At 47.3% G+C, this 54,018-nt stretch overlaps 2 protein-coding genes and 1 non-coding gene across 6 annotated transcripts; all 3 read right to left on the bottom strand.

The window, feature by feature from the left end:
- Positions 1–2,863: 2,863 nt before the first annotated feature.
- LOC138806621 (pre-mRNA-splicing factor ISY1 homolog) lies at positions 2,864–28,919 on the bottom strand. Of its 2 annotated transcripts, XM_069992054.1 has the most exons (11): positions 28,814–28,919; positions 25,279–25,301; positions 23,037–23,088; positions 21,645–21,710; positions 20,802–20,844; positions 18,192–18,304; positions 10,669–10,786; positions 8,423–8,545; positions 7,179–7,303; positions 3,872–3,958; positions 2,864–3,509 (listed from the first exon to the last, which is right to left on the bottom strand). In XM_069992054.1, exons 1-11 carry the CDS (start codon positions 28,814–28,816, stop codon positions 3,402–3,404), a joined length of 861 nt encoding a protein of 286 aa, XP_069848155.1. In that variant the 5' UTR covers positions 28,817–28,919; the 3' UTR covers positions 2,864–3,401. The 2 variants fall into 2 exon arrangements, with proteins under 2 accessions (XP_069848155.1, XP_069848156.1); XM_069992055.1 differs by lacking the exon at positions 8,423–8,545.
- A 1,695-nt stretch (positions 28,920–30,614) lies between these two features.
- LOC138806619 (CCHC-type zinc finger nucleic acid binding protein) lies at positions 30,615–42,294 on the bottom strand. 3 transcript variants are annotated; one of them, XM_069992051.1, is made up of 5 exons: positions 42,092–42,294; positions 34,149–34,287; positions 33,958–34,050; positions 33,368–33,566; positions 30,615–31,622 (listed from the first exon to the last, which is right to left on the bottom strand). In XM_069992051.1, the coding sequence occupies exons 2-5, from the start codon at positions 34,270–34,272 to the stop codon at positions 31,505–31,507; spliced, it is 534 nt and encodes a 177-aa protein (XP_069848152.1). In that variant the 5' UTR covers positions 34,273–34,287; positions 42,092–42,294; the 3' UTR covers positions 30,615–31,504. The 3 variants fall into 3 exon arrangements, with proteins under 3 accessions (XP_069848152.1, XP_069848154.1, XP_069848153.1); XM_069992053.1 differs by having other exon boundaries at positions 34,170–34,287; XM_069992052.1 differs by having other exon boundaries at positions 33,368–33,571; positions 33,960–34,050; positions 34,170–34,287; positions 42,092–42,237.
- A 6,331-nt stretch (positions 42,295–48,625) lies between these two features.
- On the bottom strand, positions 48,626–48,698 carry Trnaa-ugc (transfer RNA alanine (anticodon UGC)). The gene has a single exon. It is a non-coding gene; the product is annotated as a tRNA-Ala (tRNA).
- Positions 48,699–54,018: the final 5,320 nt, after the last annotated feature.

The raw sequence follows: 54,018 nt of genomic DNA, 5'->3' as shown, positions 1-54,018 counted from the left end.
CCCCAGCTAGCCCCGCCCCCCGTCGGACTCCGCCCTCGGCCCCACCCCCAGGCCATCCACCTCCCCGGAAGCCCGCCGCTAGTCCCCAGCTAGCCCCGCCCCCCGGCGGACTCCGCCCTCGGCCCCACCCCCAGGCCATCCACCTCCCCGGAAGCCCGCCGCTAGTCCCCAGCCAGCCCCGCCCCCCGGCGGACTCCGCCCTCGGCCCCACCCCCAGGCCATCCACCTCCCCGGAAGCCCGCCGCTAGTCCCCAGCCAGCCAGCCCCGCCCCCGGCTCGGGCTCGAGGTAGCTTTGCTGGCCCAGCCCCGGCCCGCGGGGAGCCCCGACTCCCAGGCCTGCCTCAGCGCCCAGCCCCGCGGGATGCCGTTGCCAAAGGACAGCCGGCCAAATGAGCCAAGTGGGTGAGGCTGGTCCGGGTCGAGAGGGAGCGGAGGGGAGGACCAAACACCTGGGAGAAGCTGCAGTGGATCAGGTGGTACCCATCGCCCAGAGGGCTTCCCTGCTCCCCAGACAGTGGCCCTGCCATACAGCCATACAGCCCACCATACAGCCTACCATAGTCATACAGCCCGCCATACAGCCATACAGCCCGCCATACAGCCATACAGCCCGCCATACAGCCATACAGCCCGCCATACAGCCATACAGCCCGCCATACAGCCCACCATACAGCCATACAGCCCACCATACAGCCCACCATACAGCTATACAGCCCACCTGGAACACTACTTCATCCAACAAATCTGATGAATGCCTGCTTCCGGCCAGGTTCGGTGCTAGGACCTTGGAATGAGTCAAACTCTCCAGCAGAAAAGGAAAGGCACCCTTCCAGAAGCTTCAGCAGACCCTGGGGAATAGGACACCACTCCACTGCCCGAGTGGATAAGGAGACAGAAGCTAAACCCATGGGAAGGCAGGATGGCTTGTTCTGAGACAGTCTGAACTCCCCTCCCATGGAGCTTTCCCATGGGAAAACCCCAGCAGCTGTAGGCAGGAAACCCTGACATGCCACCAAAAGGAATTCTTTGTTATATCAGGCAGAAGTGGGGAATTGCAGTGGCAAGCAATGTCTTCCCTTCCCAGACTGAGACAGAAGGTATGGAAAATTTCTAATACTAGACCTGGCTCTGGCTCTGGAGGACTGGGAATACCTCCAGCTCTGAGCTGCAACTCACAGCGAAAGGTGGAAGAGGAATCCAGGAGTAGGCAAAGAGGGCAGAGGAACTTGGACAGAGGTAGATGTGTTGAACTGGCTTTGACTGCCTTCAGCTGGGAAGGGAGGGAGGCAAACTGGTCTGGACTGGATTTTATGAAAAGGCACCCACCATTTGCATCTGTGTAATACTGAAAGCATTATAAACTGGACTGTTGGTGCAGGGAAGGTGGCTCAGTGGTAGAGCGCTTTCCTAGCATGCATGAGGCCCTGGGTTCAATTCCTCAGCATCACATAAGCAGAAAAGCCAAAGTGGCACTGTAGGCTCAAGTGGTAGAGTGCTAGCCCTGAGCTGAAAAGCTGAGGGACAGCACCCAGGCCCAGAGTTCAGGCCCCACAGCCAACAAAACAAAAACAAAAAATTGGACTGTAGGAAGAGTTGCACAAGTCAGGAATTTAATAAAAATAATTAAATGTATACTTATAAAAAGCAGATCTTGCTGGGCGCTAGGGGCTCAAGCCTGTAATCCTAGCTAATCAAGGGGGCTGAGATCTGAGGATCGAGGTTCAAAGCCAGCCTGGGCAGGAAAGTCCCTGAGACTCTTATCTCTAATAAACCACCAGAAAACTGGAAGTGGTGCTGTGGTTCAAGTGGTAGAGCAGTTGCCTTGAGCTGAAGATCTGAGGGACAGCACCCAGGTTCAGAGTTCAAGCCCCACAACCGACAAAAAAATAAAAATAAATAAAAAAACAGGAAAAAGAAAAAGCGAAGAATTTGCCAGACACTTGCACTCAGAAGGCTGAGATTTAAAGATCATGGTTTAGAGCCAGCCAGGGCAGGAAAATCCATGAGACCCTTATCTCCATTTAATCACTAAAAAATTAAAAGTGAACCTGTGGCTCAAGTGGTAGAGCGCTAGCCTTGAGCTGAAGAGCTGAGGGACAGCGCCCAGGCCCAGAGTTCAGACCCCACAACTTAAGGGCTGGGCAGATGGCTCAGTGGTAGAGCTCTTGCCTTGCATGCTCGAGGACCTGGGTTCGATTCCTCAACACCACATAAGCAAAAAGAAAAAACCTGGAAGTGGTGCTGTGGCTCAAGTGGTAGAGCGCTAGCCTTGAGCTGAAGAGCTGAGGGACAGCGCCCAGGCCCAGAGGTCAGGCCCCATGACCGGACCCAAAAAAAAAAAAAAAAAAAAAAAAAAAAGAAGAAGAAAATGCCTTTTTGCATCTTTTTATGTCTGAAGTTACCATCACTAAAATATATAGCCTATAATAGTATCACTCAATTTTCCTTGTGTAACATTACTATGACTAGTATTGAAAATAAGCACCCAATCTAAAATGAGTGAAACAATTCCATGAGGACAGATGCCAACCATGAAACCCATGCCTGTAATACAGGAATGCTTGTTGGGCAACACTAGAGAACTGAACACAGCAGTAAAGCAAAGACTGGCAGCAGCAGTTGCAGACTTGGGTGCTCTGTGCTGGTACCAGGACGGCTCCCCACTTGGGCAGCTCTCAGTATACTCTGTAGCCAAAGAAACGGCAGGTATCCTCTAAGAAATGCAACATAAACAGACTGCCTTCACTCCAACATGGGAGCCCAGACCTGGTTTGTGGATGCCCCACCCAGGCTGGTGCTCAGGGTACCCCTGCGGCACGGCACCCTTCCTGGGCCTGAGGGAACAAAGTGCAGCCACAGAGGTTTCCTTTCTTATAAAAAATCTTTAATAAAAATAGCTATCTACAGAGCAGGTAATAAAACAGATGCTTCTAGCTTAAATTCCCTTCCCCCAGCCAGGCACAGAGGTAAAGCAGATACTTCAGGTGGCTCTGGCTAATGGAAACTGAGACTCAGTTTTCAATAGAAGATAGGAAAAATCACATTTTTTATGCTACCTCTATAGTTGATTCTCCTCCTTTCAAACTCATGGAGTAAAACACTTAGCTAGGTGACAACCTGTTTTACACATCCCTATATAAAACTAAATGGATTCATAGGGTAGCAAAGACATTTGTAGGAAGTTGGTGGCCACGGTGTTCACACCCTGACAGCTACAGGGAGACGAGGGACAGAATCCTACCCTCAGACCAGCTGATGAGGCAGGAAAAGGTGCAAGGACAAAGGATGAGAAAGGTTTCCAGGTGGGGCCTGCCACAGTTGCGTGTGCGGGTGGTCCTGGGAAGGGCAGTCACAGGCATTCACCATATCCTCCAGACTCCAATGAGAACACCCCCTTGCCCTAATATCCCAGGAGCCTCTTGGCTTCTTCACTTTGAGCCTGAAGGGTCTCGCTGGCGTATTTCTGAAGCAGTTCCATTTTCTTCCTTCGCACAAGGGCCTCTTCAATCTGTGGACACCAGAGTAAAGGACTCACTCCTCAGCACGGCATCCAGCCCCTGCCCTGCCTGGCCCAGCCCGGGCGATATCAAGAAGCCAGACTTTCACTATACTTACACCCAGAATGGTCTGTTACACCCAACCCATTCCCACTGGGACCATGTGAACAAAAGCATGTGTTTGTCATTTCCACCTAGAGCAGAGTCCTGCCTTTTGTGGATCCTGCACCCTTTCATGAGCACAGAACTTTGGGTCGCCCAGTGGAACTGAAAGGTCCAGAATACAAAGGAAGGCACTGAGAGAGCCTGCCCTGGAGGAGCAGCCTCAGTCCTGGCCACACCCCACCCCAGCGGCTCTCAGCTTCCGTCCTACCTCCTGCTGTGATGGCACGGGAACATGAGCGATGAACTTCTGCTGCCCATCCTCTCCTGCCTTCTCCATGCTGCCTTCCTCATCAGACTACAAACAGAGACAGAGATCATCATAGGAAACTAGGTACATGAATGTAGATATCTCAGTAAAATATACCACTCTTAAGCTGTTTGAAAGCAAAGGAATGCAGAAGTCTCCTACTAACACAAGAAGACACGCAAGATGAGTTATTAAAGAGAAAAGGCACAGAATGCTGTTTTACATATGGAGAGAAAGTAGGACAGAAACTATAAGCAGCAGTGAAAAGTTGGTGGACAGTAGGTATAGAAAAGAGAATCATGGGCTGGGAAGGTGGCTCAGTGGTAGAGCGCTTGCCTTGCTTGCATGAGGCCCTGGGTTTGATTCCTCAGCACCACATAAGCAGAAAAAAATAAAAGGCCCAAAGTGGTGCTGTGGCTCAAGTGGTAGAGCAATCGCCTTGAGCTGAAGAGCTCAAGGACAGTGCCCAGGCCCAGAGTTCAGGCCCCATGACAGGACTCCCAAAAAAGAAAAAAAGAAAAAAACAAAACAAAACAGAGTCTTTGGCTGGGCACCAGGGGCTGATGTCCGTCATCCTAGCTACTCAGGAGGCTGAGATCTGAGAATTGAGGTTCAAAGCCAGTCCAGGCAGGACAGTCTGTGAGACTCATCTCCAATAAACCACTAGAAAACTGGAAATGGTTCTGTGGCTCAAGCGGTAGAATGCTCACCTTGAGCTGAAGAACGCAGGAATAGCACCCAAGCCCAAAGTTCAAGCCCCAAGACCGACAAAAAAAAAGAGAGAATTTTTGTTGAATATCTTTTCATTTTTGAACCTTGTGAATATATATTTTTAAAATTTTAAATGAAAAAATATACTATCAGAAAGAAAGATCAATTTTTACCCATGCATGGCTGGGCATCAGTGGCTCACACCTGTAATTCTGTTACTCAGGAGGCTGAGATCTGAAGATTGTCAAAACCAGCCCAGGCAGGGCTGGGAAGGTGGCTCAGTGGTAGAGTGCTTGCCTTGCATGCATGCAGCCCTGGATTCAATTCCTCAGCACCACATATGCAGAAAAAAAAGCCGGAAGTGGCGCTGTGGCTCAAGTGGTAGAGCACTAGCCTTGAGGTGAAGAGCTGAGGGACAGTGCCCAGGCCGAGTTCAGACAGAAAAGTCCATGAGACTCTTATCTCCAATTAACCACCAAAAAGCCAGAAGTAAAGGAATGGCTCAAGGAACAGTACCCAAGCCTTGACTTCTAAACCCCAGGACCAGCACAAAAACAAAACAGGAAAGCCTGTTCTGTTAACACTAAACACATTTGCCCTATAGCCTGGAAATTTCACATTGTGTGTAAACAATGCAACTCTATTTGCAGGAGCTGCAAATGGCCCTTAAACAAACCATGCCCATCAGACCCAAGAGTATCAGGGTGCCTTGGAAATAGGAACAAACTATGCATCAGATATGAGAGCACAGTTCATTACCTGACTCTGAAATGGTAACCCCTGTGTGTGAGTGTATATAATAGAATGGTGGAAACATTAGACTGTCAGAGCAATCCTGGACAGGACTGCATCTATAAGTCATAGTCAAGTCCTATTTCCTTCTGGGCATGTGCATGTGAGTGTGTCTCCTGGGCAAGTGCATGTATGTGAGTGTCTCTTGGGCATGTGTGTGTGTGTGTGTGTGTGTGTGTGTCTCCAGGGTATGTGTGTGTGTGTGTGTCTCCTGTGCATGTGCTTGTGGGTGTGTCTCCCAGGCATCTGTGTGTGTGTCTCCTGGGCATCTGTGTGTGTGTCTCGGCATCTGTGAGTGGGTGTGTCTTCTAGGCATGTATGTGTGTGTGTGTGTGTGTGCGCGCGCGCACGCACGTATATCTCCTGGGCATGTGTTTGTGTGTGTGTGTGTCTCTTGGGCATGTGCATGTGTCTCCTGGGCATGCGCGTGTGGGTGTGTCTCCTGGGCATGTATGTGTGGGTGTGTCTCCTGGGCATGTGTGCTTGTGGGTGTGTCTCTGAATCTGTGAGTGGGTGTGTCTCCTGTGCATATATCTCCTGGGCATGTGTGTGTGTGTGTGTGTGTGTGTGTGTGTGTGTGTGTGTGTGTGTGTGTGTGTGTGTGTGTGTGTGTGTCTCCTGGGCATGTGCGTGTGTCTCGGCATCTGTGAGTGGGTATGTCTCCTGGGTATGTGTGTGTGTGTGTGTGTATCTCCTGGGCATGTGCGTGTGTCTCTGCATCTGTGAGTGGGTGTGTCTCCTGGGTATGTGTGTGTGTATCTCCTGGGCATGTGCGTGTGTCTCTGCATCTGTGAGTGGGTGTGTCTCCTGGGCGTGTGTGTGTGTGTCTGTGTGTGTGTGTGTATCTCCTGGGCATGTGCGTGTGTCTCTGCATCTGTGAGTGGGTGTGTCTCCTGGGTATGTGTGTGTGTGTGTATCTCCTGGGCATGTGCGTGTGTCTCCGCATCTGTGAGTGGGTGTGTCTCCTGGGCGTGTGTGTGTGTGTGTGTGTGTGTGTGTGTGTGTGTGTGTATCTCCTGGGCGTGTGCGTGTGTCTCAGCATCTGTGAGTGGGTGTGTCTCCTGGGTATGTATGTGTGTGTGTATCTCCTGGGCATGTGTATGTGTGTGTGTCTCCCAGGCATCTGTGTGTGGGTGCGTCCCCTGTGCATCCGCATGTGTGGCTACTGTGCTCTGTATACACCTGGCTTGTGGTGGCTACTAATGAAGTACCTACCTCAGAATAAGCAAGTATCCCATCTAGAAAAATCCTCCTGGGCCACACTGCCACCCTACTTCAGACCTCCACTGATCATCCTCAGGGTCAACTGGACCAGAGTGGGAGTCCAGTCTGCTCTATATATCCTCAGTGACAGTAATGAACCTCTCCTGGCCTGAGGCCTTACTCGTGGTGTTGGGATAGCCCCTCACATGGGATCCCCACCCCCACCCAGCTTCACTCTGGACCTGTCCAGACTCCCCTCCTGTTCCAGCCCTGCTTCCATCTGTGACATGGGCAGGTCAGACCGCTACCAGCAGAGGGACTTCCACAGGGTTCATACTCCCACGTTAGCTCATTCGGGGGGACTAATCTTCTAACCAAGAAAATTATAACTGGCTGCAAACTCTCAGGGCAGTCCTTTATGGAACCCTCCCTGTGATCCTCAGAGGAATCATCACAGACATCCTGCAAGGGTAAAGACTGTGTCTAAGTCGGCTTCTTGCCTAGTATCCTTTGTAGCTTGGAGCAGAGGGCAGTGAGTGCCAGACAGAACCCATGCCAGTACCTCCTCCTCAGTGACAGCATAGATGTTGATCTCCTCTTCCTCCTCCTCCTCTTCCTCTTCTTTTTCGCCTCTTGCCAGCCGAGCCTCTCTCTCTGCTTTCCATTTTTCTACCAGCTCAGCTCTGACTGAAGACAAGGGAAATGGAAGCTGTTTATTCCAGTCTCCAAAAACCTTTCACCACTAGCTTAGAAAGGTCAAGGCTTTCCCTCTGAAAAGAAAAATCTGATTTTGTCCTGGGGTTGGAAGAGGCCAGGAGGGGTAGACTAGTCCTGGGGTAGGAAGAGGCCAGGAGGGGTAGTCTAGTCCTGGGGTAGGAAGAGGCCAGGAGGGGTAGTCTAGTCCTGGGGTAGGAAGAGGCCATGAGGGGTAGTCTAGTCCTGGGGTAGGAAGAGGCCAGGAAGGGTAGTCTAGTCCTGGGGTAGGAAGAGGCCAGGAGGGGTAGTCTAGTCCTGGGGTAGGAAGAGGCCAGGAAGGGTAGTCTAGTCCTGGGGTAGGAAGAGGCCAGGAGGGGTAGTCTAGTCCTGGGGTAGGAAGAGGCCAGGAGGGGTAGTCTAGTCCTGGGGTAGGAAGAGGCCAGGAAGGGTAGTCTAGTCCTGGGGTAGGAAGAGGCCAGGAAGGGTAGTCTAGTCCTGGGGTAGGAAGAGGCCGCCAGGAGGGGTAGTCTAGTCCTGGGGTAGGAAGAGGCCATGAGGGGTAGTCTAGTCCTGGGGTAGGAAGAGGCCAGGAAGGGTAGTCTAGTCCTGGGGTAGGAAGAGGCCGCCAGGAGGGGTAGTCTAGTCCTATAGCATCTCTAGCTACTACTGTAGGACAGCTTTTTGGAATGTCACCCACATGAGCAATCTTGTAAGGAACACTAAGGTGTTCCTTACAATGTGTGTGCTTTGCATAAAGGTGACGCCTACTCATAGGAACCCTACCTTGATTTCCATCAATAAACACTGGTGGTATGTAAAGCACAACCAAAAACTGCTAGCATGAGCACCTTCAATGAAGACCATTGTGGAACAAATCCAGGTGACCTCCTGGCTGGCAGCGACAAGCCAGAGACAGTTCTGCAGCCTCCCCGCCTGCTGTCCTAGCCCCAGCATGGTCCTGACCGCTGCCCGACTTGCAGGTCAGACCACTGCTATTCCTCTGAAGACCCTCAGCAGTAAAGGAAACCCCTTCTGGCATAATGAACTATTGAAACCCTGGTTTCAAAAGAGAAAACAGAAAACATCTGTAATGAAGCCCTGTGGACCTACGTTTCTTTTCATATTCTTGCTCCAAAGGCACAATAACACCATCATCTTCATCTAGGTAACCATAGTATTCAAAATCAATTGCCTTCATCAGCTCAGCACGTGTCTTTCTGGGAGGAGGAAGAGCTAAAATAAACAGTGGTAACTCAGCTGATTCACAGATAAATCAAATCTTCAGACATACAAGGCATCATGGTCATTTCATCATATGGTCAGAAGAGTATCATGAAACAAGGATCTGTAGCATGCATGGGACTGAATAAATGGAAAAACCTCTTTAAAACTCATGTTTTAGCCGGGCACTGGTGGCTCACGCCTATAATCCTAGCTACTCAGGAGGCTGAGATCTGAGGATCTCGGTTCAAAGCCAGCCCGGGCAGGAGAGACCGTGAGACTCCTATCTCCAATAAACCACCAGAAAACCGGAAGTAGCGCTGTAGCTCAAGTGGTAGAGTACTCACCTTGAGCTGAAGAGCTGAGGGACAGCGCCCAGGCCCAGAGTTCAAGCCCCATGACCGACCAAAACAATAAATTAATTAATCAAAACAAAACAAAACAAAACTCGTGTTTTGGTTCAATTAGTACCTTTAAAAGGAGTCTATCCTCAGGTGGTAGAGCGCTAGCCTTGAGCTGAATTGCTGAGGGACAGCGCCCAGGCCCAGAGTTCAGGCCCCACGACCAGACCCAAAAAATAAATAAATAAATAAATAAATAAATGAATAAATAAAAAAATAAAAATAAAAGGAGTCTATCCAGTTGGGAATGTAGATCAGGAGTAATAGAATGCCTTTTGGCTCAAGGCCCTGTGTTTACTCCCTAGCACTGCAAAAACAAACAAACACAACCTATCCTAATCTTGAAAAGGCAGCTGGAAATGTAGCTGAGTAGTAAAACATGTTAGCCAACCCAAAGTCCTAGGTTCAATCCCTAGAACCTAACACTCCTGCAAAAGAAAAAAAAAAAAGAGAGAAACCCTCTAAGTTCACAGCAAAGCTCCATGGATACAGATGTTCACTATAGCACATTTATGTAACAGTGAAAAACTGGAATAATCTAGAACGAAGTCTCAGATGTGCATGGGATGAGATACTCTGGACCTCTACAATACAGGAAATGTCATAATGTCAAATAATAAAGGAAGCCATAAGCAAGCAAACAAGGGAGAGATGGTCCAGAGTAAGGGTTACAATCAGAATATTTAAGCAATCCTTTTTCTTGTTTTAGTTTCATGTGACAGGGTAAGTATGATGGATGAAGAAGCCAGCCCAGAGAGGGCCTTCACATAGCCCCACTGAGATAGAAAACACATCCACATGGAGGGATTTTACTCAATAGTGTTCAACAACTTGAGTTACAGCTCTACCTCAACATTTTGGTGGTTAATTGGAGTTAAGAGTCTCACAGACTTCCCTGCTGAGCTGGCTACAAACCAAGATCCTCAGATCTCAGTCTCAGAATAACTAGGAATATAGGTATGAGCCACTAACTGCTAACCACTAACTACTTTTGATATCAGGAGATTAATTCACTCCTCTCAGTCTTAATCTACGGGAATTTACAGAGGTTAGTAATTGGAGATATACATACATACATCCTACATAGTTGGCTCAGAGCTCTAATTCTACAGGGAACGGCTTACTAATGCAGTTAGAGAGCTGGGCTTTAGCTCAGATGAGACCCTGTTTCATCCCCAGTACCACCAAAAGGCAAGAAAACAATTTTGATTCAATCAAAATCTATTTCACTCAGTTCTGGGAAATTTGCTTGAAATGCCAGGGTAGAAGGCAGTGTCCTGTTGCTGAGAGGACAAGATACAAGCAGATAATGAGTTACTTCCTCCATATATGGGAAAAGCAACTTACAACATAGGAAACACAGAGAAATGTAGTCTGAACTGAGCAACTTCTGAAAAAAAAACTTTTCCTGGGGTTTTCTGTGAGCCAATAAGCCAATAAACCAATAATTTACTTAGGTCTAAGTAAACTGAAGTGAGTCTGGCCCCGGCCATGGGTGAAACATGCGTGTGGAAGGGAGCACGCAAAGTAATCAGTTATGGTCCCAGTCACCTCTGGGGACAGAGTCAGGGGGGTGAGGTCCAGACCTACCTGGACATATACAGCCAGACAATGGCTCAAAAACCAAAAACCTATTGTGTAGCAAAGAAAAAGGGAGGAAGAGCACCTATCACATATTATATATATTTAAATTACGGATAGAGCCTTATAAAACTTCACAAATGAGTTACTTACGTTCTTTTTCAAACAGCTCTCTAACACCAGGTAAATCCTTTGCTGCTCCAAAGTACTTGTAACCTCGGTTTCCTGGGACTTCTTTCCCTTCATGATCCAGCATTTTAGGACCAACTTTCTTATTAGGGAGGAAAAAGAGAAAACGAATCTTGATTCATAAATCTATTTCTATGCTTGAAAATATGTTTTGAGATGTTAAATATCAGTGCTCAGCCCACTTATGTACCTTTTAAGGCTTTAAAATACAAATATCTAACTGTAGGAGGTTCTAAATGAATTATGACATACACTAGTAGGATTATTAATTTCACACCTATAAATGTCAATTCTTGCCAGGTACTAGTGGCTCGAGCATCTAATCCAAGCTAAGGAAGTGGCGATATGAAGCTTTCAGTTCAAAGCCAGCCCAAGCAGACAAATCCAAGAGACTCTTACCTCCAATAAATCAGCAAAATGCTAGTTACAGGTGTGGAGCAAATGTCAGAGCTCAGCCTTTAGTGAAAAAGCTAAGCAACAAGCTGGGCACCAGTGGCTCACACATATGTAATCACAGCTACTCAGGAGACTGAGATCTGAGGATCTTGGCCCAAGCCAGCCCAGGCAGGAAAGTCCACGAAACTCTTATCTCCAATTAACTACTAGAAAACTGGAAGTGGCATTGTGGCTCAAATGGTAGAATGCTCACCTTGAGCTGAAGAGCTTGGAGACAGCACCCAGGCCCAGAGTTCAAGCCCCACCACCAACCAAAAAAAAAAAAGTTAAGCAACAGTGGAAAGCTACACACACGTGCACACACACAAAAGGTAGATCTTATTAAATTCAAATGTTGACTCAGTAAAACATTTTTTATTTTAATTAATTAATTTATTTTTTGTCCGTCAGGGGCTTGAGCTCTGGGCCTGGAAGCTGTCCCTCAGCTCTTCAGCTCAAGGTGAGCGCTCTACCACTTGAGCTACAGCGCCACTTCCGGTTTTCTAGTGGTATATTGGAGATAGGAGTCTCACGGTCTTTCCTGCCCGGGCTGGCTTTGAACCGAGATTCTCAGAGCTCAGCCTCCTGAGTAGCTAGGATTATAGGCATTAGCCACCGGCGCCTGGCCTCAGTAAAACTTTTTTTTTTTTTTTTGGGGGGGGGGGTCTGGTCGTGGGGCCTGAACTCTGGGCCTGGGCACTGTCCCTCAGTCTTCAGCTCAGGCTAGTGCTCTACCACTTGAGCCACAGCGCCACTTTCGGCTTTTTTTTCTTTTTGCTTATGTGGTCCTGGGGAATCGAACCCAGGGCCTCATGCATGCAAGGCAAGCACTCTACCACTGAGCCACCTTCCCAGCCACTCAGTAAAACATTTATGAGTCAGGCACCAGTGCTCCACACATGTAATCCTAGCTACACAGGAGGCTAAAATCTGAGGATCATCGTTTGAAGCCAGTCCAGGCAGGAAAGTCTATCAGACTCTTAGTCTCAATTAACACTAAAAGTCAGAAAATGGAGCTGTGACTCAAACAGTAGAGCACTAGCCTTGAGCACAAAAGCTCAGGGACAGTACTCAGGCCTTGAGTTCAAGCCCCAGGATTAGCATTAAAAAAAAATTTGTGTGTGGCAATTTAACAAAAGACTAAGAACAATCACAAACCACCTAAATAATAGACAAATGAGATACATTGAAAAGAACAAACAAATCTATTAAAAAACAATAACTATAGAGTGTGTAACTGTTGGGCAGGGCCTGTGGTAGAGAGAAAATCCTAAAAAGGGCATTACTAGGAAATGCAAAGAAAGGCCCAAGATACTGAAAGAAAATAAAGGATATATAGCAGGATATTAAATAAAATTGTTATCTACTATTTTTTTCCAACTTTCTGAGCTAAAAACTTTTTATTTTTTGCTGGTCCTGGGGCTTGAGTTTGGGGTCTGAGCTTTGTTGCGCGAAGCTAGCACTCTACTACGAAATGGCTCCACTTCTGGCTCCTTTTTGGTAACTGAATGGAGGTAAGACTCACAATGGTCTTTCCTGCCACCTGCTCCAGCTGGCTTCCAGCTGAAATCCTCCAATCTTAACCTCTTCAGTAGTGTGAGTCACCAGTCGGCCAGGATTACAGGGATGAGCCACCAGAGCCAGCTCAAAACCGTTTTTTGTTTTGTTTTGTTTTATGGTTGGTCATGGGGCTTGAACTCAGGATCTGAGTGCTGTCCCTAAGCAATTTTGTTCAAGGTTAGTGCTCTTCCACTTTGGGCTATGGCTGCACTAATCACAACATTTTTTTAAATGATACAAATAATTCTTTATTGACATGAAAACTGTTCCTGATACACTGTTAAGAGAATAAGCTGAGCCGGGCCCTGGTGGCTCACACCTATAATCCTAGCTACTCAGGAGGCTGAGATATGGGGATTACTGTTCAAAGCCAGCCCAAGCAGGAAACTCCGTGAGACTCTTATCTCCAATAAACCTCTAGAAAACCGGAAGTGGTACTGTGGCTGAAGCAGTAGAGCGCTGACCTTGAGCTTAAGAGAGCAGGGACAGAGCCCAAGCCCAGAGCTGAAGCCCCAAGACCACCAAAAAAAAAAAAAAAAAAGCAGGCTGGGAACGTGGCTTAGTGATAGAGTACTCGCCTAGCATGCATGAAGCCCTGGGTTCAATTCTTCAGTACCACATATACAAAAAAAGCTGGAAGTGGCGCTGTGGTCCAAGTGGTAGAGAGCTGGCCTTGAGCAAAAGAAGCTCAGGAATAATACTCAGACTCCTAAGTTCAAGCCCCAGGACTGGCCAAGAGAGACAGAAAGAGAAAGAAAGAAAAAGAGAGAAAGAGAGAGAGAGAGAGAGAATAAGCATATAGTTAAGAATATGAACTAATTCCGAAAAAAAAAAAAATACACACATACACGCCTGGAAGAATACCTAGAACGATAAATAGCAAATGTTCATATTACTTATTTTCTGTGTGGTAGAAAATATAATACAAAAAATATAAATGTAACCGGGCGCCAATGGCTCGCGCCTGTAATCCTAGCTACTCAGGAGGCTGAGATCTGAGGATCATGGTTCAAAGCCAGCCCTGGCAGGAAAGTCTGTGAAACTCTTTATCTCCAATAAACCACCAGAAAATCGGAAGTGGCACTGTGGCTCAAGTGGTAGAGTGCTCGCCTTGAGCTGAAGAGCTCAGGGCCAGTGTCCAGGCCCAGAGTTCAAGCCCCACGACCAACAAAAAAGAAAAGAAAGATAGGTATGTCTACATATATTTTGTTGTTGTTGTTGTTGTTTTTTGGTCAGTTGTGGGGCTTGAACTCTGGGCCTGAGCGCTGTCCCTCAGCTCTTCAGCTCAAGGCCAGCACTCTACCACTTGAGTCACCGCGCTACTTCCGGTTTTCTGATGCTTAACTGGAGAGAAGAATCTCACAGACTTTCCTGCCCGGGCTGGCTTTGAACTTTGATCCTTAGATCTCAGCCTGAAGCTAGGAATTCAGGCGTGAGCCACCAACACCTGGTCTATCTTTCTTTTCTGTACTAGGGATTGAACCCAAGGCCTCATTCTTGCTAGACAAGTGCTCTATTACTTGAGTCATCACGCCAGTTCTTTGGGGATATTTTGTTTCAAAATCTTACTAACTTTGACCAGACTGCCTTAAACTCACACCTTCTGAATAGTTGGGATTAAAACTAATATGTAATCACACTCAGCTAATGTGTACTTTTTATACTATCTACATATTGTAATGTTATGTAATAAAAGTTACCATTTTGAAAAAAAGGAAAAACTGTGACCCAAATTTTACATAAAGGGATTATGATCTCATGATGACATTCGTCAAGAAAAACTGGAAGCGGCTAGGTTATATAGCTCAGTGGTAGGTAGCTAGAATGTGAAAGGTTAGGTATAGTTCAGTACTAGAATACTTATTTAGCATGTGAAAGTCCCTGGATTCCATACCTAGCATAACAAAAAAAATAAAATGAAAAAAAAAAAAAAAAAAAAGGAACTGGTGGCTCATACCTGTAATCCCAGCTATTCAGGAAGCTAAGATCTGAGGATCTCGGTTCAAACCTAGCCAGGGCAGAAAAGTCCCTGTTAGACTCTTACCTCCAATTAACCACTCAACAACTAGAAGTAGAGCTATGGGCTCAAAGTGGTAGGGTGCTCTACCTGAGCAAAAGAGCTCAGGGACAGTGCCCAGGTCCTGAATTCAGGCCCCATGACCGACCAAAAAAAAAAAGGTGGGGGAGGGGAAATAATAAACACTAAAAGCCGTTGGGTGCGCTCATCCCTGTAATCCTAGCTATGCAGGGGGCTGAGAGCCAGAGGATCACAGTTCAAAGTGAGCATAAGCAGAGAAGTTCATGAGACTATCTCCAGTTCCCTATAAAAAGCCTGGACAGAACTGTGGTTCAAGTGGTAGAGTCAGCAGTAAGCATATAAACCAAGCAAGAGCATGAATTCCCCAGTACCAGCATAAGCATGTATGTACTCACACAAACACACCCAAATGGAAGGAAATATTCAAACAGCTGCACCTGTTGGTAGGATTGTGACTGAATGTGGTTCTACTTCTTTGTACCTTTTTGAATCTATAAAAATGTAGGAAATACAAATATAAAATGCTTAAAGAAGTGGAAGGAGCCCGGCACCAGGGGCTCAGGCCTGTCATCCCAGCCACTCAGGAGGCTGAGATCTGAGGATCACGGTTCAAAGCCAGCCCAAGCCAGCCCGGGCAGGAAAGTCCATGAGACTCTTTATCTCCAATAAACCACTCAGAAAATCGGAAGTGGCACTGTGGCTCAAGTAGTAGAGCACTAGTCTTGAGCTGAAGAGCTGAGAGACAGTGCCCAGGCCCAGAGTTCAAACCCCACGACCAACCCCCCACACACACACACCACTGAATGTGTGATAATTAACCTTGATTAAAAACGTAACTGGACTGAGAAACACCCAGATTAAGCCAGGCAGTAGTAATCCTAGCTACTTAGGAGGCTGAGATCTGAGGATCAAGATTCAAAGACAGTCCAGGCAGGAAAGGTCATGAGACTCTTATTTCCAACTAACTACCAAAAAAGCAGAAATAAAGTTGTGGCTCAAGGGGTAACGCTCTAGCTTTGAGCAAAAAAGCTCAGAAATAGCACCCAATCCCTGAGTTCAAGCCCCAGAAACAGCACCAAAAACAAAACAAAACCTAGGCACATTAGTAAAGAACAGCCCTGGTATGTCTCTAAGAGATTTCCTAGGACAAATTACCTAAGTTGGGAATCACACCCTGAGTGTGGCGACACCATCTCACTGAGGCGGGGGCTTCCCCGGCACAGAAAGAGAAAGGAGAATGCCTTTAGGTGTGGGTATCCTCTCTGCTTCCAGCAGCCATTATGTGAGGACTGCTCTGTACACAATCTCTACCTGATGAGCCAAACAGACCCTCTCCCTCATGGTACCCTCTCAGGTCTTCCTCCTTGAGATATTTTCTCAGGTATTCTGCCACAGCAACAGAAGTCTGCCTGACACAGGACTTAAGAATATATTTTAGGGGCTGGGAAGGTGGCTCAGTGGTAGAGCGCTTGCCTTGCATGCCTGAGGCCCTGGGTTCGATTCCTCAGCAAAAAGAAAAAAGCCGGAAGTGGTGCTGTGGCTCAAGTGGTAGAGCACTAGCCCTGAGCTGAAGAGCTGAGGGACAGCGCCCAGGCCCAGAGGTCAGGCCCCATGACTAGACTCCCAAAATATATATATATATATATATATATATATATTTTTTTTTTTATTTGTCAGACCTGGAGCTTGAACTCAGGGTCTGGACACTGTCCCTGAGCTGCTTCTTTTGCTCAAGGTTAGCACTCTACCCCTTGAGCCACAGCGCCACTTCTGGCTTTTTCTGTTTATGTGGTTCTGAGGAATCGAACCCAGGGCCTCATGCATGGGAGGCAAGCATTCTACCACTGATCCACCTTCCCAGCCCTATTTTATTTATTTATTTATTTATTTATAAATACATCTGAGGCAGATTTTCATGATTATTAATAAACTAGTATTACTTTAAAACAGTCTACAGAAAAAGAGAATCTCCATCACAGACTGCTGAAGAGGTTACGTAATGACCCAGGTGATGCCCCACTGGGGCCTAGAACAGAACCAGACCGCGGGTCTGTCAGGAAGACCTCTCCACTGTCATGGGTACCTCAGCCTGACGACGTCTGTGCTATTCACCACACACAGACTTCCTGCCTAACAATCTACAACCCACTAGTTTCAACGGCTCAGGGTACATGAGTGGAACGGGGTAGGGTCTCAGGCATGGGTCCATTAGTGGCTCATTATGTCAATGAAGCAGTCACAATTGTCAACTTTTAAATATCAAAATGTAGCAGAATAGAAAATATCAAAGTACATCACACATAGCAATTTTTAATACATTTTTGTGTGTGCTGGGTTAGAATGAGTGCATAAGCCTGCATAGTTATATGTTTCACAATAGTTTATGATCATTTATTTTTTATTTAATTTTTTAATTGTCTTTGCTGGTCCTGGGGCTTGAATTCAGGCCTGGTCTCTGTCCTTGAGCCTCTTTGTGCTCAAGGTACACTACCACTTGAGCCACAGCACCGCTTCCCACTTTCTGCTGTCTTATTGGAGATACAAATATTTTTAAAAGAGCCGGGTGCCAGTGGCTCACACCTGTAATCCTAGCTACTCAGGAGGCTGAGATCTGAGAATCTTGGTTCAAAGCCAGCCCGAGCAGGAAAGACCGTGAGACTCCTATCTCCAATAAACCACTAGAAAACCAGAAGTGGTGCTGTAGCTCAAGTGGTAGAGCGCTCGCCTTGAGCTGAAGAGCTGAGGGACAGCGCGCAGGCCCAGAGTTCAAGCCCCATGACCCACAAAAAAAAAATTATTTTTTTTTTTTTTTGGGTCTGGTCGTGGGGCCTGAACTCTGGGCCTGGGCGCTGTCCCTCAGCTCTTCAGCTCAAGACTATCACCCTAGCATTTGAGCCACAGCACCACTTCCTGCTTTTTCTGCTTATGTGGTGCTGAGGAATCGAACCCAGAGCCTCATGCATGCAAGGCAAGCACTCTACCTCTGAGCCACCTTCCCAGCCCATCCGTAACAATTTTTCAAAGCTATCCTGCCTGCTTTAAGGCCTATGCTTTCAAATTATACCTCCAGTCCACTCTCTCTCTTGCGCGTAACACGTGCACGTGTGTGCAGACGTGTATGAACCTATGGTGAGACCTCATGCGCACAGGTTTCTCTGCTTACACATGGTACTCTACCACCTGAACCACCCCTCCCATTCCTGTTTTGCTAAATAACCGTGGAGATAAGAGTCTTGACAATCTGTCTACCAGACCGGCTTCAAAGACCCTCAGACCTCAGCCTTCTTCACCTACACTCTGCATACATGTCCTACTCACATGTAACAGAGGCGCTACCAAGTGGCTTTAGCTTCCTGCAGGAAGCTTAGCAAGGCTTCGGGATGTGCAGAGCTGGGTGAATCTGCCACACACTCACGAGCTGGCCCCAACGGGAATAGAATGGTGGCTTACTTACTCCATAATCAGGGCCGCCAAGTTCTTTTATCCGCACCTCCCAGTGTCCTTTTTCTCTTAACAGCTTATTGATCTCATCATTCAGGTCTCGAATTCGGAATTCACCTAAACCAGCTAGAAGGCAGAAATGTTAATATCATTTCTTCAAAATGAATGTTGACACCCTAACACATTCTTACTTTCCTACTTTCAAAATGAATGTTGAGGGGCTGGGAAGGTGGCTCAATGGTAGAGTGCTTGCCTCGCATGCATGAGGCCCTGGGTTAGATTCTTTAGCACCACATAAGCAGAAAAGGTTGGAAGTGGTGCTGTGGCTCAAGTGGTGGAGAGCTCGCCTTAAGCTGAAGAGCTGAGGGACAGCGCCCAGGCCCAGAGTTCAGATCCCACGACCGACCAAAAAAAAAAAAAAAAAAAAAAAAGAATGTTGACAGCCCCAAATGTATGTACTACATAAAAATAGAATTTAAATTGAAAAGAAAACCACAACTAGACAAACAAACTAAAAAGCAATTAGAGAATATTACACACAGGACAAAAAAAAAAATCCCTAACAAAAAACTTCATTAGCAAGCCAGGCACCGGTGGCTCACGCCCGTAATTCTAGCTACTCAGGAGGCTGAGATCTGAGGATCATGGTTCAAAGCCAGCCTGGGCAGGAAACTCCAAGAGACTCTTATCTCCAATAAACCACTAGCTGAAATGGAGTGCTGAAGTGTGCTGTTTGTGGTAGGCAGGGTCTGGACACAGCCAGGAATCCACCAAAGAGGATGGTGGTGACCACTGACGGGCTGAAAGGAAGCACACAGGCTCTTGCCAGGGGCAATCTGAACCCAGCAGAGTTGACCAGCTAATGGAGATGGATAGGAAATACTCCTGGAAATGAACAAGTGGGAACTACATGGAGCCAGGAGCTTATCTATATCTTATGGTAGCAGTTTACATGGTTATGTAAGTGTAAGCTGAGAATGGGTTCATTTTATCCTAGATAAACTCCGTAGAAAAGGAGTGCATTGTGGTGTGTGCCTTAACTCTAAACTGTTTGGGAGGCTAAGCAGAAGGACTGCTTGAGCTCATGAATTTGAGGCCAGCCCAAGTCACAAAACAAGTAACAAGCTAAGAGCTGGTGACTCATGCCTTAAAAAAAAAAAAAACCAGCATACGCAGGACTGGGGAACCACTTAAATGATGGCGAGTACTTGCCTAGCAAACCTCAATACCATAAAAAAAAAACAAAAAAACATGCGTGCGTATGTGTACATCTTATAATTTTTTAACCATTAACTTTGTGTTATTATAAAGGTGATGTACAGGGGCTGAAAAGGTGGCTCAGTGGTAAGAGTGCTTGCCTTGCATGCACGAGGCCCTGGGTTCAATTCCTTAGCACCCCATAAGCAGAAAAAGCTAGAAGTGGCGCTGTGGCTCAAGTGGTAGAATGCTAGCCTTGAGCTGAAGAGCTGAGGGACAGCGCCCAGGCCCAGAGTTCAGGCCCCATGACAAAAAAATAAAAATAAAAATAAAGGTGATATACAGAGGGGATAGTTACGTAAGTCAGGCAATTAAATTAGTACATTTCTTTCTTGCCAATGTATATCTTATAAATAATATATAAATATATGTAAGTATATATATGTATGTATGTGTACACACACACACACACACACACACACACACACACACACACACACACAGAGGGCAGGAGAGGAAGAGGGGAGAAGGAGAGAGGGAAGGGGGAGAGAGAGAGAGAGAGAATGAACCTGAGCACGAGCACCAGGCACCAGCGGCCATGCCTAGAATCCTAGTTGATACTCAAGAAGCTGAAATCTGAGGAGCAAGATTTGAACCCAGCCCAGAAAAGTCCATGAGACTCTTATCTCTAATTAACCACCAAAAAGCAGGAAGTGGATCTGTGGTTCAAGGGGTTAAGTGCTAGCCTTGAGCAAAACAACTCAGGAATGGTACCTTGGCCCAGAGTTCAAGCCCCAAAACAAGCACAAAACATGGGGCTGGGAAGGTGGCTCAGTGGTAGAGCACTTGCCTTGCATGCATGAGGCCCTGGGTTCAATTCCTCAGCACCACATAAGCAAAAAGAAAAATAAGCCGGAAGTGGCGCTGTGGCTCAAGTGGTAGAGTACTAGCCTTGAGCTGAAGAGCCGAGGGACAGTGCCCAGGCCCAGAGTTCAGGCCCCACGACCGGAGCAAAAAAAAAAAACAAGCACAAAACATACACAGACACACATATACACACACAACAGACTGTTTGCAGTTGCAGGGTGATAACAATAGGAAGCAGGAGGGTGAATGGAGAGGGTAATAGGTTAAAGCACTTTGTATGCATGTAGGAAAACAGAATAATGAAACCCGCTGTTTTAAATGAGGGTGGGAAGGGTAGGGGAAAGTGATGGAGGGGGTGAGATTGGTGAGGCTTTGTTAGAAGTGTTGTCAGGTGCTCTTCTCTGTAACTGTCAGTGAGGTCAGACTGACCAATAGCATTATTCAGCTCTTTGTATCCTTCCAGTTCTCCTGTTTGTCATACTGATTACTGAGAGAAGTGCTGGAGTCCCCAGTCTAAGTGTAGAAGTAAGAATCACATTAAAGAGACAAGTTAGCTTACCATTCTGAATCTGAGCTACTTTTTTTGAGATCTCTCCAATGATCTATTAAAAAAAAAAAAAAAAGTAAATAGGAGTTCATTTTCAAGACTTTTTATGTCTGAAAGTACAAGAAAACTGTATTTTAAAAGTACTAGTTAAGGGCTGGGAAGATGGCTCAGTGGTAGAGCGCTTGCCTTGCATGCCTGAGGCCCTGAGTTCGATTCCTCAGCACCACATAAGCAAAAAGAAAAAAGCCGGAAGTGGCGCTGTGGCTCAAGTGGTAGAGTGCTAGCCTTGAGCTGAAGAGCTGAGGGACAGCACCCAGGCCCAGAGTTCAGGCCCCACGACTGGACCCCCCCCAAAAAAAAAGTACTAGTTAAAAACACTTAAAATTCTGATTTATTTATTTAGTCAGTTGTTGGGCTTGAACTCTGTCCTCAACACAAAGCTTTAAAGCAGGTACCAGAAACCCTCATTTAACAGATGAGAAAAATAAAAGCTTACAGGTAGCACTGCATTTGTTTTGTTTTGTTTGGGGGGCGGGGGTGGCCAGTCATGAAGCTTTAACTCTGGGCCTGGGCGCTGTCCCTCAGCTATTCAGCTCAAGGAGAGTGCTCTACCACTTGAACCACAGCGCCCCTTCTAGTTTTCTGGTGGTTAATGGAAGATAAGAGCCTCAGGGTCTTTCCTGCCCGAGGTGGCTTTGAACCTAGAGCCTCAGATCTCAGCCTCCTAAGTAGCTAGGATTACAGTCATGAGCCACCAGTGCCCAGCTTAGAATTCTGACTTAAGAGCTATTTATATAAAAAGAAGCAACCACATGCTTGTTAATTCTATTTAGATCAGATTTACCCAGAATATACCTGTCGTCTCCACTTCTCTGCTTTGGGCAACTCTGTACATTCTGAAGCAAGGAAAGGTCTTCGTTCCTAAGAAATATAATATTACATGTTTCTACTATGCTAGTTATAAGCTTATGTATCACTCCATTCCACATGACCCTCAGCCACACAAACACAAACATTCACTGCACTGCACCTAATACAGGGAAATGGTGGATATTATCTAGTTAAAAAAAAAAAAAAAAACCCAAATGATTAAATAGCAGTGGCCCACATCTGTAATCCTAGCTATTCAGGAGGCTAAAATCTGAGGATAAAGGTTTGAAGCCAACCAAGCCAAGAAAGTCTGAGACTCTTATCTTCAATTTACTACCAAAAAGCCAGAGTGGAGCTGTGCCTAAAGCAAAAAACCTAAGGAGTAGCAGCCAGGCCCTGAGTTCAAGTCCCAGTAAGGGCAAAAAAAAAAAGGCTAAATAAGTCACATTTTATCTATTTCATGGTATATTTGTACTATCTTAAGAAATTATAGCTGTGTTAAAAATAAACATGTAAATATGGAACACATATACACGTGCATGTATAAGAAATTTTTTAAAATCAAACGTCTATTAGAGCTGGACACTGGTAGCTCCCACCTATAATCCTAAATACTCAGGAGGCTGAGATCTGAGGATTATGGTTCAAAGCCAGCCAGGGCAGGGAAAGTCTGTGAAACTCTTAGCTCCAATTAACTACAAGAATTATGGCTCAAGTAGGAGATTGCTAACCTTGAACAAAAGATGCTAGGGACAGTCCCAGGCCCTGAATTTAAGCCTCAGGACAGGCAAAAAAAAAAAAAAAAGAGCCCAGAGATAGCGCGCAGGCTGCAAGTTCAAGACCCAGTACCAGCAAACACAGGTGCATGCACGCACACACACACACAAATTATTAGGAAATAATAATAAACAGAGAAAAGAGCATGTGGCATATGGGAAGACAATCAAGTCAGCCATCCTACACCATCATCAGCCATCTTCTTCATTACAGAACTTGGCCTTGGATTTAAGTGAGAACTGGATGGCTTTCTGATTAGTATGCCTCCTTTATGTTTCCTGTAAGGTTACAATGCCTATGATTTAGTGCCCAAAGCAGAAAGAAAAACATCTAAAAGTTGAATACTGTCCTTAATCTTACTGAGTCTCCATGATTTTATAGTATTTCATCTGGTCCTACATCCCACTCTTTTCCTTTTATTGAACATCGAATAATCTCACTACTTCCACTACGGAAAGGATTACCTGGAGTTCAAGGGAGCAGCCTCTTTTAAGAGTATCAGCCTTACAGACAGGAAGATTTGGATTGCAAGCTCTACCTAAGGAATTTCACTGCATTTCTCTTGATACTTTGCAATTTATGAGGAAGATTTACACCAACCTTCACTTTTCCCTCTTCCAACTGGGCTTGGCGAAATCTTGCTAAGGCCGTCCTACCAGGGACATAAAAGACTCCATTAGATCCTGTTCACAGATTTCTCAGCACCCAGTTCTTAATAGGGTAGACCTACTCATAACCGTATTTAAGATCATATAAATAGCAGAAACTAGGGTTAGGAGGTGTGGCTCAAGTGGTAGGGAGCCTGCCAAGCAGGCAAAAGCATCAGATACCAATTTGGAGTCCCAGTCTCAGACAAAAAGAAAAAACAAAAGGCAGAAATTAAGAGTATATGAAGTGTTGGTTGTCCAGGCCTATAATTCTAGCTACTCAGGAGACAGAGATTGAGAATCACAGTTCAAAATCAACCCAAACAGACATATCAAAAACCTCTTATTTCCAATTAATAAACAAAAACACAGAAGCAGAAGTGTGGCTCACGTGGCAGAACACCAGCTATCTACTTACACTGCATTCCAGACCTACTGGAAACTATAGATAAGAGTATGTTACGTCAGTGCTGTTGGTGGCTCCTGCTATAATCCTAGCTACTCAGGAGGCTGAGATATGAGGACCACGGTTCAAAGCCAGCCCGGGCAGAAAAGTCCAAAAGACTCTTATCTCCAATTAACCACCAGAAAACTAGAAGTGGTGCTGTGGCTCAAGTGGCAGAGCACTCGCCTTGCACTGAAGAGTGCAGGGACAGATCCCAGGCCCAGAGTTCAAGTCCCACTACCAAAAAAAAAAAAAAAAAAAAGTACTGTGGTGAGAAATATATCCAAATATTAAAAATTAATATCACAGGGCCCCAGATGTCTGCCTGACACCATTCACAGGTAAATAAGCATTCGTTCAATATACTTTCTAGAAGGTGCCAGAAAACGTTTATGGGGAAAACAAATGGAAAAGTATGGGAATCTTTTTTTTTCATTCCGTTGTGAGGCTTGAACTCTGGGCCTGGGCGCTGTTCCTCAGCTCTTCAGCTCAAGGCTAGCACTCTACCATCTGAGACACAGCACCACTTTCAGTTTTCTGATGGTTTATTGGAGATAAGTCTCAGGGAGGGGCTGGGAAGGTGGCTCAGGGGTAGAGGCACTTGCCTTGCATGCCATGAGGCTCTGGGTTCGATTCCTCAGCACCACATAAGCAAAAAGAAAAAAGCCGGAAGTGGCGCTGTGGCTCAAGTGGTAAAGTGCTAGCCTTGAGCTGAAGAGCTGCGGGACAGCGCCCAGGCCGAGTTCAGGCCCCACAACTGGACCCCAAAAAAAAGTCTCAGGGAAGCCACACACTGGTGTTTCATGCCTGTAATTCTAGCTACTGAGGAGGCTGAGATGAGGATCACAGGTTCAAAGCCAGTTCAAAGCCAGCCCTGGCAAGGAAAGTCCATGAGACTCTTATCTCCAATAAACCACTAGAAAACCAGCAGTGGGGCTGTGGCTCAAATGGTAGAGGGCTCGCCTTGAGCTGAAGACCTGAGGGACAGCGCCCAAGCCCAGAGTTCAAGCCCCACGACCAACAAAAAAAACAAAAAAAAACAAAAAAACTCCAGTCTCAGGTACTTTCCCACCCAGGCTGGCTTTGAACAGCAATCCTCAGACCTCAGCCTCCTGAGTAGCTAGGATGACAGGTGTGAGCCATGGGCACGCAGCTCCAGAATGTTAACACATACAAACCCTTTCTCACGAGTAATGTACCAAAAGAACCAAATATTAGGACTGGGAAGGTGGCTCAGTGGTAGAGTGCTTGCCTTGCATGTCTGAGTCCCTGGATTCAATTCCTCAGCACCACATAAGCAAAAAGAAAAAAGCCAAAAGTGGCGCTGTGGCTCAAGTGGTAGAGTGCTAGCCTTGAGCTGAAGAGCTGAGGGACAGTGCCCAAGCCCAGAGTTCAGGCCCCACAACCGGACCAAAAAAAAAAAACAACCAAATATTAGAAATTCTTGGGTGTTCATTAAGTTACATAAAAGTTTAGCCAGCCAAATACTGGTGACTCACACCTGTAGTCCTAGCTACTCAAGAGGCTTAGATTTGAAGATCAGAGTTCAAAGCCAACCCATCCAGGAAAGTCCTAAGACTCATCTCCAATTAGCCACCAAAAAGTTGGAAGTGGTGCTATGACTCAAGTGGTAAAGCATTAGCTTTGAGGAAAACAGAAATAAAAACTTCAGAGATAGCACCCAAGCCCTGAGGTTCAAGTGCCAGGGCCACAAAAAAAGTTTTAACAACAAAAAAAGTTTGATACTTACATGGCCTTTTCTGCATTTCGGGCCTAAAACAAGAGAAAAGAGAAGAAAAATGCTCATGTTTAGAATACTTTTCTTGTGCCATTTATTTATTTATTTATTTTGGGTCCATTATGGGGCTTGAAATCTGGGCCTGGGTGCTGTCCCTGAGCTCTTCAGCTCAAAGCGAGCACTCTACACTTGAGCCATAGCACTATTTCCAGTTTCCTGCTGGTTAACTGAAGATAAGAATCTCACGGACTTTCCTGCCTGGCCTGGCTCTGAACTGAGATCCTCAGATCTCAGCCTCCTGAGTAAGTAGGATTATAGGGGTGAGCCACTGGCACCCAGCTTCAATTTACTTTTTAGTGAGAGGTTTTACAAGGATAATGATTGTAAAGTTTTTAACAGAATGCTTTACTTACTATATGAACAACAATACCAAAAAAAGAAAAGTATGTCCAGGCAGGTGTTGGTGTACACCTGTAATCCTAGCTATGCAAGAGGCTGAGATCAGAAGATTATGGTGTGAAGTCAGCCCACAGAGAACAGTCTATCTCGAAAATAACTAATAGGGCTGGGAATGTGGCTTAGTGGTTGAGTGTTTGCCTCGCATGTATGAAGCCCTGGGTTCAATTCCTCAGTACCACATACACAGAAAAAGCCAGAACTGGCACTGTGGCTCAAGTGGTAGAGTGCTAGCCTTGAGCAAAAGAAGCTCAGGGACAGTACACAGGCCCTGAGTCCAGCCCTAGTACTGGCAAACAATAAAAATAATAAACAAAATAACTAGCAAAAATTGGCTAGAAAAGCATGTCTCTAGTGGTAGAGCACCAATCAAGCAAGCAAGCTAAGTGGATACAAGGCCCTGAGTTAGAATCCTGCTTCATGACCAAAAAAAAAAAGAAAAAGCCCAAATCCTTATGACATATACTGCTCTTTCCTCTACTTCAATTCTTTTTTTTTTTTTTTTTTTTGGGTCCGGTTGTGGGGCCCGAACTCTGGGCCTGGGCGCTGTCCCTCAGCTCTTCAGCTCAAGGCTAGCGCTCTACCACTTGAGCCACAGCGCCACTTCCAGCTTTTTTCTTTTTGCTTATGTGGTGCTGAGGAATCGAACCCAGAGCCTCATGAATACAAGGCAAGCGCTCTACTACTGACCACCTTCCCAGCCCCTCTACTTCAATTCTTTACTCCTGAATAGTTTCATTCACCTAGATCTTGCTAAGTCCCACTCCTTCAAATTTTACCTATATCACCACCATCCAGATGAGAAGTTCTGCACCCCTTCTTCCCAACCAGGCTGGAGGCCTCCATCTAGGTTATACTTACCCCACACCACAATTGTCTATTATCTGCAAGTGGAATTTAGGGGAGAAAAAAATCCCAAGACTGGCTTTTGCAAAGTGACTTTTAAGTGCTGTTACTAGTGTCAAGTCAGTTACTTCATAGATCATGTTTTCTGGGTTGGGTTATGTAGGATATAGCAAAAGAGTTCTTACAAAATGACACTTTTCTCCCTGTTCTTCCACACCTTCACTGAGAAGTGGTCTCTCCAAACCTGTTTCCCCATCTTTACACTAGAGATCCTATTTCTTTTTTTTTTTTTTTTTTGGCTCTTTTCAGTTTATTGCATGAAGGAGTTACACTAGTCCAAGTTAAAAGCGGACCCCAAATGGTTACATTATACAAGCTGTGAGGTTTTTATTTTTTATTTTTTTATTTATTTATTTTTTGGTCCGGTCATGGGGCCTGAACTCTGGGCTTGGGCGCTATCCCTCAGCTCTTCAGCTCAAGGCTAGCACTCTACCACTTGAGCAACAGCGCCACTTCCAGCTTTTTTCTTTTTGCTTATGTGGTGCAATCGAACCCAGGGCCTCAGGCATGCAAGGCAAGCGCTCTACCACTGAGCCACCTTTCCAGCCCAGCTGTGAGGTTTTTAAACTTGTGACAAGGGACAGAAGGGAAATTCTACTCATTGCAAGGAAATCCTCACTTAAAAGCTTCAGTGAGCCATAAGCACTTTAAACCCATGAACCTTCAGCTGATCATCTTTAGCCAGTCCAATTTCTACCAGGAACTGGCATATGTTCTTGGCGCTGGTCACCCTGTAACTGAATTACTTCTCCATATTCTGGATGCTCAATTACAGTACCATTGCAGACAAATTTCTTCTTAAACGCCTTCACTAGTTTTTTTATGGTAATCATCAGCGATCCCTTGGACAGTAGTAAGGGTCTTCCTGCCGTTTCTCTGTTGAATTCTTTTTTTTTTTTTTTTTTTTTTTTTTGGGTCCGGTCGTGGGGCCTGAACTCTGGGTCTGGATGCTGTCCCTCAGCTCTTCAGCTCAAGGCTAGCGCTCTACCACTTGAGCCACAGCGCCACTTCCGGCTTTTTTCTTTTTGCTTATGTGGTGCTGAGGAATCGAACCCAGGGCCTCATGCATGCAAGGCAAGCACTCTACCACTGAGCCAACTTCCCAGCCCCTCTGTTGAATTCTTATATGGATATAATCCTCAGTGCCAGCAGGAAGCAGGTCATCACCCTTACTTGCATCAGCAAAGGGGTCGAAAGAGTGGAGGTTCTGGATAGCGGACATACAATGTCCTTTTCCTCGGTGGAAGCGGCCTGCGGAAAGCGGCTGCGGGGAAAAGGGGGGGGGGGGGAACGGAGCCTCGGGAAGCGAGGGGACTCAAGGGGGAGGCAGCTGAGTCTCGGCGGCGGCTCAGTGACTGGGGTAGAGATCATATTTCTTATCTCACAGAAATGTGATAATTCTAAGGTCCATTCCTGGATGATGAGCAGACCGCACCCAATACCTGTATACCTAGAAGAGGTCACATCTGCAGCCCCTGAGGTCTCATCTGGAGCTGATGTGGCCACACCTTTCTCTCACCTGGTCCTACTTCCCTTTACCTGGACACACCTCTCCCTGCCTCTACCCTAGATAAGGCCTAACCCAGGGCCAGACACTCTCTTTGCCAGCTGCTTGGAGTGCCAACCTGGCCTGGTCCCAGCAGGTCTATTGAATAAACCTACCCCTGACCTGAATACCACGTGCGTGGTATGGTTCTTACTCGGCTACCTCTTTTTTAAAAACCTAACAATTAGTTAGGAATGTTGCTTAGTGGTAGAGTCTAGCATGCATGAAGCTCTGGGTTTGATTCCTGAGTACCACAAAAAACAGAAAAAGCCAGAAGTGGTGCCGTGGCTCAAGAGGTAGAGTGCTAGCCTTGAGCAGAAGCTCAGGGACAGTGCCCACACCCTGAGTTCAAGCACCAGGACTGGCAAAAAAGAAAATAAATGGGATAACTTAATGAGACCAATATGCATAAAAATGCCAGGCATGTAGTTTATATACATCAAAAAGAAGTTCAACCTGAGTCTCCCTCCAGATTCTCCCTTTCAACCAACACAGAAAGGCACTTGATAGCGGCTGGGTGAACAAACTAACTGGTGGCCCCTTCTGCACTCGCACCCGGGGTCGCAGCGGCGCCCGTCGCGCGCGGTAAGGGCTCCCCGCGCACTGACCCTCCCTCCCGGTCCCCCCCTTCCCACTCACCATGGCGCGCAAGGTGCAGCCGGAGGTCTCGCTGCCCCAGGCCCAGCAACTCACGCTTCTCAGAGTCGCCTCACCAGGAACCGGAAACAGCGGGACCGGAAGCAAGGCTCAGTAAGCGGAGGCGACATGACGTTGCGTGCGTAAGGCCCTTGGAGGCGTGGCAAAGCTACGCCCGCGCAGCCGGCTGGGGCCTGCTCTGCTCCCGCGGGAACGAGCGTCGTGGAGGTCGGCACGGCCGCCCCGCCCCGCCCCGCGGGAGGGCCACGCCCGTCCTCGCCCGGGGCGGGGCTCCGCTCGGGGTGGAGGTGCTGAGTCACTGGTCCGCTGCCCGCCCGCCCGCCCCGGTGAGCACCGACCGACCGCAGTGTCTTCAGGGGCGGGCCGCGGGCCGGGCTGCGCAGCTCCGGCTCGGAACCTCACCGCCAGGCGCGCCGCCCGCGTGGTCTCCGGACGGTAACCCCCGGCCCCCCCCCCCCCGCGTGGTCTCCGGACGGTGACCCCCGCCCCCCCCCCCGCGTGGTCTGACGGTGACCCCCGCCCCCCCCCCGCGTGGTCTCCGGACGGTGACCCCCGGCCCCCCCCCGCGTGGTCTCCGGACGGTGACCCCCGGCCCCCCCCCGCGTGGTCTCCGGACGGTGACCCCCGGCCCCCCCCCGCGTGGTCTCCGGACGGTGACCCCCGGCCCCCCCCCGCGTGGTCTCCGGACGGTGACCCCCGGCCCCCCCCCCGCGTGGTCTGAGGTGACCCCCGGCCCCCCCCGCGTGGTCTCCGGACGGTGACCCCCGGCCCCCCCCCCGCGTGGTCTCCGGACGGTGACCCCCGGCCCCCCCCACGTGGTCTGACGGTGACCCCCGGCCCCCCGCGTGGTCTGACGGTGACCCCCGGCCCCCCCCCCGCGTGGTCTCCGGACGGTGACCCCCGGCCCCCCCCACGTGGTCTGACGGTGACCCCCGGCCCCCCCCCCGCGTGGTCTGACGGTGACCCCCGGCCCCCCCCCGCGTGGTCTGACGGTGACCCCCGCCCCCCCCCCCGCGTGGTCTCCGGACGGTGACCCCCGGCCCCCCCCACGTGGTCTGACGGTGACCCCCGGCCCCCCGCGTGGTCTGACGGTGAACCCCGCCTCCCCCCCCCCCCCCCCGCGTGGTCTCTGGCAGCTTCTCCTCCCGTTTTCGGGGGCCCTTTGGAAGCTGTAGCATCCACACTCTGAACCAGTTCTTTGGGTGATGCTGGCATGTGACCAGAGTCCCAGTCTGCACTGCCTAATCCTCAGACCTGCGGCTGTACCTTCCAGGAAACGAACGCAAGTAGGTTTGTCTTGAGACAAAAAAATTTAGAACGACCTCAGCCTCACAATGGTAATATGAGCTCATAGTGATTCATAAAGGACTTCCTGAGTTCAAGTCCAGGTACCTGAAGAAAAACCAACCAGCAAAACAACGTACAAACAACACAACAAATTATAAAACCTAATAACCCCACCCTGAGGTGGGCTGGGCACAGCATCACAAGTAAAACAGCCAGGTACCTGTGGCTCGTGCCTATAATCCTAGCTACTCAGGAGAGTGAGATCTAAGCGGCACAGTACAAAGCCCCAAGAGGAGCTGTGGCTTTAAGTCACAGAACACTAGTCTTGAGCAAAAAATAAAGTTCAGGGACAGCACTGTGTCCCTAAGTTCAAGCCCAAAGACTGGCAGCCAAACAATTCCCTATCCAAACCTGTGTTCCTCGTAGCTTCCAGTCCCTCCAAATTCCTCTTTAATGTGGCACTCATTCATGAAAATGTGAAACAAACAAAGAGAACTTTTAGTCAAACTCCCCTTCCTCCTCCAGCTTTATTGGAATAGTTTAAAATTACATTTTCTATTTTCTAGGACTCAGTTGCTTTTTTTCCATCTGACTTTTAAAAACTGATTACAGCAAATGAAACACAGTTGTCTAAGTGATATAGTATACAAAAATAACATCTTGATTTCTGTGAAAATGCATTTCTCTGCAATTCCTGAATAAATCCAAATTTTGCTAACTCTGAGAAACGATGTTCACTCTGGGTTTTTAGATTTAGTCTTTGAAAATGTGTGTTCTTAACCTTTGCCATCACCATCTGTATATCCAGCATCAGCGCTGTGAAAAGCTGTACTGGCTTAGGCTTTTATTCCAATTTCTCTCCTGCAGCCTTTAACTCGTTTGCCTTCTCATTTTGTTTACTCCCACTCAACTGTATGTTCTATGAGGGCCTGATACAGATGTTACTTGATGTTATTTAATAGCTACTGAGGTCAGACAATCCAAGGCCATCATTATGCTAAAATTAAAGTTATTTATGGAAGTTCATAGAAACTTCCAGAATTGGTTTCACCTCTTACATGGGAATACTTAAGAAACCCAGAATGGGCTTACTGGTCTGACACAATTCTTCCCATTCATCAATCCCTATTCACCAGTGGCACGGAAAGGGGGTTCTTTAACAAAGCATTATACATAACACCTCTACCAAACTAAACATAAACTTTTTTTTGTAGTTAAATGCAGAAAGTCGAGTTTTTTTTCCACCCCTTTCCTCCTTTTACACGGCAAGTAAAGCTCACTGGCCTGGGAGTAGCCTCTACCTGCCAACCTTGGGCCAGTGAAGAGGATTCAGAGAAAATAATACAACCATCAATCAGAAAAAGGAGGGGCGACAAAGGAAAATAATTAGGCTGTAGCCTCAATAGTGCATTCCCGTGCAAGATGCCCTGACTCGCCACAGCGGTAACAGTTGACTTCGCTTGTCTTGCTGCAATTGATGGCTACATGACCAGTTTCACCGCACCTAAAAAAAAGAAAGAATTTTCACAATGCTATTCAAGTAAGTAAAACACTGAGTCAGTACAGAGCAAAAAGCCATTAACAAATTAATACATTTCTCTTTAAGACTACAATTACTGCCGGGCACTGGTGGCTCACGCCTGTAATCCTAGCTACTCAGGAGGCTGAGATCTGAGGATCACAGTTCAAAGCCAGCCCGGGCAGGAAAGACTGTGAGACTCCTATCTCCAATAACCACCAGAAAACCGGAACTGGCACTGTAGCTCAAGTGGTAGAGCGCTCGCCTTGAGCTGAAGAGCTGAGGGACAGCGCCCAGGCCGAGTTCAAGCCCCACGACCGACAAAAAAAAAAAAAAAAAAAAAGACTACAATTACTTTTTTTTTTTTTTTTGTTCAGTCACGGCTTGAACTCTGGATCTGGGCGCTGTCCCTCAGCTCTTCAGCTCAAGGATAGCGCTCTACCACTTGAGCCACAGTGCCACTTCCAGCTTTTTCTGCTCATGTGGTGCAGAGAAACTGAACCCAGGGACTCATGCATGGAGGCAAGCACCCTACCACTGAGCCACCTTCTCACACCAAGAGTACAAGTACTTTTTGAAACAGGGTCTCACTATGTAGCCCATACTGACTTTAAGCTCAGTCTGCCTATCTTAGTCCAGAATGTTAGGCTTAAAGACATATGCCATCATACCCAACTAAGACTATGAATTGTTCTACTAATAAACAAGACTGGGTTGAGGCTCATGAGATAAAAAACGATTAGGTTCAAGGTCAGCACGGTAAAGTTATGAAAGCACCAGTGGCTTACATTTGTAAATCCTAACTACTCAAGAGGCAGAGATCTAAGGATTGTGATTCAACGTCAGCACAGGAAACTCCATGGGATTCTATCTCCAATTAACCAACAAAATGCTGGAAGTGGAGCTGTGGCTCCAGTGGTTAAGCACTAAAAGTTCAAACACAGCACCCAAGCCCTGAGGTCAATTTCAAAGACCAGCACAGAGACACTGTTAGGTGTGGTGACAGTCAAAAGCCTATGAATACAGCTTGTGGAAGGCTCTGGATGAGGAGGCTGGCCCAGGCCAAAAACCAGAGATTCTACCTGACTGCCTGCCTAGCAGAAGCAAAGCCCTCAGTTCAAGCCCCAATATCAATCAAAACAAGAGGAGGAGGAATGAGTTTAACAGGCACAGTGGCACATGCATGTAATCCCAGCACTGTGGCACTAGGATTCTAAGTTCAGGGCCATCCTGGGTTACATAGCCAGACCTTGTTTTACCACATACACACAGAAGGGAATGGTCCCCTACTAGGTAAGGTGGCTCTCTGCCTATAATCTTGGCTATTCTGGAGGCTGACAATAGGGTGAATGCCGTTTCTAAACAGCCCTGAAAAAAGAGACTATCCAAAAAGTAACCAGTGCTTTGGGAACTGGTGGCTCAAGTCTGTAATCCTAACTGGTCAAGAAAATAAAGTCTGAGGATAAAAGCTTGAAGCCAGCCTGACCAAAATAAATCCTTGAGACTCTTACCTCCAAATACAGCAAAATGGAAGTATGGCTCAAGTGGCAGAGCACCAGCCTTGTGCAAAAAAGTAAAAAGACACAAGGTTCTGAGTTCAACTGGAAGCAATAGCACAAAAACAAAATTTTAAGAAGTGTAATAAGGGGATATGCCTACCAAGGAGGCCCTGAGTTCACAGACACACACCATCTCTGCAATTGCAGTTGCTTCCAGAAACTGACACTTACCTGTAGCACTTCACTTTGGTGCAGTCTTTCTGAATGTGTCCAAATTCCCCACAAGAATAGCACTTCTGCTCATCCGCGTGGTCACAGTCACGAGCCAGATGGCCGGGTTTGCCACAGTTGTAGCAACACTGCTCTCGCTCCCTCTTGGGCTCCTTGCAGTCCTTGGCAATGTGGCCACCTCTACCGCAGTTATAGCAGGCTTCAACAATAAGGAAAAGAAGCAGACCAAGACTATAAAACCTTTAACAAAGTGGTATCATGTTCAAACTGTATGATGTGAAGCCTGCAAGGTAGAAATCCTTTCCAGGGTTACATGCAGTGGTACATGGTGTGTTCTGGGCCTAGGCGCTGTCCCTAAGCTCTTCAGCTCAAGGCTAGCGCTCTACCACTTGAGCCACAGCGCCACTTCTGGTTTTCTGGTAGTTTACTGAAGACAAGAGTCTCATGGACTTTCCTGTCCCTGCTGGCTTTTAAACCGTGATCCTCAGATCTGGGCCTCCTGAATAGCTGGGATAACAAGCATGAGCCAGTGGCACCTAGTGACATTTTCACTTCTAATTGTACAGGAGTAAGAAGTATTAAATATTTACCATCCTCCTGAAGATCACAATCCTTGGCAAGGTGACCAGACTCACCACAGCGATAACAGATGTCTGGAAGAGACGAGGAAACAAACTGGAAACCTAGTATGAGCAGAAACAAAAGAATTTGGCTAATTAGATCAGTCATGATACTAATGAATACTGCAGTATTTCAGAAATTTTTATATCGATAAAAATACCTCTATCCGAGGTAAAACCACCTCTGCCACGGCTTCTCATTCCACGACCCCGTCCTCCACCAGTAGGGCACTCCCTGGCCCAGTGGCCAGATCGTCCACACTTGAAGCACTCATTGCTGCTCATGGCTGCAGTTAAGAGCTTTGGAATATTAAAAATGACATTAAACTACTTAAAAATTTTCTTAGAAAAACAACATCTCTATCCAGACACTATACATTTTATACACTATATTAAATTTTTTGAAAAATCAAAATATGTCACATTTTATGATCTTCAAACTCATTAAGCTGAAACAAAAATAAGCAAATGTTACATTGCTGAGGTGATGGGATCTACAAAGTTGGAGTCAATAAAAATTTGGTAATAGACACTGATCAAGATGCCCTGCACATATCAATTGGCAAGCCGAATTGAAACTTTTTTTTTTTTGATGGGTCATGGGGCTTGAACTCTCGCCTCAGCTCTTCAGCTCAAAGTGAGCACTCTACCGCTTGAGCCACAGCACCACTTCCAGTTTTCTGGTAGTTAATTCCTTTCTTGTTGGGGCTGGCTTTGAACAGTGATCCTCAGATCTCTGCCTCCTGAGCAGCTAGGACAACAGGCATGAACCAGAGGCACCTGGCTGAAGCTTCTTTTAGAACTACTTAAAAGGAATTCATCGTAGCGCCTCATCCCAGGTCTAGCATAACTGACATACTGACATGGTTATAAGCCTCATTTTGTCCAACCAGATACTGATCACAAAATCTGAATAAACCAAACTAAGGAAGCTACAAATGAATTCTGTGTGTAATGTCAATAAAGAAAAATTATCTCATCTGAAGCATCTGCTTGCAAAATAAGGTAGTTTTTTGTTTGGTTTTTTGGGTCCGGTCTTAGGGCCTGAACTCTGGCCTGGGCACTGTCCCTCAGCTCTTCAGCTCAAGGCTAGCGCTCTAGCACTTGAGCCACAGTGCCACTTCCAGCCACTTCCAGCTTTTTTTTTTTCCTGCTTATGTGGTGCTGAGGAATCGAACCCAAGGCAAGCACTCTACCACTGAGCCACCTTCCCAGCCCCAGTAAGGTAGTTTTTAAACTATGTTAAAAGACATGTAACTGTAGTGCTTGCCTAGCATGCATGAAACCCTGGGCTTGATTCCTCAAGTATCACAAACAGAAAAGGCCTGGGTTGGCACTATGGCTCAATTGGTAAAAGTGCTATCCTTGAGCAAAAGAAGCTTAGGGACAGTGCCCACACCCTGAGTTAAAGCCCCAGGACCGGCAAAAAAAAAAAAAGACACGTAACCTATTTCGGCCACACACCAATAGCTTCAAGGACTGGGGTTCAAATCCGACCCAAAAGACTCTTACCAATTAACTAGCCCTAAGTAGAGGCATGACTCAACAGCACTGGTACAGAAAGGGTAGGGGGATATGAACACATTAGAAAGTATACCCAAGTATTAATAGTCCATAGTACTAGAGAACACTTGTATTTTTCTCTTCATCTTTCCAACGTTTCCAATCTTTTAAAGTAAAGCTATTTGAAATTTATTTCAAACTAGACTCCTTGTCATCTCTTAAAAATAAAACAACCACTAGGCTGGGTGCCGGTCACTCAGGAGGCCGAAATGTGAAGATTGCAGTTTAAACCGAGGCCCAGCAAGGAAGTCTCTGAGACTCTTATCTCCAAGAGGTAGAGCACTAGCCTTGAGCTGAAGAGCTCAGGGACAGCGCACAGGCCCAGAATTCAAACCCTAGAAGAAAATAAAAGAAACCCACTAATGCAAATATTTTATACTTCTGTAACAACCTAAAGATAATGTAAGGCTATTTTAAAAATAGAATAGAATGGAATGAGAAGTTTGTATACCCCATTTCCATATTTAAATATTTTCTGTGGCTCAAGGGGTAGAGTGCTAGCCTTGAGCAAAAGCTTAAGGACAGTGCCCAGGCCGGGAGTTCAAGCCCAAGGATTGGCAAAAAAAAATCAGTTTTTAAAGATAAAAATAAGGGCTGGGAAGGTGGCTCAGTGGTAGAGCGCTTGCCTTGCATTCCTGAGGCCCTGGGTTCGATTCCTCAGCACCACATAAGCAAAAAAGAAAAAAAAAGCCAGAAGTGGCACTGTGGCTCAAGTGGTAGAGTGCTAGCCTTGAGCTGAAGAGCTGAGGGACAGCGCCCAGGCCCGGAGTTCAGGCCCCACGACCGGACCCAAAAAACAAAACAAAAATAAAGATAAAAATAAATATCACAAAGACATTATTAAAGCTTTTAAAGTCTTTCAGTAGGATTAAATGTTTTTCCAAACTACCTTCTTTTTTTGGCCAAGCCAATCACAAACAGTGAATAAACTGTCATTTTTTTGTTTTGTTTTTGTTGGTCGTGGAGCCTGAACTCTCAGCTCTTCAACCTTTTCTGATCATGTGGTGCTGAGGAATCGAACCCAGGGCCTCATGCATGCAAGGCAAGCACTCTACCACTGAGCCACCTTTCCAGCCTAAACTATGATTTAAAACAAAACAAAACAAAACAAAACATGGGCAAACTAACAATTCCCACTTCATTTTAGAGGCATGTTATTTCTCCTAGAAGGTAGGACCTTACATACAACTTCAATTGAAAGTTCTTTAGAACTAAGAATTAGGGCACCATGCTTGACTGTGACTGACCCTGGCTGGATTTTCCTCAACTGTCTGTCATGTCCTTTTCCAAATAAGGGACAACTCTATAAAAGATTGTGAACACATACCGAGCCTAGAACTCCCCCTTTCTATTTACTAAGACTGAAGACACTATTACCTGACTGACTACATGCATCATTATTAATCTAAATCCTAACAATATACACTTAGTCATCATACAACTCAGTATTTCAATTGCTTTTGGAGAGGACTTACGTGTCATCTGTGGAATGATGCAACGGTCAAATAGTAACAATACTACTATACCTTAAAAGAATCAATGTGTTTTCAATTATGTACTAAGAGTACAACCACTGAAATTCAGCTTTCTGATAGTTAACCTTCTGTGTAAAAGGATTTCCAGGATCCAAGGCTTCAACTCTGGGAGATATTAAGGCCCAGCATAGGAAAGATAATCCTAATAAAAAAAGAAAAACACCAGATGCTGGTGGCTCACACCTGTATGTAATCATAGCTACTCAGGAGGCTAGGATCTGAGAACATCAGTTCAAAGCCAGCCCAGCCAGGGAAGTCTGTTCAGATTCTTATCTCCAATAAACTACTCAGAAAAAGCCAGAAGTAGCACTGTGACTCCAGTGGTACAACACTAGCCTTTAGCAAAATAGCTCAGAGACACAGCTGAGGCAGGCCTCAGCAATTACCAAAAAAAGAGAGGGACAAGTATAGAGGTGTGAGTGATAGCAAGGTTTGGAAGGGGGAGAAAACACCCAAGAGAGAAGTAACTTCCACTTTTTTGCTTGTTTTAATTATTGGAGACAGTATATCCTGTAGCACATGTTGGCCTTGGTGCCTCAACTCCACAGTGTTGAGATTGCAGGAATTATACTACATACGTGGCTTTAACTTGCACCTTGTAATGTTCTTTTCTGAGATTTTAATCACTAATAAACTTCTAAATAAAACCCAGTAAAGGCAAAAAAAATCCAATAACGTTTTGAGTATTTCAAATTATCTAATATAATCTCTGCCAAGAGGGTAAGAAATTTCCATCAGAAATCACTAAAAGTTAGCACTCAGGCCAGGATCCTCAATTTATTACCTACGCTCTATTAATCCAAAACTTAACCATCTAGTGTAGATATGTATCTACTTAACTACTTTTCTCATTTTTCCCCAACACAGCTGAATATTCATATTTGGCATACTGTATATCCTTTATTTACCCCAAGCTCAGGATTATCCCTGCTTCATTGTAGTTAGTCCAGTGTTTATAGACTACTATGGTGATTTTTTCCTGACTGTTCTATGTTGCTCCAGGAAGTTTGGTATCCTAACATACTACTGAAAAATGTTGCTGTTCTAGTAAATTGCAAATACAATAAGAGAAAGCAAGACAAATTCTGCATTTCCTGTGTTTCGACCAAACTATGGAAAAACATTAATATCTGATAGCAACTCTATTCTTACCCACAGCCACATTTACTGCCTGACTTGGTTAATTACATCCATGTCTTGACCTGAAGGGTCTTAATCTACTATAAGCCATGAATTAAAATGTCACCCTCTCAAATTTACTTAGTGTACCTTCACACAGCTTTTCTAAATCTGAAGACATTACTATCCTTAACTCTCTTTACAAAGGGTACCATAAACACTGGCATCTTCATTTTCCAGGTTAATAGCTTCGTTTATAATGATGGAATCACCTCTAGATGATCATTACTGCACTTTCATATTCCTAACCAAATTCTTTTACTTACAACCTGTATTTTGGTGCCACAAGCTCTCTTTTTTTTGGGGGGTCCGGTTCTGGGGCCTGAACTCTGGGCCTGGGCGCTGCCCTGCAGCTCTTCATCTCAAGGCTAGCACTCTACCACTTGAGCCACAGTACCACTTCCAGCTTTTTCTTTTTGCTATGTGGTGCTGAGGAATCGAACCCAGGGCCTCAGGCATGCAAGGCAAGCGCTCTACCACTGAGCCACCTTCCCAGCCCCCAAGCTCTCATTTTATTATCCCAAGTTTTCTACAATGCGGGAATCCTGTATAGCTTTTTTTCTTTTTTGGTAGGTCGTGGAGCTTGAACTCTGAGCCTGTACACTGTCCCTCAGCTCTTCAGCTCAAGAATAGTGCTCTACCACTTGAGCCACAACGCCACTTTCGACTTTGTTTGCTTATGTGGTGCTGAGAAATTGAACCCAGGGCCTCTTCATTCATGCAAGGCAAGCACTCTACACTGAGCCACCTTCCCAGCCCTGTCTAGCTCCTTAGACTCTCTCAATGGCTTTCTCTCTTATTGCAGCAACCTTTGACATGGACACAATATGAGTTAAGACAGATGCCTCTTTCGGGTTCATCACATAGCAGGTCAGATGCCTTGGTGTTAAGTCTTCTGGCTCTCCACTTCCAGGAGGCTTAGGACAGGAAAGGAGCCAACAATTTTTTGCTATTTTTTAAGCTATCACTCCTGTAGGAAAAGAAAAAAAGCAAAAATCTTCCTGTTGTCAGTATGAGCCAATAGACCAATGACTCCAATTAGTAAAACATTGAGTGGTTTCATTGCTTCTAAGGGATCAGTCTGTCCCCTTCCCATATACCTGCTACACATTAGGTTTTAAAATGGTAAAATAAAGCTAATCATAAATCAATTACAAGGTTCACTTGTGACACCTTATAAAACAAATCACATTGCCAGTTTCAGATGTTCAATTGCCAGGGATAATAAATGCTCCTTGGTCTTCCACTGATGGGTTGAAAGCCTTTTACAGATTACACCTGTTTGGAACAACCTTTTTGGATATCAATAATCAGACAGTCCTGAGTGAGGTTGATAGGGTATAAGCATAATGGCTTCACTGAAGGACACAGCTCCCCATAATCTACTGTCATCCTGTAGATGGATGGGTGTGTATGTGTACACACAGGTCTTAAACTCAAGGTCTCTGCACTATCCTTTTTTTTTTTTTTTTGGGGGGGGGGGTCCGGTCGTGGGGCCTGAACTCTGGGCCTGGGCACTGTCCCTCAGCTCTTCAGCTCAAGGCTAGTGCTCTACCATTTGAGCCACAGTGCCACTTCCGGCTTTTTTTTCCTGCTTCTGTGGTGCTGAGGAATCGAACCCAGGGCCTCAGGCATGCAAGGCAACCACTCTGCCACCGAGCCACCTTCCCAGCCCCCCCCCCCCCCTTTTTTTTGGTCATGAGGCTTGAACTCTGGGCCTGGACAGTCTCTGAGCTCCTCAGCATAAAGAGCTCTACCACTTGAGCCACAGCGCCACTTCCGGTTTTCTGTTAGTTCACTGGAGATAAGTCTCACAGACTTCCTTCCCAGGCTGGCTCTGAAGCGTGATCCTCAGATCTCAGCCTCCTGGGTAGCTAGGATCACAGGCGTGAGCCACAGGGCACTGGGCTCATCTCTGAGCTTTTTTTGTTCAAGGCTAGAGCTTACCAGTGAAGACACAGCTTCACTTTTCAGCTTTTTGGAGGTTAATTGGAGATAAAGTTTCAGGACTTTCCTGCTCAGCTGGTTTTGAACCACCATCAGTTCTCAGTCTCCTAAGTAGCTAGAACTACAGGCCAGCACCTGGCTGTAGATATTTTAAACTCACATTTGAAGATCTACTTTTGGACTTGGGGTTGCCCAAGCTTTAGCTGACATTAATGTGTATAAAAAAAAAAAAAAAAAAAAAGAAAAATCCAAAAGGGAACTTAGAAGTTAAAATGGTCTCCAAGAACTGTAAATAATTGAAGAAAAAAAAATTACAGTTTTAATTCAGCCCTTGGGATATAGATATCCCATTTATACTCTACTTCACCAAAAGCTCCTTTTACACAACATTCAAGCTTGTGTTTAGGATTGTAGCAGTTGTTTGGTAAGCCTTAACAGGGTTAATGACCACAACATTTAAAAAAGTTGCATAGGTAGAAAGAAAAAAAGATTTAACAACTACATCTCTGGAACTTTTTAAAAGTCTCACTCTCAAGTTATATTTTGAGTAAACAAAACTGGTAATCCAAAAACAACTCACTGATTTAAATACCAAATAGATACTTTCTTCTCCAAAATAGGATTGAACAGGAAAAGAGGGGGGTCATAGTTTCAAGTTTAATTTGAGGTCAAAATGGAGGTGTGGTCCTTTAAAGGATGTCAGTTTTCAAGAGTACTGGCTCATCTTGCCTGTTTTGTGGGTGCGTGCTGATGATACATGATCTGAAGGCACAGATGATTCCAGAACGTTTCCTTTATCGAAGACCCCCAAGACCAGATGAAGTCACTTCCTTTGCAAGTACCTATGGCTGTGGCCGTGTGCTGCACATGTGGCCCAAGTAGAAGACTTTCGATACCCAGACCGCGCGCGGGTGGTCCCGCCGTCCCGAACGGTTTCCCCGCTCCGGGAGCTCTGGATGGGCCCAGCTACGCTTCGCGCTTCCTCCGGCGTTTCCCAGAAATGCCGCCGGCTGGTGCTGCTCGAGGCCTCCCGGCGAGTGCGCGGCGCCCCCGGCGCCGGCCGGCCCGAGGCCCGGCGGCGGCCCTGGCTCCGCGCTCCAGAGCCGGTCGCGGCCCGAGCTCGCGGGAGGGGCCTCCGCCAGGGAGGCTCCCGGCGCCCGGACTTCCGGCGGCTTCCCGCGGACCCTCGCCCGAGGCCCCAGCGGCCTTGGCACTCGGCCCGGCCGCCGGCGCGCGAGCGCCCAGCGCGGCCTCCGTCCGCGACCGGCTCCCCACCGCCGGCCGGGCCGGGCCCGCCGCTCCCCGCCCGGCCGCCCTCCACAGGCTCCCGCCAAGCCGCCCTCAGCGCCCCGGCCCGCGACCCGGACCCTGCGGGACCTTCATCCGAGAGCCGCGGCCCCCGCGCCGGGCCTGCGGCCTGGCGGGGCCTGGGCGCCGGGACGGGCCCCGGAGCGCGGCGGGGCGGCCCTCAAGCTCGGCCCGGGGCGGCCGGGCGGCCCTCAAGCTCGGCCCGGGGCGGCCGGGCGGCCCTCAAGCTCGGCCCGGGGCGGCGGGGCGGCCCTCAAGCTCGGCCCGGGGCGGCCGGGCGGCCCTCAAGCTCGGCCCGGGGCGGCGGGGCGGCCGGGCGGCCCTCAAGCTCGGCCCGGGGCGGCGGGGCGGCCCTCAAGCTCGGCCCGGGGCGGCGGGGCGGCCCTCAAGCTCGGCCCGGGGCGGCGGGGCGGCCCTCAAGCTCGGCCCGGGGCGGCCCGCCTGACGCAGCAGGGCGCAGGCCGAGGCGCGGCCGCCATCGCGCCGCGCCGCGCCGCTCCGACCGCCCTGTTCGGCCTCGGCGCGCCCCGCCCGGCGGACTCCTCAGCACGGCCCTCACCCGGGGCCCTCACCTTCGGCGTCGGAGCGGCCGCGGCGGCGGAGACTCGGACGCAGGCCCGGGAACAGCGACTCGAAAGGCAGTGGCTGTTTATTTTCAGGGTCCTTGCCTGCGCCACACGCGGGTCTGCACACGGCCCCACACACGCCGCTGCGCACGGCTCTCCTCCGCCTCGCCCACGCGGCCAATCAGCGCGCAGAGCTCGGCCGGCCAATCGGAGCCAGCCGCGGAGAGCACCGCCTGGCGAGACCGCGGCGTGAGGCGCCGGGGGGCGGGGCGGTTCCTCCTGCGCGCGCCGCCGCGGCCTCTCCCGTGGTGCCACGCGCGCAGCCTTTCCCGCCCAGAGCCGAGGCGCGGCCGCCCCCCCTCCCGCCGCCGCCGCCGCCGCCGCCCGTAGCTCCCCTCCCTCCCCTTCTCCTCCCCCCCTCTCCCGCCCTTCTCCCTCCCCCTTCTCCCCTTCCCCTTCTCCCCCTTCTCACCTCCTCTTTCTCCCCCTCCCCTTCTCCTTCGCCCTTCTCCTCCCCTCATCCCAGGCCAGATGGATGTGGGGGGATGGGGAGGTGGACGGGAGGGGATGATGGAGGTGGACGGGAGAGCACGGAGGTAGACTGGAGTTGATGGGAGGGGAGGGGGAGGGGGAGGGGGCCTGGTATGGTGGATAGGAGGGGTGGGGCCAGGGATGGTTTCTTTGTGGGCCTGTGACCCCAGGGGTTCGGGGCTAACAGCCATTCCCTCTGGCAGATTGGCTTGGGCTTTGGATGCAGCCTTTCCTCCCCCAGACACAGCATAGGTTCGTGTATTGGAGCTGTGGGGATTCTGGGACCCCGTGTTCCACTTGAGTTCTGGGTTTGGAACTAAAACATCTCATTTTGGAGTGTGTGCCTGAACTCTGGGCCTGGGCGTTGTCCCTCAGCTCTTCAGCTCAAGGCGAGCACTCTACCACTTGAGCCACAGCGCCACTCCCGGTTTTCTGAGTGGTTCATTGGGGATAAGAGTCTCAGGGACTTTTCTGCCCAGGCTGACATTGAACCGCCAGCCTCAGATCTCAGCCTCCTGAGTATCTAGGATGACAGGTGTGAGCCACCAGTGCTCAAGTGGAATGGCTTTTTTATTAGAAGCAAAAAAGAAAAAAAAAGGTGGAAGATTTTCAAGTCTCTAGCACTCCAAAAGGTACTGAAGTAACTACAGTCTCATGCAAAGAGTGCCTTTCTTGTCACTATCAGCTCCATACTGTGGCTAGGTTGTTCCAGTAAGGGACTTTTCCTTCATTCCACTGAGGACTTCAAAGTACTGAAAGGATAAGCATTAAAAAAAGGGGGGGGGCTGGGAAGGTGGCTCAGTGGTAGAGCACTTGCCTTGCATGCATGAGGCCCTGGGTTCGATTCCTCAGCACCACATAAGCAAAAAGAAAAAAGCCAGAAGTGGTGCTGTGGCTCAAGTGGTAGAGCGCTAGCCTTGAGCTAAAGAGCTGAGGGACAGTGCCCAGGCCCAGAGTTCAGGCCCCATGACCGGACCCAAAAAAAAAAACAAAAACAAAAACAGGTGCCTGTGGCTCACACCTTTAATCCTAACTACTCAGGAGGCTGAGATCTGAGGATTTTGGTTTAAAGCCAGCCCAGACCAGAAAGTCCATAAGACACTTGAGCTGAAGAGCTGAGGGACAGTGCCCAGAACCAGAGTTCAGGCCCCATGATCCGACCCAAAAAAAAAAAAAAAAGTTAGGAGCATGGAAGTGGCGCTGTGGCTCAAGCGGTAGAGCTCTCACCTTGAGCTGAAGAGCCCAGGAATAGCAACGCCCACGCCCAGAGTTCAAGCCCCATGACCGACAAAAACAAAACATCAGGAGCAATGTCCAGGCCCTGAGTTCAAGCCCCTGTACCAACACATACACAAAACAAAAAATTACATAAGTGGGACCACACAGTATGTAGCCTTTTTAAAATATATTCTGTTGGGGCTGGGAAGATGGTTCAGAGATAGAGTGCTTGCCTTGCATGCATGAGGCCCTGGGTTCAATTCCTCAGCACCCCATAAGCAGAAAAAGCCAGAAGTGGCACTGTGGCTCAAGTGGTAGAGCGCTAGCCTTGAGCTGAAGAGCTGAGGGACAGCGCCTGGGCCCAGAGATAGGTCCCACGACTAACAAAAAAAATTAAATAAAAATATTGGGTTATACAGTTATATAGAGGGGTACAGTTACATGCATCAGGTAAAGGGTACATTTCTCTTTGGACAGTGTCGCCCCTCCCTCAGTGTGGAGCCTTTAGAGGTTATTCTACTTCCTAAGGCACACTTCTCTGGGGTTCCACACATGTCATTTGCATACACCAATAATCTGGTTTTTTGTTTTTTGTCAATCATGGGGCTTGAACTCTGTGTCTGGGCACTATCCCTCACCTCTTCAGCTCAAAGTGAGCGCTATACCACTTGCACCACAGCAACACTTCTGGTTTTCTGAATGGTTTATTGGAGATGAGTCTCATGGACTTTCCTGCTCAGGCTGGCTTTGAACCATGGTCCTCAGATCTCAGCCTCTTGAGTAGCTAGGATGACAGGTGTGAGCCACCGGTGCCTAACTATAATCTATTTCTTTTATTGTTAATATTACATAGTGTATACATTCTTTACTGCTCATGAAGGACCTTGGTGTTATTTCTGATTTTTTACTATTACAAATAAGTTATAAATATTCATGAGCAAGTCTCTGTGTAAATGTAAGTTTCCACTTGGCATTTCATTTCTTTCATTTAGTATGTCCCAGATCACAAATAGAATTGAGCATCTTTCATTAACTAGGTTCAGACTTTCCACTTTGAGAAAAGCTTACAGTTCTCCCCCCCCCAGGTTGTCTTTTTCTTACTAGTTTGTTAGTAGTTTTTAAAAAATTTATTGAGATTAGGTGATTACATAAATTTCACATATTTCACAGTATTGTGGAATAGTGATAAAGTCACGAACACATTTTAACCTTCACAAGGCAAATTGTCATTATCATGGTTTTTAGTGGTTTTGTTTGTGATGCTAGGGATAGAACCAAGGCTTTTACTCATGCTAGACAAGTGTTTTTGTGTTCTGAATTGTTCATCTTTTGTCAGTTATAAGGTGAGATTATATGTGTTGATATTTTAATGGTCATTGTTTTTCAAAGTATTGAAAAGTTTAGAGCAAAGTACCAGTGCCTCATACCCAAAATCTTAGCTACTTATTAGGCTCTGGTCCAGATGATAGAGGCTTGAAGCTAGCCCCAGCAAAAAAGTTTGAAAAATCTCTTGTTTTTGATCACTACTACTACCAAAAATGAAAAGACAGCCGGGCGCTGGTGGCTCACGCCTGTAATCCTAGCTACTCAGAAGGCTGAGATCTGAGGATCGCGGTTCAAAGCCAGCCCGGGCAGGAGAGACCGTGAGACTCCTATCTCCAATAAAACCACCAGAAAACCAGAAGTGGCGCTGTAGCTCAAGTGGTAGAGCGCTTGCCTTGAGCTGAAGAGCTGAGGGACAGCGCCCAGGCCCAGAGTTCAAGCCCCATGACCGACAAAAAAAAAAAAAAAAAGAAAAAGAAAAGACAAGCCAGGCGCTAGTAATTCATACCTGTCATTCTAGCTACTCAGGAGGCTCATCTGAGGATCATAGTTCTAAGCCAGACTGAGCAGAAAAGTCTGTGAGGCTCTTATCTCCAGTAAACCACCAGAAAACCAGAAGTGGGGCTGTGGCTCAAGTGGTAGAGCGCTAGCCTTGAGCAAAAGAGCTCTGGAGCAGCGCCCAGGCCCTGAGATCAAACTGACAACCAACAAAAAAAGCAATACAAAAAGTGGTGGTTGAAGGCATAGCACAGTTGGTAGAGCACTAAATACTGAGCGAAAGCAGCAGTACCATGTTCAACACAGTCTCAGACCTAAAAAGGAGACTAACGTTTAAAATCAATGCAAATTTCGTGAAACATGTTTATTTCAGGGGGGTTATTCATTGTGATTTTTAGACAATGATGTACCCCACACGTCATAGACTTCATTTCCTTTGCATCATTAAGTATCAGCTGCATGTTTTCTGCAAATTGGTGTGTTCAGTGCCAGGAAGAGTCTATAAAAACTTGTAGCTTTTTGAAGGCAGATGCCATCTTCCTTTAAGTTTGTTTGGTAGCAAATGCTTTCCCTCATGTTTTAAAGCATCAGTTGTGTTTACTGCATTGCTAAACCAGTCATGTTTTCCAGTCTTTCAACCAGCTCTGGGAAAATGCTGACATCACCAGTCTTCTTCCCCAGCCCTGAAGCCAGAGTTTATAATACTGACTCATCCTTCAGCCAACCACAGAAAATGCTGATTATTCCAGTACAGTCCATGCTTACAAAGTGACTTTGAAAGAGGAAATCGCCAGTGTGATTTCAGGTAACAGGCAGAGTTTTCTCAAAGCCAGTGTGATCTCAGGTAACAGGCAGGGTTTTCTTTCCTTTCTCATCTATTCAGCTGCTGCTGCTTTCCCCCTTGGCAGAAGAAGCCACAGTTCTGCAAGCCTGGCCATGCAGTTGTGGCCTGTGCAGGCTGGTGGGGAAGTTCTGTCCTGAGCAGTGACAGCGACTCATCCTCCTGGTCTACACTGAGGGAGCCAGGCTGGGACTTGGGGTTCATCTGTAACAAACTAGATAGCTGGGCTAGCCAACTCAGACATTGGCTCTCATCTCAACAAATTACCCTGTAAAATGTCTCCTGGGCCAATTTCCTTCCCTGCTTTATTTGTTTGTTTAGTACTGATCCTGGAGCTTGAACTCAGAGCTTGGGCACTGTCCCTGAACTTTTTTGTTGTTGCTGTTGATTGTGGGGCTTGAACTCTGGGCTCAGGTGCTGTCCCTCAGCTCTTCAGCTCAAGGAGAGTGAACGCTCTACCAGTTGAGCCACAGCACCACTTGGGTTTTCTGGTGGTAACAGGAGCTAAGAGTCTCAGGGACTTCCTGCCTAGGATGGTTGTGAACGTCCACCCTCAGATCTAAGCCTCCTGAGCAGCTAGGATTATAGATGTGAGCCACCTGTGCCTGGCCCTTAACTTCTTTTTTAGATTCTTGCCTTCCCCATTTCATGCAATGAGTCTCTAAGGTAGGAGTGTGACTCAGTAGTGAGCATTTGCCTAGGACACATGACACTGAGTTTTCTCCATAGCACTACAAAGAGGGAGAAGGAAGCCAGGACCAGTGGCACGCCTGTCAGGCTAGCTACTCAAGAGGCTGAGATCTGAGGGTTGCAGTTCAAAGCCAGCCCAGGTAGGGAAGTCCACAAGACTCAACTCCAATAAGTTACTCAGAAAAAGCCAGAAGTGGGGCTGTGGCACAAGTGGTAGAGCACAAGCTTTGAGCACAGACAGGTTCAGGAACAGTGCCTGGGCCCAGAGTTCAAGCCCCAGAGCTAGCAAAAAAAAAAAAAAAAAAAAGACAGTGACTCTAAATGTTACTAATGTTTAATGTTTATGATCTATCTCAAAAGAACTGTGCTCTGGGGGACACAGAATCCAGACAGAGACCTCGGACTGGGAAGTTGGCTCAGTGGTAGAAGCGCTTGCCTTGCATGCCTGAGGCCCTGGGTTTGATTCCTTAGCATCACATAAGCAAAAACAAAAAAAGCCGGAAAGTGGCGCTGTGGCTCAAGTGGTAGAGCGCTGGCCTTAAGCTGAAGAGCTGAGGGACAGCGCCCAGGCCCAGAGTTCAGCCCTACGACCGGACCCAAAAAAAAAAAAAAAAAAAAAAAAGAATCCAGAGACCTCTAGATTGAACCAACGAGGGCAGGTGAGCAACTATTTTGTATATCCCTTTCTCCTTTCAGGTGCCCACACCTGGAATCTAGACCCCTGAGGGCTTCCTGGTCTGTCAGGACCTTCCCTTCCCTCTTCCAGGTAGAACCACCACAGTCAGTCAGACAGGGAGTAACCTGCATTCCCATGTCCTTTGTCCATAAAGGGTCAACCATCATTTCTGGAGAAATAATTACATCATACAATATTGAGGCAATTTTCATACCTTTGTCGCCTCATGTAGCTATTACAGAAACCTTATCAATTCCTGCACAATTTCAATAAGTATGATTGATATTTAAGTAAGAGGCACTATGGTCCTAAAGTTCTCTTGGATGGTATATGGCAAGGCGCTGGCTGATATAGTTGCATCATATGGGAATAAAGACCCATTTCCAGTTTCCTTCAGTCCCTCACTTCATCTCCAGGAAAGAGTCTCAGTCTGGGAATAGTTGTCTTTTTTTTTGGTTTTGGTTTTGGCTTTTGGTTGGTCATGGGAGCTGAACTCTGGGCCTGGGCGCTGTCCCTCAGCTCTTCAGCTCAAGGCTAGCGCTCTACCACTTAGCCACCTTCCCAGCCCCAAACTGTATTTTCTTGTTTATTTCAATTAGCATTGGATCCTCCAAGCCCATCCATATTGTAGCATATTTCAGAATTTTTTTTTTTTTTTTTGCCAGTCATGGGGCCTGAACTCGGCCTGGGCGCTGTCCCTCAGCTCTTCAGCTCAAGGCTAGAGCTCTACCACTGGAGCCACAGCACCACTTCTGGCTTTTTCTGTTTATGTGGTGCTGGGGAATCGAACCCAGGGCCTCATGCTTGCAAGGCATGCACTCTACCGCTGAGCTACCTTACCAGCCCCTTCAGAATATTTTTTATCCTTTCATTTTGCTTCAAATTAAAACAAGTAAACCCTTTTTTACATAAATGCACCAAGGTAACAGAACACCAGAGTGCAGCCCAGAATAGCCTCTGGCACAGCCTGTGTGTGCTGGTCTTTGGCCTGTCCCCGAGGCTGCCTGAGCAAGGATGGTGTTTGGAACAAGGAGCTCTCAGCTGGATCTATTGACTGCCAGATAAGTTGCAGAACATTATTTAGTTTTCTTTGCCCAAAGAGAATCTAAATTGTGCTGAATCAGAGGAATTATAAACTGTGTTGGCTTTTAGATATTTCACTTTATTTCCTGGATGCTCAAACAATAAGCACAAGTTTAAAACTGCTTTTCTGAAAAATAAATACAAATGAGTTGACAAAGTTTGCATACAAACTACCTCAGACTTTCAAGTCTAGGACTCAAGTGGTAGAGCCCTAACCATGAGCAAAAATTTCAAAGAGCTAGAGCATTGGTGGCTCAATTCTACAATCCTAGGTACTCAGAAGGCTGAGATCTGAGAATCACAGTTTGAAGCCAGCCAGGGCAGAAAAGTCCCCTAGACACTCAAAAAGCCACTCAAAAAGCTAGATGTGGAGCTGTGGCTCAAAGTGGTAGAGCAAGCCAGCTGCTGGTGGCTTACACCTGTAATCCTAGCTATTCAGGAGGCTGAAATCTGAGGATCATGATTCAAAGCCAGCATGGACAGGAAAGTCCTGAGACTTTTTTTTTTAGGTCGGTTGTGCCACTTCCAGCTTTTTCTGCTTATGTGGTGCTTGGGAATCAAACCCAGAGCCTCATGCATGCAAGGCAGGCACTCTACCACTGAGCCAACCAGAAAACCAGAAGTGGTGCTGTGGCTCAAGTGGTAGAGCACTACCCTTGAACTGAAGAGCTCAGGGACAGCACTCAGGCCCAGAGTTCAAGCCCCAAGACCCACAAAAAAAAAGGGGGGGGTAGAGCACCTTGAGCAAAAGATCTCAGAAATAGCACCCAATCCCCAAATGCAAGCTCTACAACCAACAAAAAGTAAAACAGTAACTGATGGTACTTCTAGAAATGAAGCTTCTTACAGTGGGTTAGGATAAAAGCCATGTCTTTGTAAAATGTCAAATTTTGTTTTGTTTTGTTTTGGTTTTTGGTCGTGGAGCTTGAACTCTGGGCCTGGGTACTGTCCCTGAATTCTTCAGCTCAAGGCGAGCGCTCTATGTATGCTTGAGCCATAGCACCACTTCCGGTTTTCTAGTGGTTTATTGGAGATAAGAGTCTCACGGTCTTTCCTGCCTGGGCTGGCTTTGAACCATGATCCTCAGATCTCAGCCTCCTGAGTAGCTAGGATTACAGGCGTGAGCCACCAGGGCCCGGCTTATTTATTGGTTTTGAACAAAGAGATAATCTCCAAAAGTATAAGTTGTGGAAGATAAAAGGCAGTTTGATTGCTTCATCAAAATATCCAATGAGCCCAGAATGGTGGCCACACTTCTAATCCTAGTGCTTAGTAGCTAATCGGGGATTGCTAAGAGGCCATGGATCACATAGTAAGACCTCATCTCAAAAATAAATAGAGGGGGCTGGGAAGGTGGCTCAGCAGTAGAGCACTTGCCTTGCATGCATGAGGCCCTGGGTTCAATTCCTTAGCACCACATAAGCAGAAAAAAAAAGCTGAAATGGTGCTGTAGCTTAAGTAGTAGAGCGCTAGCCTTGAGCTGAAGAGCTGAGGGATAGTGCTCAGGCCAAGAGTTCAGGCCCATGACTGACCCCCAAAAAAATAAATAAATAAAAATAAATAAAATAGAGGGCTGGAAAGGTGGCTCAGTGGTAGAGTACTCGCCTAGCATGTATGAAGCCCTGGGTTCAATTCCTCAGTACCACATAAACAGGAAAAGCCAGAAGTGGCACTGTGGTTCAAGTGGTAGAGTGCTAACCTTGAGCAAAAAGAAGCTCAGGGACAGTGCCAAGGCCCTGAGTTCAAGTCCCAGGACTGGCAAGATTAAAAAAAAAAGTAAACAAAAATTAAGCAGCAATATCAAAAAACACAGTGTTATCAACAACTCAACAAGGCAAAAAACAAAAACAAATTATTTTAGGGAGTTGTTGTTGTTATTGATTTTGCAGGGGTGGGAACTTAGTCGTGGCCTTGAATTTCCCAGGCAACAGTGCTGCCACTAAAGGAACTCCCTCAGTGTTTTTACTTATTTATTTATTTATTACTTCCTTTTATTTTTCAAAGATCTCCTGTTTTTTGTTTTTTGTTTTTTTGTCAGTTGTGAGCCTAGGCACAGTCCCTGAGCTTTTTTGCTCAAGGCTAGAACTTTACCACTTTGAGCCACAGTTCCACTTCTGGTTTTTAGGTGATTAATTAGAGGTAATAGTCTCTGGCCTTTCCTGCCCAGGCTGGCTTTGAACTGCTATCCTCAGATCTCAGCCTCCTGAGTTGCTAGAATTACAGGCTTGAGCCACTGGCACCTGGCCCACCAGACCTTTTTCTCATATATGCGTGTGTAGGGATGGTGCTGTGTGTATGTGCCTTCACCAGGTGAAGACAGAGGTGAACCCTATGGATGTCTTTCTCCTCCCAGTGGGGAACAATGATCCTGGTGTTTGAGTTACTCATTTCCTTGCTTTTCTTTTGGGCTGTGAGACGCATAGGTCCAAGTAGCACCTCTTTGGTTTTGAAGCACTGAGAACCAGGCCCAACACTGGGATGGTCAGGAAAGGTCAATGTGTCAGCTTTCAGGCTCCTGGGAGTCATAAGAATCCTGGTAGGGCAAGGTTAGAAACAAAAACAAAAAAACCTTTTTCTCGTAATTCTTCTCAGGGTCAGTCATCAGTGGCCCTTGTAATCCCTACTACTCAGGAGGCTGAGAGCTGCCTGCCCAGATCATTCCTGCACAGCTTCAAGGCTGAGCTTGCCTGTGCCCAAGTTGGCCTAGGCCAGCTATGAGGAGCCTTCACTACTCCTGCTCTAAGAAGCAATCTACAGCCACACCTTGATCCACCCAGTCTGCAGATCTGAGTCACCAGGGCTGTCCAAGACTTGCTGCTCAGTAATTAAGAGAAACCAAAGTAACAGAAGCAGGGCAAAGCCAAAACCAGCCTCTGGAGTGCTCATCACTGTTGGAAGGCTGCTCAGGGTGTCTGTACCAGCCAGTGGGAACTTGGAGAAGCCCTGACCTCTCTGGTCCTGCTTTTTTATTTCTGGGACACCAAAGCCATACTAAATATAAGCTGGGTGCCGGTGGCTCATGCCTGTCATCCTAGCTACTCAGGAGGCTGAGATCTGAGGATCTCGGTTCAAAGCCAGCCCAGACAGGAAAGCACATGAGACTCTTATCTCCAGTAAACCACTAGAAAACCAGAAGTGGTGCTGTGGCTCAAGTGGTAGAGCACTCACCTTGAGCTGAAGAGTGCAGGGACAGCACCCAAGCCCAGAGTTCAAGCCCCACAACCAACAGAAAAAAAAGAAAACAAAAACAAAGCCATACTAAATATCAAGGGTGTTTTCCATTCTTGGGTGTTAAATACAAGTTACAGGAAGCCACTGGAGTTTTGTTGGCTTTGCTCTGGTGCTGGGGTTTGACTCCAGATCTTCCTGAATGCTATAGTCTACCATGAACGGAACCCCAGGTGGGAGGCCACAGATCTGGACTGAATCCATTCCAGGTGCAATAGCCAGGTTAAAAACCAAAACAGAATTGCTCATGCCAATGTTTCACATTACCCAGCTGAAACATTGTCTTGGGGGGTAGGTGTGGGGAGTCAGGGTGCCATTCCTGGAGTTTGATCTCTGGGCTGGGAACGGTCCTTTTTGTGCTCAAGGCGAATGTTCTACCACTTGAGCCACAAGCCCCACATTGGGCTTTTTTGGTAGTTTACTGGAGATAAGAGTCTCATAGAGGGGCTGGGAAGGTGGCCCAGTGGTAGAGTGCTTGCCTTGCATGCATGAGGCCCTGGGTTCGATTCCTCAGCACCACATAAGCAAAAAGCCAGAAGTGGCACTGTGGCTCAAGTGGTAGAGCACTAGCCTTGAGCTGAAGAGCTGAGGGACAGCACCCAGGCCCAGAGTTCAGGCCCCACAACCGGACCCCAAAAAAAAAAAGAGTCTCATAGATGCTGGGCGCTGGTGGCTCACGCCTGTCATCCTAGCTACTCAGGAGGCTGAGATCTGAGGACCATGGTTCAAAGCCGCCTGGGTAGGAAAGTCCGTGAAACTCTTATCTCCAATAAACCACCAGAAAACCGGAAGTGGTGCTGTGACTCAAGCGGTACAGCACTAGCCTTGAGCTGAAGAGTGCAGGGACAGCACCCAGGCCCAGAGTTCAAGCCCCACCACCGACAAAAAAAAAGGGGGGGCTGGGAAGTTGGCTCAGTGGTAGAGTGCTTGCCTTGCATGCCTGAGGCCCTGTGTTCAATTCCTCAGCACCACATAAGCAAAAAGAAAAAAGCTGGAAGTGGCGCTGTGGCTCAAGTGGTAGAGTGCTAGCCTTGAGCTAAAGAGCTGAGGGACAGCACCCAGGCCCAGAGTTCAGGCCAGTCTCACAGACTTTGCTGACCAGCTGTGTTCAAACCATGATCCTCAAATCTCAGTTTCCTGAGTAGCTAGGATTACAAACTTGCGTTGTTGGTGCCAACTATTTATTCTGGGTGGGTTTTTGTTTTTGTGAAGTGCTAGGGTTGGAGCCCAAGGTCTCATGCATGCTGTGCAAGTGTTGTACCACGGAGCTGCCCCCTACCGAGGCCTGCATCTGAGTCTTGAAGAAGGAATTCGCTGGGCTGAGAATAGAAAACAAATCCAAGAGGAGGAACAGGTGCAAAGCAGGGATGCCAGAAGGCTGTGTGGGCTTCTGGAAACTGGAACATGCTCTATAAGCGTTGCTTATAGGGCTTTGGAGTCACAGAGCTGGGTGCCACCCTGGATCCAGCCCTTCAGCTCTATATGCCTTACCTAGATGGGAAAGAAGATGAGAGGTATGGCTGGGTGCCACCCAGCCACCTAGAATCCTAGCTCCTCCAAAGGCTGAGACTCCAGCAGAAAAGTCATGAAGACGCTATCTCCAGTTAACCAGAAAGATACTGGGTTAGGGGCTGGCTGAAATGATCCAGCACCAGCTATGAGCCAGCAAGCCTAGTGAGAGCTTGAGACTCTGAGTTCAAGCCCTAGCTCAAAGGGGTAGGGCAGATACCAGGGCAAGTTTCAGGGCAGAGCATCCCTAAACCAAGTATCCGCTTCTTTGCTTCCACCAGCCAGGTAGCACTGGGGTCTAGGCACAATTACACTGAGGTGGTCATTCCCTGAAAC

This window comes from Dipodomys merriami, unplaced genomic scaffold (genome assembly GCF_024711535.1).
Source record: "Dipodomys merriami isolate MVZ:Mamm:240054 unplaced genomic scaffold, mDipMer1.0.p SCAF_401, whole genome shotgun sequence".
Taxonomy (NCBI): domain Eukaryota; kingdom Metazoa; phylum Chordata; class Mammalia; order Rodentia; family Heteromyidae; genus Dipodomys; species Dipodomys merriami.
This window is presented reverse-complemented; position numbering and strand designations above follow the sequence as displayed.

Excerpts from the sequence above, each read along its gene's own strand:
- LOC138806621 (XM_069992054.1), bottom strand. Across the intron at positions 21,711-23,036 it reads TGGAAGAGGGAAAAGTGAAG|GAACGAAGACCTTTCCTTGC; the intron begins GTTGGTGTAAAT and ends TATATTTCTTAG. Across the intron at positions 3,510-3,871 it reads CCGTGCCATCACAGCAGGAG|ATTGAAGAGGCCCTTGTGCG; the intron begins GTAGGACGGAAG and ends TGGTGTCCACAG.
- LOC138806619 (XM_069992051.1), bottom strand. The coding sequence starts at position 34,272 with ATGAGCAGCAATGAGTGCTTCAAGTGTGGACGATCTGGCCACTGGGCC. Across the intron at positions 33,567-33,957 it reads TTGTGATCTTCAGGAGGATG|CCTGCTATAACTGCGGTAGA; the intron begins GTAAATATTTAA and ends TTATTGTTGAAG. Across the intron at positions 31,623-33,367 it reads ACCAAAGTGAAGTGCTACAG|GTGCGGTGAAACTGGTCATG; the intron begins GTAAGTGTCAGT and ends TCTTTTTTTTAG.